This window comes from Muscardinus avellanarius (genome assembly GCF_963383645.1).
Source record: "Muscardinus avellanarius genome assembly, chromosome: X".
Taxonomy (NCBI): Eukaryota; Metazoa; Chordata; class Mammalia; order Rodentia; family Gliridae; genus Muscardinus; species Muscardinus avellanarius.
Genome location: NC_137792.1, coordinates 130884812 through 130956900, shown reverse-complemented (window position 1 = coordinate 130956900; position 72089 = coordinate 130884812). Strand labels below are relative to the sequence as shown.

The window sequence follows — 72089 nt, the reverse complement described above, 5'->3', positions numbered from 1 at the left end:
CAACCTCTCTTCTACCAAGGCCAATGCCTGCAACATTTCTGGAATTAATTTCCTTTTTGATTTAGGATTTGGGTCTCCATTAAGAGCTTTATATAAAACATGCAAATAACCTGTGGTAATTTTCAAGTAAGGTCTAACCCAATTTATATTACCTAACAATTTCTGTAAATCATTTAATATTTTTATTTTATCCAATCTAATATGCATTTTTGAGACATTATATATTCATCATATATTACTTTTCCTAAGTAATTTATAGGCCTATTTTGTTGTACTTTATCAGGTGCTATCTGTAGGCCATATTTAGTCAATTGTTGAAGCAAATGTTTAAGAATTTCTTCTACTATTTCTTTTTTAGAATGAGACAACAAAATATCATCCATATAATGAATTATATAAGCATTTGAAAATTTTGTTCTAATTTCTACAATTGCCTTATCTACAAATTTTTTGACACAAGGCCGGAGAATTTTTCATTCCTTGTGGCAGAACTTTTCACTGAAATTATTTTATAGGCTAAACATTATTCAAGAGAGGGAAGAATAAAAACAAATCTTTGACCAACTTTGAAGAGGTACAATTTTTAAATTAATTATAGTAATTTTCTAATCTTGGAGTATAATGCCTCCATGAGTCTAAGAGTCTTATTAACATTTTTTAGATCAATTAACATTTTCTATTATTTATTAATTATTATTTATTTATTTATTTACTGTTTAAGTAATTTTTATTAAAGCAAGAATTTTATAATCCAAATTATGTTATTAATTTTATTACTTAGAACAAAACTTATATTTTGGGCTATTTCACAGTAAAGAATTACAAAATTAAAGAAAGAAATGCTTTAAATTTCTGTACCTTGCTTTAAATTCTTTTCTCCAGGGTCTATAAGACATTCATTTGTTTTTATATTTGACTATTTTTGTGGGTTTTTGTTATTTTTAGTATTAGGTCAGATATGGGGAAGAATTAGCAATTAAGTGATATTTTTATCTCTATATTATTGGAAGCATATATCATGACAGAAATTACTTTTGTATAATCTTCAATTACACCATTATGCACAGGCCTTTTTTTTAAAAGGAGGCCTTTTTTAAAATATTGCTGCTACTGCCAGAATTTAACCCTACAGTATTCTTTGGAATTAGGCCCACATTTTCAAGCTTTATTTTATGAAGATTATTAATAACTAATAATTGTTGAGAATGAGGAGCTGGTAAATCTATAGCAGCACTCCCTTGCCTGGACACAGTAAGTGTCAGTATTTCTGACAAAGTTGCAGGAGTGGTCTTGTTTTTGATGGCTATATTTCTTTAAAAGATTTTTAATTTTAAACTACTATTCAGAAAAATGTCTCTCATTTGTTTGGGGCTGAAAGAACACCACCTATTAATTTTTCTGATTTTTTTTTGTAATTTGCTTTTGTCCTTACAAAATTTAGATCACATTTATTTTTATTCATTAATTTACTCAAATATTTCCCCTCTTTATAACTTGGGCTTATTCTAGGGAGTGGCTGTTTTCTTCCATTCTGTCCATCTTCTTCTACTTGCACTTCTTTTATTTTACTTTATTTTATATATCTTAGTGTCCCATAATTAAAACACTTTTGTTTATTCATGTGAATAGTTTTGCATTCTTTTTTTATTTTAGTTGCATCTATCTGGGCATTATGTCTTACTGTTTCTATGTTCTTACATGCTTTTATTTAAATTTCTGCTTTTCTTAATGAGTCGAATAGCCGCTTGACAATTTTTATTAATGTTATTGAAAACTAGTTGTCTAATTAACATTTTTGACAATTTTGCATTCTTTTTAGTTTTTTATTTTGTTTTGCTCTTTTTATTTTTTTAAATAAAATCCTGCAGTTTCTAATTAAAAGAACTATATTCTTCGGTGGGTCCCTGTACAATTTTTGTAGATGGCTTTCCTGTTTGTATTTCAGTTCTTTTGCCATTTTATAACAGCAGCTTCTTGAATCCAATACAGCTGCCGCGGTTGTACATTTTTGACCTGAGTCTTTACATCTAATTAAGCTCCAATTCCAATAAAATAATTTATTTTGCCTTCTCACTGAGTCACATCTGCCATGGAAAATATTGTTGTCCTGTAAGTGATTTCCTGTATAGAAATCACAAAGGATCCAGTTCTCTGCTCAAGAGTGTAAGAATTCAGTGCAGTAATTAGAAATAAGCCCATAAAGCATGCATGTCTTTTGAAAGAAGAGATAGTATCAAAGTTAGACCCTCTCCAATTAGTTTGCTGTAGCAGATCAGGATTAAAAGCGACAGGAAAGGTGAAAGCTAGTCCGAAGATTTAAAAGACCTAAGTTTTGGCAGAACTGGATCCACTCTTTGTTCAAAAGGTTGTATGGTAAATTATATATATATATATATATATATATATATATATATATATATATATATTTTTTTTTTTTTTTTTTTTTTTTTTTTTTTTCCTGCCACAGGGGCCAAAATGGAAGTGAGCACAGGCACCACGGCACTCATTCCAATTTCTTTTCCTGGGCTTTCTGATTTGTTAGCATGATCTAGATTTTTCTCTGACAATTTATATACATGAAACAATTTTTCAGTTTCACTTTCCTATATCAAAAACCATGCCGTCAATTTGTTGAATGATAATTGTAATTAAAGACGAAATGACCCACCACTAGGGGGAGGTGTTTCTCCTCTTGCCAACAGGCTTTCATAATATATATGTATATTTTTTCGAATTTTGTTCCATATCTCTATTGCTAATTTATAGCAATTTTGCAATTCTTCTGGTGATGTCTTTATCTTATATTGCTTTAAAAGATGATGTACTGATTTTGTAAAAGGATTCTTACTCACTTGATTTCCCATACAACTTCCTGGTGCTTTCTTAGCACTACTATTATTAGTTTTTATATATGAATTAAATGTTTGCCCTTTCATGACTATAGCATATGTCATTTCCTGAATGACCGCTTGTGAAGCATTTAATGAATGCCCCATGGTTTTCTAATTTCCTATTTTCTTCTTGCCTTCTTATCCTGATGATTTTATCAGGGAGCCTGCAGTGCTCTGACAAGGACCTATCCTTTGCCTAAAAATTAAAGAAATAAAGAAAAGAGATAGCTTACCTTTCAGGATTCGGTCTGAAAAATCCACGCTAGGGCACCACCTGCGGCAGACTGGCTCAACCGGGCACTGAATATGGGCATTGAGTCCCCTCGAGACCGAGTTTCTCAGAAAGATGGGCAAAGGCTTCGGTTGCAGTTCTGCAGCCACTTATCTGCAGCGATTTTTTCCCTTTTTATGAAATAAACTCCTTTAAGTTCCTGTTCACGGCGCAAAAAGTGGAGATTCCTCTCCAGGAAAAGATCTGACATGAACAAATGCTTCTTGTGCAATTGATACTTTATTACAAGAACCCAGGAAAATTTATATCCTTCACCAGTGAGATTAATAGTTAAAAAAAAGAAGTGTAATCACCACAAAACAATAGTGAAGGAAATGTAAACAAAGTAAAAAAAAAAAAAACTAGTCCGGGCATTCAAGATTAGCTCCGATTAGCTCTGGATCCTGTGACCAAATCCAGCCCCCTGCCCTTGCAGACAGGCGCTCCAAAGGGCAAATTCCAGAAGACACAGGCATGCCCAGGGCTTGGAGAAGACAGCCTCTCATGGAATCTCCTTTAACTCTTTTTGGAACTTTCCGTTCCTAGGGCTTAGTCCATATGGCAGGCATGGGGAGATATGACAATCCAAGGGGATGCGATGGAGGTCTCCCGGGTTTTGTCTGCATTGCCATCTAAAGTCTGAAAGCTTAAACAAGCTCACAACACAGTTTAGCAGATAAACACCAAAAAGTAACATGAAGTTTTTAGATTTAGTTGTCAGATGTACTTTTCTAGCTGCTGAGCACTTTTCCTCAAATGACAGGATTATTAGAAGCCCATTCCTCTTGTAATAATCCGTTTTCCTATCACAAACCCTCTTCAACTTCCTTTTCTTTTCTGATTACCCTGATTCTCTCTTTCCCATTTGGGACAATCTTAGGATAAATTCTTCTTCATACAAAAATGCTTTCTTATTCTCACCATATTTCCTTTATTTCACACTTACACATTTATTATATCTGTCCTTTGTTCTGACATATTCATTTCTTAACCACGTGGCACCTCCCTGTCTTGGGCAGCGCACATACTGGGTGTAAAGGTCAAGAATCTTCCTGGCCTTCGGCTCTATTGTATTGGGCAGTATTGGCTGTTCATCAACTAGGCTGCTTTGATGTCACACACAAAGTTTATCTTCTCTGTATCTAGGCCGGATCACAAGGAGAGGGGGGGTAAACAGAGGCACCGGTTGCCTCCCTTGCAAGTTTTTAGGGCTAATGACTTCAGCTGACTCTTAAGGCTTTTACTATAGGTTAATGATTAGAATGAAGGTCAGAGATAGAGAGGAATTCTGCGTTTGTGATTGCTGTAGCTGGAATGCTTCCACAGCATCTGAATTCTGACTAGATTTACATCTTTGAGCAAAACTGAGGGCGTTTAGAGGCTTAGACAAATTACTAGAAAATTTATTTCCACGGACTCAGTTTCTCTCACAGATCTGATCTTACATCACCGGAGCAATTCGTGTGGAAAGTTAAAAGAATCATTACCAAAAGAATAGTAGTTATGAAAGAATATCTAAGAGTGGGGGAGTACTTTGGCCAGAGACAACATTTCCACTCGGGGCTCTGCTTCCTTTAAGCTTAGACAATTTCTTGTGTGGAAATATCTTCACGCAGATGCCGAGGAAAAGGAAGTAATGGCAGCACCCCAGAGGTACAAGGTCCTCATCCTTCCATAAAACTCAGTATTACCTTTGGTCTGAGTTTGGAGGCAAAGGTAGAGACTTCAATTAAATATTTAGATATCATTTTTGATCTTATAGCTGTGAATGCTATAAAATTTGGAAAAAAAACTAAAAGAAATAAAAAATTACCTATAAATTTCCCATAAAGAACTATAACTGCTTAGTTGTTCTTATTTATTTTTGAGGTACTAAGAATTGAACGTGGGAACATTCTCTTACCTACATCCCTAGTCCTATTTTATTTTTATATTGAAAAAGAGTCTCACTAAGTTACTAAAGAACTTAAGTTACTGCAGTTGGCCTCAAATCTGAGTTTCAGCCTTCCAAGTACTGAGATTATAGGTGCATGCCACCACACAGGACCTGAGCTATCACTATCAATATTTCAAAGCATTTCTGTCAAACATTCACTCAACTGTGAATACAAACACTCAGTTATGTTTGTGTGCAAATACATGTGTGCACATGGCCATACACTCAAACACATCAAGCTCTTATGCACAACCTCACACACATTTTTCTTTTATTTATCTATTTATTTTAATTTTTTATTGGTGCATTATATTCATACATCATATTGGGGTAAAACACTTGTGTGGACATACATGTACACATCACCAATTTAATTCCTACCCAATTCTCACCCCATTCCCTCCCCATCCCTCCTTCCCTTGCTTGCTTAATGGTTGACTTCGATATGTTTAAGTACATTGTGTGTTTTAGAGAATTTCCTTCTTCCCCCCTACCATCCCCTCATTTAGGTTGTCTTGTTTGCTCCTCTATAGGATTTCCTTTTTCATCTAGAGTTCCTCTTATGACCCATTTCTCCTTAGCTTTCATATATTAGGGAAAGCATCTGATTTCTTATTTTTTGTGACTGACTAATCTCACTTGGCATAATGTCCTCCAGTTCCATTCATTTCCCTGAAAATGATGTAATTGAGTTTTTTTTTTAATGACTGAGTAAAATTCCATTGTGTACATATCCCACAGATTTGTAATCCATTCATCTGTTGATGGTCATCTTGGTTGGTTCCATAGTTTGGCTATGGTGAATTGTGCAGCTATGAACATAGATACACATCCATTAGTTTGGTAGTTTGGTTTCCTTCCTTTTGGGTTGATACCCAGAAGTGGTATTGCTGGATCAAATGGGAGATTTATTCCCATTCTTCTGAGGATTCTCCATACTGTTTCCCAAAGTGGTTGCACTAATTTGCAATCCCACCAACAATGTCTTAGAGTTCCCACTTCTCTTCATCCTTGCCAGCATCTGTTGTTGTTTGTGTTTTGAATGATTGCCATTCTAGTTGGAGTTAGGTGAAATCTCAGGGTATTTTTGATTTGTATCTCTCTGATTGCCAGTAATGTTGAGCATTTTTTTCATGCACTTATTGGCCATTTGAATTTCTTCTTTCGTGAAGTGTCTATTTAGTTCGTTTGCCCATTTTGTTATTGGATGCTTTGTTTTCTTAGTGTTGAGTTTCTTGAGTTCTCTGTATGTTCTATATATTAATCTTCTATCGGAGGGGTAGGTGGCAAAAATCTTCTCCCATTCTGTTGGCTCTCGGTTGAGGTTCTTGACAGTTTCCTTTGCTGAACAGAAGCTCTTCAGTTTCATGCAATCCCACGTATTGATTCTCCTTTTAATTTCTTGTGCCTTTGGGGTCTTGTTGAGGAAGTGTTTATCTGTGCCTATGTGTTGCAGTGTTGGACCTATGTCTTCTTCAAGGAGCTTCAAGGTCTCTGGTTTGATTTCCAAGTCTTTGATCCATATTGAATTGACTTTTGTACAGGGTGAGAAAGTGAGATTGATTTCCAATTTTCTGCATATGGTTAACCAGTCCTGCCAACACCATTTGTTGAAGAGGCTATCTTTTCTCCAGTGCATGTTTTTGGCCCCTTTGTCAAAAATCAACTGCCTGAAAGTGTGTGAACCTGTTTCTGGGTCTTCTATTCTGTTCCATTGGTCTATGTATCTGTTTTGTTTTTTTTTTTTTTTTTGCCAGTACCATGCTGTTTTTATTACCATGGCTTTGTAGTATAGTTTAAAGTCAGTTATTGTGATTCCTCCTGCATGGTTTTTGTTGCTGAGAACTACCTTGGCTATTCTGGGCTTTTTGTTATCCAGATAAATTTAAGGACTGATTTTTCTATGTCTGTGAGGAATGATTTTGGTAGTTTAATGGGCACTGCATTAAATCTGTAGATCACTTTTGGAAGGATGGCCATTTTAATGATATTTATTCTGCAAATCCATGCACATGGAAGATCCTTCCATCTTCTAAGGTCTTCTTTGATTTCTTTTTTCAATGTTTTATAATTTTCTTTGTAGAGATCTTTTACCTCCGTGGTCAAGTTTATTCCTAAGTATTTTTTGTGGAAGATTCTGAGTGGAAGTGTTTTCTGAATTTCTTTTTCAGTGGATTTATGGTTGGTGTACAGGAAAGCTTCTGATTTTTTTAAGATTGATTTTGTATCCAGATACTTTGCTGAATTTTTTGACAGTTCTATAAGCCTTTTGGTTGAGTTTGTTGGGTTTTCTAAATATAGTATCATGTCATCTGCAAATAGTGAAAGCTTGAGTTCTTCTTTTCCTATTTGTACTCCTTTGATTTCCTTTTCTTGCCTTATTGCTCTGGCTAGAGTCTCTAGTTCTATATTGAAAATAAGTGGTGATAATGGACATCCTTGTCTCATTCCTGTTTTTAGGGGGAATTCTTGAAGTGTTTCCCCATTTAATATGATGTTGGCGGTGGGCTTATTGTAGATTGCCTTAATGATATTGAGATATGTTCCTTCTATTCCAATTCTCTGCAGTGTTTTTTTTTTATCATAAATGGATGTTGAATTTTGTCAAATGCTTTTTTGGTGTCTCTTGAAATGATCGTGTGATTTTTGTCCTTGGTTCTGTTTATATGGTGAATAACATGGATTGATTTTTTTTTTTTTTGGTGGTACTGGGGTTCCTGGAAGCCCTTCTACCTCCGGGCTACACTCCCAGACCTATTTTTTACATTTTTTTATTTGGAAACAGGGTCTCCTAAGCCAGCGCGGGCAGCTGGATTCAAACCTGTGCGATCCTCCTGTCTCTGCCTCCCAAGCGCAGGGATTACAAGCATGCGCCACCACGCCCGGCCAACATGGATTGATTTTTGTATGTTGAACCAGCCTTGCATCCCTGGGATGAACCCTACCTCATGGTGTATGATGTTCTTGATGTGGTTTTGAATGCGTGGTGCTTGTATTTTGTTTAATAGTGTAGCATCCAAGTTAATCAGAAATATAGGCCTGTAGTTTTCCTTCCTTGAACTGCCTTTTTTCGGTTGCAGTATTAGTGTGATTTTGGCTTCATAGAATGTATTTGGGAGAGTACCGGTTTTTTCTATTTCATGAAAGAGTTTGAGGAGTATTTGGGTTAGATTTCTATAAAGGTTTTATAGCATTCACTTGGGAAACCATCTGGTCCTGTGCTTTTCTTTGATGGTAAGCTCTTTATTGTTGTTTCAATCTCTTTGATTGTTATTGGTTGGTTTAAGTGTTCTATATCTTCTTGACTCAGTTTAAGAAGGTTGTATTTATATAGGAAGTTGTTGATTTCCTCCAGATTTTCCATTTTGTTGGAGTATAGTTTTTCAAAGTACTTTCTGATAATCCTCTGGATTTCTACACTGTCAGTAATAATGTCTCCTTTTTCATCCCTTATCTTCATAATTTGGGTTGATTCTCTATTTTTTTAGTTAGGTTGGCTAGTGGTTTATCTATCGTGTTAATTTTTTCAAAAAGCCAGATTTTGGTTTTGTTGATTTTCTGTATAGTTTTTAATTCTCTATTTCGTTAATTTCTGCTCTAATTTTAATAATTTCCTGTCTTCTACTGGCTTTGGGGTTAGAGTGTTCCTGCTTTTCAAGGGCTTTGAGGTGTGTCGTTAGGTTATTTATTTGAAGATTTTCTGTTTTTCTTACGTGAGCACTCAGTATTCCTCTTAATACTGCCTTCAATGTGTCCCAGAGGCTTTGATATGTTGTATCTTTATTTCATTTGTATCTAGAAATTTCTTGATTTCACCTCTTACATCTTCTATGACCCATTCTTCATTCAGAAGTGTGGTATTCAGTCTCCACATGTTTATGTTGTTTCTCTGGGTCTTATAGTTGATTTCTAGTTTCATTCCATTATGGTCTGAAATGACACAGGGAAGTATGTAACGTTTTTTAAATTTGCTAGTGCTCATTTTGTGTCCCAGGATGTGATCTATTTTGGAGAAAGTTCCGTGAACAGCTGAGAAAAATGTAAACTCCGCTATAGTTGGGTGAAATATTCTCTATGTGTCCAGCAGGTCCATTTGTTTAATGGTGTTCTTTAGTTCTGAGGCATCTTTACTGACCTTTTGTCTGGAAGAGTGGTCTAGTATTGTGAGAGGTGTGTTGAAGTCTCCCAGTACTATTGTGTTGGGATTTATGTGTGACTTCATGTCACAAAGAGTTTGATTTATGAAAGTAGCTGCACCTATGTTTGGGGCATAGATGTTGTTTATTGTTATTTCCTCTTGCTGGATTATTTCTTTTACCAGTAAAATATGACCTTCTTTGTCTCTTCTAATAAGTTTGGGTTCAAAGTCTAACTTGTCTGATATCATAGTTGTTACTCCTGCTTGCCTTTGAGTTCCATTGGCATAGATTACCTTGCTCTTGCCCTTTACCTTAAGTTTGTTCCTATCTTTACTTGTAAGGTGTGTTTCTTGTAAGCAGCAGATGGATGGATTCTGGTTTTTAATCCATGTTGCCACTTTATGTCTTTTTATTGGGGAGTTGAGGCCATTTACATTCAGTGTGATTATAGAGAGATAATTTTTAATTCCTAACATATAAGATTTTATTTCTGTTTGAGATACTGTTTATTCTTCTTTGCTTAGTTGTCTGCTAGAGGGAAAATCTTGCCGAAACCCAACTCAGTCCAATCGGGGCGCAAGTCCACTCGCGGTCGAGAATATCAGCAAAGATGGGGAAGGATAGAGTGAAATACTGCAGCCTCTTACCTGCAGCGATTCTTTCCCTTCTAGGAACTAAATTTCTTAAAGTTCCTAGTGACGGCGCTTTTGGAAAGAACCTGATATGGACAAGAGCCTTTTGAGCTAATGACACTTTATTACAAGAACCCCGAAAAATTTATACCCTTCACCAGTAAAGTTAATAATAAGAGAAAAGGAAGTGAATGCAATCACTGTGAAACAATAGTGAATGACATGTAAACAAAGGTAAAAAAACTAGTCTGGCTTTCAGCTGGCTTTTGGCTTTCAAGAGATTAACTCCGGATCTTCTCCCCGATCTTGCAGTCAAGCAGTTCCAAAGGGCGATGTTCCAGAAGAAATGGGCACGCCCAAGGCTTGGAGGTTTCTCGGGGAATGTTCTTTAACTTTCGTGGAACTTTCCATCTTTTGGGCTCAGTCCGTATGGCAAGTGTGGGGAGATGTGGTGATTCAGGTGGATGTGATAGAGTTTCTTCAGGTGTTGCCATCTTACCTTCTAAATCTGAAAGCTTAAGCAAACTCACAACACAGTTTGGCAGACAAACACCAAAAATACCATGTAGTTTTTGGATTTAGTTGTCAGATATACTTCCTTAGCTGTGAAACACTTTTCCCCAAATGATAGGCTTATTAGAAACCTATTCATCTTATAAATAATCCATATTCCTGTCCCAGACCCTTTGCAATATCCTTTCCTGGGCCACGTGGCACCCCTCCCATCTCGAGCAGGGCTCATACTGGGTGTAAAGGTCAAGAATCTTCCTAGCCTTCAGCTCCATTGTATTGGGCAGTATTAGTTGCTCATAAACTGGGTTGCTTTGATGTTACACCCAACGTTTGTCTTCCCATATCTGGGCAGGATCACAAATTGAAGTAAATGGAGGCATCGGGTCGCCTCCCCCTCTAGGTTAGTTAGTAATTAGGTTGAAGGTCAGAGATTGAGAGGAAATCTGCGTTTGTAATTACTGGCTGGAATTCTACCACTGCATCTAATCTCTAAGTTCTTTTACCATCTGAACAAAACCAAGGACATTTAGAGGTTTGGACAAATTACCAGAAATTTTATTTTCCACGGACTCAGTTTCTCTCACAGTCCTGATCTTATACCACCGGAGCAATTCATGTGGAGAGTTAAAAGAATACTAAAAGAATAATATTTATGAAAGGATATCTAAAAGTGGAGAGTACTTTCAGCCAGTGATCATACCTTCTCTCGGGGCTATTTCTCACTTTGAGATTCTGCCTATGGACTGCATGAATAATAATAATGCAGATGCCGAGAGGGCGTGGCTGTTGCTGGTATCTGCAAAATCTTGTTTCTTTGGTTCTGGTGTGTATTACCTATTTCTTCTTTGCAGTTAATCTCTTTGAGTATTTTCTCTAGTGCTGGTTTTGAAGACATAAATTCCTTCAGTTTCTGTTTGTCATGGAAGCTTCTTATTTCCCCATCTAATTTGATAGAAAGTTTTGCTGGTTAGGAAATTTTTGGCTAGAAGTTGTTTTCTTTCAGAGTTTGGAATATGTTACTCCACACCCTTCTGGCTCTCATGACTTGGTTTGGGAAGTCTGGAGTGATTCTAATTGGTTTGCCTCTGAATGTCACTTGGCCTTTTGTTTTTGTTGCCTTTAAGATTCTCTCCTTGGCTTCCACATTAGTCATTTTGATAATTATGTGGCGTGGGGATCCTCTTCTCTGATCCTGTCTAAAGGGAGTTCTATAAGTTTCCTGGACCTGTGTATCGACCTCTTGCTCTATGTTTGGAAACTTTTCTGATATCACTTCCTTGAAGAGATTGTTGATCCCTTTGGTTTCACCTTCTTTTCCCTCCTCTATTCCAATTATTCTTAGGCTAGCTCTGCTAAAATGGGCCCATATTTCTTCAATGTCAAATTCCTGCTGCTGGATTTTTTTTTCTAAATTAGAGACTATGTGTTCGTTTTTGGAGTGATTATCTTCTAGGAGCAAGATTCTATTCTCCATGTGGTCTAATCGGTTATTTATACTTTGAATTGAGGACTTTATTTCAATGATTGTATCCTTTATCTTTTTTTGGCTCTATCTGAATTCTTTTAGAAAGTCCTCTATTAATTCTACAGTTATTTTCCTGATTTGATCTTCTAGAAATCTCTGGATTTCAGTTTTATTAGGTTCTGATGTTGTGGGGTTGTGGGCATTCATTGCTCCATTGTTATTCCTCTTTCCCATGATTTCGGAAGTTTGTGTCTTCTCTGGGTTCTTTTCTGGGTCACTACAACTTTACTTAAGGTGCTATGGATCTCGAGTCAATGGTATCTCAGTCACCACTACTCCTTTACTGGGTTGTATCACAAAATCTCAGACCCACGGAGTCAATCGAGGCTGCTTTAGACCATGGGGGGGGTGGGGGTTTGCCAGGTTGGGCGTTCTCCCACAGGGAGTTGTGACTATGGTGTGATATCTCTGCCACCGCCACTCCCCCACTGGGTTGGACTGCAAAAATCTCAGACCCAGGGAGACTATCTGTGCAAGTCCCTGGGAGTGCAGTACTGGGATTTCTCCTTTAGGGGCCGCAATTTTACTTGTGGTTGTGAGTGCGCTGATGGAGCTGTAGTGGACTCGGTGAATTCGCTGTTGCCACCGCTGGCAATATGACAATGCTGCCACGCCCTTGGCCTTGAGGCTGGCGTATTTCTTCTCTGGTTTTGAGCTCTGCTCTGAGTCCCTGCATGGTGTGCTGAGCCTGGCCCTTGGGAGCTTTAGATGCTCCTTGCATTGAAAAAACTGCTGACTACCACCCGGCTGTTCAGCAGCTGCTCAACCCGGCTCGCTGTCCACCCCTCCTCTCTGGAGCCTGGTGGCTGGTTGAGTGTGTAAGGCTGGAGCTGTCCGCTGAACTCGCCACTGCCTCCAGCAGTAAGTCGCTGCTTCTGCATTCTCAGCCGTGAGGCCAGTGTATCTCCTCTCTGGATTTGAGCTCTGTTCTGAGTCTCCCTCCTCTCTGGAGCCAGGTGCTGTGAGGGAAGATGGAGCCCGCGCTGCTCCGTGCCACAGCTCCGGCCATGGCACTGAGGACTGGTTTCTTTCTGGTGTCTCGTTTTTTCAGTGCTCTTTGTCCCTTGTATTTACAGTTTTTATTTCTTTGCTGATGGTGATTTCTGGCTCTGAAAGGCGCTGGTTTTGTGTTAATAGAGATCGATTGTTAGCAGGACTCATAAGCGCTGCTTTTCTCCGTCGCCATCTTCCCGGAAGTTAGGACTGCTGATATAATGCTAATCTCAGCTGGCTGTGGTAGCACATGCACACTTGCAATCCCAGTACTTGGGAAGCAGAGACAGGAGCGTCCCAGGTTTGCAGCCAGCCTCAGCAACTTCGTGAGGGTCCCAGCAACTTAGTGAGACCCTGTTTACAAATTAAACATAGAATAAGTCTGGGGCTGTAGTCTGGAGTAGAAGGTCCTTGGGTTCCACCCCTAGTATAACAAAAATAAAAAATAAATATAATAAATGCTAATCTCATCTAAAATACCTTCACAGAAGCATTGAGTGTCTTAGAACACATATCTGAGTACTGCAGTTTACCCAAGATGACAAAATTAACCATCACCCGTGGATTCTGTGACACATTTAGATTTTAAGGTCCCATACCAGACATCTTTCCCAACCCACAGAAAGTGTGCCTTCCTACCATTACATCACTACCTTTCTTTGATGCAGGTTAGGGTATGAAGAACACCCAGACACATTCTCCCATGACCTTTTATTCCAGCTGGGGTGAGGAACAGAGTCTACCATCACCTACTCTGGCTGCAGGTGAGGAGTTCACAATCAGCTCTGGGGTTTCTGCAGCCTGTACAGGGCTCATAGGAGTCTGGGGCCACAAAGGGCAGCATGGAGGCAAATTCCGTGGTCACTGGGGAATAATGCTACCAAAGTCTTCGGAGCATCCAAATGGGCTGAATGAAGCTCAAATGGACAAAGAAAAGGAGCAGTTAGGAAGGTGGTGGGTGGGGTGGGGGGAAGCTACATGCAGGGACCCAGGGAAAAGAGTGGTGGGTCAGAAACAAGCCCTGGGACCAAAGCACTGGGTGGAGTTGGGCACACAGGAGCCAGAGTGCTCTGAGGAAAGGCTTGCCGGTTAGTGGGCAATGAGGGTTGAAGAGAGCCTCCCTTGCAAGGCCAGGCCTCCAGAGTGCCAGCACCATTTTTGGGGTCCTTCCCCACAGAGACTCCTGGGCTCTGATGGGTCATGAGGAACGAACCACCACCTACCCTCCTCTGTAAAGCCTGTAAGATGTGGCCTTGCAGGAGCTGTCCACAACCTGAACCTGGGTAAGTGACGAATGGCCGAGAAGTGACAGGTGGGAAATAACACGCTTAGACTTAGCCTCCTGTGAGTGCCTGGCTGAGCCTCCGTTTCACCTGGTTCCCAAGCACAGGGTGCCAGGGCGCAGGAAAACAAGCAGAGCCACTCGGGGTGAACCTTCCTGGTGGTGGCAGCCATCCGCTGGCTTCTGTCCCAAGCAGCCCTCCCACCCCACACGACACAAGATCAACACAGAAATTAGCAATGGCAAAATGGAAGAAAAGTCTCACTGTAGGTCCTGCAAAAACCTATTGCCTAAGGATGATTAGAAATGTTCTCAGGTCAGTATCTCTAAAGAAAATATAACAGATATGAAAAAGTATTCACATTACGATTTTACCCACATAAAATGTGCACGCATACATATACATGTGTGATGCAGAATGAACTTGTTGGGTAAAGTACTGAGAAGTATGTTCAAATACAAACTCAGAAATGTGGAAGCATACCCGGTGCCCACCATTCAACCTCAGAAATCCTGAAAAAAATACACCCTACCTTATCAGCTATACTTCCAAGAACTATCCCAAAGGAACATTTTCAAACATTTGTTTTTCTGGGATCATGGGCCTGAAGGGAACTGTGGTAACTGACAGGCAAGCAGATGAAGGAAGAGCCAGGATTCTGAGCTGGCTAGCAGAGGAGGGCGAGGATGCGAAGCCTGAGGCTGGAGAGAGAGAGGTAGCTATGCAGGAAGCCTGATGAACACCGCGCTTGCTCCACGTGCTGGAGGACAACCAGGGATGAACGGGGTGGGAGCGGCGTGTGCAGGGCCTCTCAGTCCTGGCCCTGGTGGCTCATGGCAGGGACAGGGGAAGAACAATCCAGACACATGTAACGTGTAAGGCCACTCTTTATTATAGAAACAAACAGCCATCTTGACCCGGGCGGGAAATAACACAGAAGGACGGCCTTTGGGTGGCTTATCATCTGACCTACAAGAGTGCAATGTGCAACGCCACTCTTTATCATGAAAACAAACAGCCATCTTGAGTGGGGGGAAATACACAGAACAACGGGCCTTGAGGGTGGTTCGTTGTGTGGCCTCCAAGGTAGCTTTGGCTTCGTGGTCTGCCAGGCCGCCAACCAGAGTCATGGGCACGACCCTGGCCCATGAACGAAGAGGAGCATGACATCCAGGGCTCCTCCCAGGGCGCAGGCTCCTTTCAGGGCATGGGTTTGAAGGCCTCCCTCGGGATCTTGCCCTCGGTCTGGAGATAAAGAAGCGGGGTGTCCAAAATGGCAGGTGCTCCCAGTTCCATCCCGGGGCCGCCCCGTCTCCACCTCCCCGCAGGCTCAGAGACACCCACCATCTACCTACTTGATTCCCAGGCCTCACCTGGAACCTAGTGAAGACCTGGCCGGCTTTGTTGTAGTCCCACTGGTTGTCCTCCAGACACCTGGGGTGGGGGAAGCACAGGTAAGTTGAGGCCGTACCACAGGACGCACACACTGACCACAAAATGCCACCTCTCCACCTGGGCTACTCTTTGGCTGGGACACATGCACCAGGATGGGCAGCACTGTAAAGACGAATAAAGACCTTGTGGAAGACAAAGCATCTGTGCCACCCGCATGCATGCTCACCAAAATTCAGAGCAGAGAAACGGGAGTGTGCCAAAGATTTAAGGAGCTCAGTGCAATAAAAGGCAGCTGGGGATGTAGCACAAAGGTAGAACGTACCTGGTGTCATCTTGTCATCCTAATGATACTTAGACTTCCAAACTATGTACATAGGATGCCCTTCCACTTTTTGAGTCTTCTTTCATTTTTTTCAGCCACGTTACGCATCTCTAATGGACTGGATTTAGAATGTTCCCCTAGACCTTACAGAAATAAGGCAGCCATCTTGGAGGCAGGGCTTGGTTGCTGAAGAAGCATCCCTGGGGTGTGGCCTTGGGGATTATGTAAGATTCCCCCCCCCCCTCAGGCTTCCAGCCTCCACGATGAGACAGCAGACCCTAGCTCTCTTCCTCTCAGAGATAACCTGCTTCCTATTATTTTCAATAATTTCAATTTCGGACCATCCACTGCAAGCACACAGAAATACAAATGAGGTTTTTGTTTTTTTCCATAATACTGGCACCTTATTCAACTTGTATATTCATTTTAGTGGCTTGCTGGGATGAACTCTTTTGGATTTTTCCATATGGAAGGTAGAGTGGCATTTGAGTATCCTACTATTTTCAAGAAAAGCAACACACATCAGTATAAAAGTATGATACCTTCTTCAAGGGTCCACTTTTTTAGTTTGTGTAAACAAAATATCCACATATTATTTTCCCCCAAAAACCTCCTGTGGGTTTCCATTATTCACTCCCCCACCCCACTCACAAATCTTCCCAGCACTTACTTCTGAGACCACTCGAGTTTCATCCCAGACTGTGTGGAGAAAGCCTGCACCATCTTCCACTGCTCTTGGGAGAGGGTGGGCCCAGAGCTGGAACACAGCATGGGCGTGGCAGTGGAGAAGGTGCTCTGGATCTCAGCAGGGACGTTGTGCCTCAGGAGCAGCTGGTCATTCACGATGCATAGACTGGAAGAAAAACAGTCCCTGAAACAAATGGACAGGTACAGAACCCTGTACTGCCAACAACGGGGTCCTCCTTAACCACAGTCAATCAGCACCCAGATTCCTCCCATATCACTACTATACCTGCCTCCTGGATTTCTAGATGGTACTTATAGAGCCCACTTTTGGAGAACTTTCCTACCACCTCCACTAGATTTATAGTTTTCATCCCAATGCACTGAACCTATACAACAGCGCCAAGAACTGCATGCATTTACCCCCACATGCAGAGGGAGACACTGAGACACAGAGAGGTCAAAGTAATTGAACCAAGGACAGTTAAGTCAGTGTTGGGCTCAGGAAGGGAACTGGTATTCCAACTCTCTTGCTTTTTTCCTCCAGGCTAGACTGCTCCTTGGATCGACCCATTGCTCTTCCACCATACTGAAAACACCCCCAGGTCTGCACCACCACATTCCCACACCGCTGGCCCTGGACTGGGAAGATCACTCACACTTACCACACAACACGCACCTGGAACCGCTGCCGGGGGTAGCGATGAAGGTCCGCGTGAAGGTACGAACACATCCCTGACACTTTCCTTCCACTTCAATGACGAGAAGCAACAACAGCCCCTTAGAGCTGCACATGCTTTACACACTCACACAGCATTTCCCAGTGAGGGCCTTACAACTGAAAGGAGCCACACCCAAACAACTGCTCTCTTGGAGTCAGGAGGGGTTGGCTGAAACAGGGAGGGCAACCATGGGAATGATCCACTCCCGGTGATGGGTCACACATCACAAGTTGGTCCTGTGAAAGTCACCTGAAAAGCTGACATGATTCCTGTCCCACACAGGCCCAAGAGGGGAAACAGAGAGGTAAAAAACCTGGCCCAAGGTCACAGTCTAAGAAATTGAGAGGAAGGCCATCAAAGTCCACACTACTGTGTCCCTAACCCCTGCGCTGCAGGGAAGATAGGCACAGACCTAGTTGAGACCAGGACGGTCTGTGGGCAGAGTGGGGGCAGGAGAACACTGGGGGAAGAACAGGGAGGAAAGGCCCAGATTCGGGGAAGCAGGGAGAGTTCTGGGAGGGTGCCCCCCAGGGGGAGGGAGCAGTAGCAGATCTCGGGGGACTGTACCTATACGTACCTTCCTTGAACACCCCATTGACAGAAAAGCAGAGCATTTTCTCCTGAAAGGGAAGAATGCAGGAGCTCAGGATCCTGGATAACTTCCTACACACCTCCAGCTTTCTGGCCCAGCCCCCGGGAGGAGGCAGGAGCTCACCGACTGGAACCACATGTCCACCACAAAACAGGTGAAGTCATGCTCGGTTTTGGGCAGCCCAACCAGAGAGTCCACAATGTCACGTTTTGTGTGCTTCAGCAGCTGCACGCACAAGTCTGTAGAGGGCAGAAGCGAAGATGGGTGGGCTGCCGCGCCCCGGCCCTTGTCCCCTGTGATTGTCCCGTTCTCACCCCTCCTTGCCCTTCCCAGTCTTCCCCATCACACACTTACAGGGATCCTTGAGCTGCGTCATATTCCTGTTGTATTTCAAGTACTCACACAGGCTGCTCCTAGGAGAAAAAGAGGAACAGGAGGAGGTGGTGGTCCAGCCAGCGCGGGCGTTTCTGGGAGCTGCCCGTGTCTGCTGTGAGCCACGCTACCCCAGATCAGAGTCTGAGCTGGGATACTCACGGGGCTGGGTCCCTGGGGTTGAAGGTAACGGTCAGGGAGAAGCAGGCCTCGTTGTGGTAAGCACTGAGGAGACACCGTCGATCTCCATAGTCGTAGATCAAGAAGTACCTGTGGGGGAACAAAGGGGACAGGCTATCTCTGTGGTTCGGGCCCCAAATGAGACCTGAGAACTCCTCTGAGCAGACCAGTGCCAAGAAAGCCCAGCCAGTCCCAACTCTCCCCTTCCTCAAGGTCCCAGGGGAACTTACTCCTGCAGGAATTGCAGGACCATGCTCTTTGGAGTCTCAGACCCTTTAAATCTTTCCTGGAATAAAAAGACATTTTAGACTATGTGGTTGATAGGACCTCCCCAGAAACACCTCAAAAATCTACCTTGTTCCTTCTTCCTCACCTCGCACGGCTTTCTTACCTCAGGATTAGCCATGTCGATGACAACTGGTGGGGACAATTCCTGGCCATCCTGGGGAAGGGAAAAAGTAGTCAGCAGTGCAGAGCCGAGAGGCGGCACTGGATGACCAAGGCGATGAACAGGCCCAAGGGCGAACGTGGGTCAGAGGTCAGGTGTGAAATGGGCCTGGAAATATCATGGGTGAGGTTAAAGTGGGAATCTGCTTTATGGGCTCCAGGAAATCTCCCCTAATTTAGGCAACCTTTGGATACTCATATGTTCACCCACTTACGGACATCTTTTCCTGTGAGAACACAAATGCACATTTCAGAAGTCCATGTCCTCTAAAACGGATGAGGGTCTCATGCAAACATGTACTCTGGCAAGACCCAAAAGGTCTAGGTGTGGGTGGGGAGTCCGGGTGTGTGACCAAGAGGAGGCAACGGTGAGGCAGGTACTTACCAAACGTAACAACTGGGGGAAATAATCATGGATGGCACTGTCGAAAACCAAAAATCAAATGCACTGATTTTATTATTTTATTGTGGTACTGGGGATTAAACTCAGGGGGCGGAGGCAGTCTACCTCTGAGCTATGACCACAGCCCTATTTTATTTTGAAAGAGGATCTCATTACGTTGTGCGGGGCCTGGCAAAGTTGCTGAGGCTGTCCTCCAAACTGCAATCCTTCTGTCTCAGTCTCCCAAGTACTGAGCATCACGCCTCGCTCAAATGCAGTGACTTTAGAGTTCCGGGATGCTCAGCCTCTTCCTATTCTCCTACCCTATGAGTACCTCCCACCCACATTGCTCTGACCCCTCTTCTCCGGGGCTACGACAAGCCACGTTGGGGGTCCAGGCTCCGGGGCTTTCCCCTGAGACCCCATGGAAGGCTCTGCAAAGAGCAGGGAACGGAGTGGGAGCCCAGGGAGGGCTCCGCTGCCTGGACGGCTGTCTAGCATTCTGCGGAAAGGGGGGACGGGAGGTGACTGACTATGTGGCTTGGCCAGGACAAGGCCAGGTCATCCGCTTGTCCCACCCTCAGGAAGCTGGGCCAGGGAGGTGAGCCAGGATGCCTGGCTCAGAAAGCCGGGAGGGAGGGGCGGGCAGGGGAGGCCATAGAGAGAGTGGGTGGGTAGGTAGGAAAGGAAGAAATATAGAAGACACAGGAGAGGAGAGACAAAGGAGAAACAAGATGAAGGCCAAAGGAAGGGAAGTCACTCAGCGGGGTGGTAGAGTCGGGGTAAGAGAGAAGAAAGCAGCTCCTCCAGGTCCCCCCCGCAAGCCCACAGGCTGCCGCCCATTCGTCTTCCTGTCCCTGGCTGGCCCTGCAGCCCCAGGCAGGCAGGAAAACAGGGAACCCACTGGCCCAGCTCACTGACTGAAGTGGGTCCTTTGCTACATGTGTGAGCCCAGTGTCTGCCCCCCAGGGCCGGGTCCTGCCCCAACCCCACAAGGGATGGAGTCTGGGCGGGCCCCACCTCATGCTCACCAGTTTCTGCCCAGAGGCTCTGTGCACCTGTGCTTGCACGGGAAATCCTACTTTGTCTTGGGCCACCCATGGCTCCTCTGAGCGACTAGGTAGGATGAGGAGGGGTGTGTGTGTGTGTGTGTGTGTGTGTGTGTGTGTGTGTGTAGGGGATTGGAAGTGTCCCCCAAGAAGCCTGTCCTCTTCTGCTTCCTCGACCTCCTCTGCCCTCTGCCTTCCCCTCCTGCCTGGGGGAGGGGGGCAGCCCCTCTGCTCAGTGATCTCAGCCTTTGACCCAGGGAAGCCGGGCCATTCCTCCAAAGGGTATACAGCTCTCATCCATAGTCCAGAGCAAGGGATGTCCTGGTAGCAGTCATACCCGGCCCCTCAGCACTGGGAGGGTGGCCTCCAAATCAGCCTTGGACAAGCGGGGAAGGGGGGCTCTGGAACAAGGGAAGAAGTGCTCCTCTCAAGACAGGGGAGGGAAGCCAGCCCCATCTTGGGGAAGGCATGGGAGGGTGTGCCGCTGGAGGAGGCCAGGCACAGAGAGGTGGAAAACACAGGCAAGACCTGGTGAAAAAGAAGGGAGGAGGAGGAGGAGGAGGAGGAGGAGGAGGAGGAGGAGGAATAGGAAAAGAGCCCTGAGAGCTAGGGAGTGAGCTGAGGGACACAGATGGAGGAGAAGGCGGGGCTTGTGGGCCTCCCTGAGGACCAGGAGTGCTTGCTGCTGCTGCTGCTGCTGCTGCTGCTGCTGCTGCTGCTGCTGCTCAGGTGGCCAGGAGCCAAGGTCCTCTGCGAGGCAGCCGGGCATTCCCGGACGCCCCTACCTGATGTATGCAGACTTGTCCGGGAAGGTGTCACACAAGGGGTTCCCTTCCAGCCACAGCTCTTCCAGCTTCAGCTCTCTCACCTTGTCCAACTCCCTCGCTGACCTCAGCTGGGAAAGATGGGGACAGGACTAAGAAAAGGGCTCCAGGGAAAGAGAGACCCCAAGACCCTGCGCCCCAGCCCCACCCTCACTCACCCACAGGCACCACTGCCCAACTCTCGCCACTACCCCGGTGAGCACTACCACCCACCCTCTCCCCAGATTTCCTGTGGCTACCTTTACACACCTCATTTTTGGCGAGATTCAGGATCTTGACTTGGGGGGCCTTCTCTATAATGTCAGACAGGCCGTCCAGCTGGTAGAGTCTGTTGCTTCCCAAGTTCAAGGACAACAGCTTTTGCAGAGAAGAAATAGGGCAAAGGTTACTATCTAGGGTCTGGGGGACCAGTGTGCCCTGCAGGCCATCCCTGCCAGGCCCCAGCCTTAACACCCAGTACCCAGTCCTAGACATAAGACCTCACCTCAGGGAAATCCCTTTCAATGACCTGCAGGGTGGCAACCATGCAGTTTCTTCGATTCAGGATCATGTCAATATCATGGCCCACCAAGTCTTCAGAAAGGCAAGAGAAGGGAATCAGAAGGCTGAGAGGCGTCCGGCTGGACCAGCACCTGCACCGCGCTCTCCCCAGACTGACATCCCTACATTTCCCTCCCACGGGGACCCCATCTACGCCCTCACCTGGCCTGGCCTAGAATTGCCCAGGGCAGCCATACCTGGGTCAAAGCGCAGCTTCTGGAGGTCAAGCGATTTCTGGGAGGCATCGTAACGTTTGCTTATGACCAGCTGCAGAGACAGAGAAGGAGAGAGCGGCTCTGAGGCTTTGCCGGTGGTGATGACAGGTGGGGGTTGGGGAGACATGGGCACACAGTGTCCCTTGGTTCTGCATTACCTTTAGTTGCTCTATTTGTTGTGCTGTGAACTTATTTTGCACAGAGTAAGGTACAACAGAAGGACTGACCAATACAGATATCTGTGGGAAGGAGAGGCAAGATAAGGACCAAGACCTGCATGTGTGCATGCGTGTGTGCCCCTGAGTGTGAACGTCGTACTAGGGACTGACCCGGGGGCATTCTAACTCTGAGCTACACCCCTAGCCCTTTTTACTTTTCATTTTAAAAAAGGGTCTTGCTGAATTGCTGAGGTTGGCCTCAAAGCCGCGATCCCTCCATATCAGCCTGCCAAGTACCGCGAGGCCTGGCAAGCACCAGGACCTCTTACCCCAAATACAATAGCCAGCCACTGGCCCATCCTCCCCCCGACCCAGGACTACGTGCCCAGAATGCTCCCCCCCCCCCCCCCGCCAGCATGCACCTTTCGGTTCCCCTCATCACAAATCTTGTGGTTGACATCCTTCAATGCGAAGGCAGCGCTGGCATCCTGGACAAAGAACCGGGCCTGGTTTTTGACATAGTGGAACTAGAGGCAGCGAAGGCAGAAGGAGCGGTGTCAGATGCCAATGGCCTCTGCTGAGCCAGGCCTCCCCCCTGCCCTGGGCCCACTCAGCTGCCTTCGCCATCCTCGCTTACATCGACCGGGGTGAAGGGGACACTGCAGAGGTCCTGAATCGAGTTCATCAGCCACGTCTTCTCATACCTTCTCCCGTATGGAATCTAAGGGCAAAAAAGAAAGAATAGGACAAAAGAGAGGCAACACGGAATTAGGATGGAGGACAGACTCAGGCACATCACCTTTCCTGATCTTCTACCGAGCTTTAAAGGACTTCTCAAGGGACCACTGACACGATTTCTTTTGCTTGTCCAAATAGAGATTTCTACCCCCCCCCACCTTTCAATCCATTCAGAAACCTCACACCACATAGCCAACTCATGGGGTTTAGGTCATCTTCCGTTTGTTATAGTCCAGATTATTGTATGTGATGCAGACCCTGCCAAGACACTCACTGTGACCTTGAACCAGTTCCCGAAGGTTCCGTTTTGTGCATCCTCCCCCATTTCTCTCTCTTGAGGATTCGTCTCTCTGCAGACAGTAATGTGGATTTGGCGTACATTATGCCACTTCCCTCTCTTCTTGTGTCGGCTGGAATAAGGAGTGCTGGTGAAGGGACAGAAGGATGGTGTCCGTTAAGTGCCAAGAAAGTCTTCTATATGCCCTCCCTCCCTGACGCCCCGATGCCAGGGGCACACCGAGGACTGCTCAACCAGTATTCCACATCTTCCGTTCTTCAGTTTTCCAGTGAGAGAAGGAAAGGAAAGCCACAGAGAGCTTCCGGGCTCTGCTACCCGCCATCTAGGCAGCCCGGTCACTTACTATCTCACTTGCGGATCCTCATGGACATCCCTCATCTCCACATTTTCATCCTCCTCCTGGGGGTGTGAAGGCAAAGGCCCATACCCCGTAGGCTCACAATGAAGGTTCTTCCTGCCAAAATTACCCCGGGAAAAACTCCCCCCTCTCGGTCTTCCTCGAAAACCTCTGCAGACAGGACTGCATTCTGAAATTGGGGACAAAAACACAGGTTTAAAGACACATCGATGGTCCACTTACCACGGACCGTGGTCAAGGGCTGACAGGGCCCGCAAAGGCCCGCTTGTCCCAAGGGACCATTTGCACAAACCAATCTCAGGCAGCAAACTCCTCTGCGAGCCGGGCGTGGTGGTGCACGCTTATACCCCCAGCACTTTCAAGAGGCTGAGACAGGAGGATCGCAGGTTGGCGGCCAGCCTCGGCTACTTAGTGAGGCCCTCCACCACTTAGTGAGACCCGGTTTCAAAATAAGGAATAAAAAATAGGGCTGGGGGTGGAGCTCGGAGGTAGAGGCCCCTGGATTCCATCCCCAGAACTGCAATAAACGAATACATTTTAAAAATAAATAAAACCCCACAAACTTCTCTGCCTGTCCAGGCAAGGGAGCCTTATCTCGCAGGTGGCCCAACTCCGGGAGACAGCTGGGAAGAGGGAGCAACAGGATTGAACCTTTGAAAAAGTGCATCTGGATTGAAAAAGGACACGGGTGTGTCTGCCCAGGGCTAGACACCAGCCACACTTGCCTTCTCTCGGGCTTCTCTGATCTACCCTAATGCCAGTTGGGACCAACATCACGGCCTCCTGAACTGCCGCTCTACTTCCACACTTGCTCTCGGCAATGCTCGGCTTCAACTAACCAGACTGAGCTTTCTATTTGCCCAGCCCATTGCAGTACTTCCAGCCCAGGACACGATTCTTCCTAAACTCAGCCCTGCTGCAACAAGGGTCTGAAGGATCATCTAGGGTGACGAGCCTCAAGCACAATTTCCAGACGTTTGGAGATTCTCCTGTTACCTCTTTGCCATTCGTTTCTAGTTCAACTCCATATGGGCAGCGAATGAGCTCTGCGTGGTGTGAGGTGGTGCCGCCGCCGCCACCACCTCCTCCCCCTCCTCCTTCATTTGTGGAGGCTTACTGGATGGCATAGAAGATGCGCCATCTTTGTGAATGATACAAGGCATTTGAAGAAGATGTGCCTGTGCCCTACATACAAAGCATGGCAAGAGTCCAAGTCATCTTGGAGAGCTGCCATGCCCTGAGAAAGAACATCACTGGGGACAGGTGTCAAAGTGAGCCCGCTGACAGGTGCAGCCACAGTATCAGCAAGGCCCTGCGTTGGGAAGCACAGGGGAAAGAGAGCCTGTGATAAAAGGCCACAGAGGGTCCCGACGGACAGAGAGGCAGACAACGCAGGCGAACGTCCGTCCACGTACTAAACGGCATCTCGGCCCAGTCCCTGGCTCGCGGCCGTGCTGCCGGAATCAAAGGCACTGTTAACAGGAGCCTCTGCCGCAGCTACTCACTGCCCCTCACCAGCCAGTCGGGGGCCCCCTCAGGCTCCACACAGAACCGCCAGTGAGCATCCCTAGGCCCTTGCGCGTGTGCCCACGGAACTTCCTGTGTCCTTCTGGAATTCTGCCTTTGTGGTCGCCATGCTGCCGAGTGCCCAGCAACAGCGCCCCTGCTGTGGGGAGGGGAAGCAGAAGGTGGGAGGAAACTCCCGCTTGCCCGGTGGCAACCAGCACTCCACCAGTGATGAGAAGACTGACCAGGTCTCTCTTGACCCCCTCGTGGAAATCCCACGGGGACCGTGCATCGGCACTCCCTTTTCAGATCCCGAGTTCTAAGCTCACAGGCCCTGGGAACAGTTCCCAGGTTTCCTCAGCCCAGCCAGCGGCGGGACGGGGACTGTCCTCACCTATTGGCCTTCCTCCTTCCTCCACATCGAGTGAATGCTCTCCCAGCGACTGAACGCACCCTTTCTACCTTAATGGTGAACTCCTGGGTCTCAAGGACAGATTTCTAGGTCAGGACACAGGTGAGATTTTGTGCTAGTCACCGCTGCGGGGGTGGGGACCAGGTGTCCTGGACCAGGTGGCGATAACTTTAGCTTTTGTGGGGCTGGGGATTAAGCCCAGGGGCATTCTAACTTCAAGCTACAGCCACCCCCAACTCTGATTTATGTTTTTATTTGAAAACAAGGTCTTGCTGAGAGCCTGCTAAATGGCCGAGTCTGGCCTGGAACCTACGATCCAAATCCTCCGGTCTCAGCCTCCCAAGTACTGCGATTATAAGCAGGCACCACCACTCTCGGCCTGGAACTAGCTTTCTTGGAAGAGACAGGGGAAATCTGTTTGGGGCACAGGATTTGCAGTTTAGAAATGACTTTGGGCTGGCTTTGTCTGACACACAGTTGGAGCCTAATTAATAGCTGTTAAATGAATGCACGTTATGTGGATTTGGGCTCACCTATGAAACCACATCTGAGAATACGTCCGTTTCAACCATTCCTACTTACATTGATTTTTTTTTTAATCCCAGACAAATCTGGGAGGCAAAACCATTTCACAACCTGCTTACAAATCTAGCACATGCATTGAGTATTTATTATGCAAAATTAGCATTTGCATCAGTGTATCCTTAGAAACAGAACTATTTACCTCCCTGCAGACTAAATTATAACACTGCAGGTTCAATGATGTCTGGGTAGGAGGCTTGACAAACAGTGGTGGCGCAACCTAGGAGAGGCTTTCCCTGAATCTAGCTGACATGGCTTTTTGGACACACACTGTGTGTAGGAAGAATGTTTGGGACCCACGGTTATGTCTCTGGCCATTCAGTCTTGGGGAAGACCTGAAGAACCACCCTTGTCTCAAGAGATGTTATAGCGTTGAGAGTGGGTGAGATTATGCATGTGGGCACACAAGCATGGATTAAAGTTTTGTATAATATACTTTTATAGATATAGTACAGATGTATTCCAAATTACATTGGTAACGACACTGCAACACAGCACGGTGCTTCACTGCATATTGTCTTTCCATTTGTTATGTATCGTATATGTCAAAATGTGTTCCTTGTTCCGAGTGTGCTTTTTTTCCCTTTAATATTGGCGGGGTGTTTGTTTTTGTTTTTGTGGTACTGAGAATCGAACCCAGGGGCATTCTATCTCTGAGCTACACCCTCAGCCCTATTTTTTTTTTATTCTTTATTTTGAAACAGGGCCACACTAAGTTGCGGGTGGGGGGGCTCACTAAGAAGCTGAGAGCCTCACTCAGTAGCTGAGGCTGGCTTTGAACTTGTGTGATCCTCCTGTCTCAGCCTCTCAAGCGTGGGCATTACAAGCGTGAGCCGCCACACCCGGCGAGCACAAAGGCTAAGGCTTTAAAGCAGCAGAAGTTTTAGTCAGAACAGGGTTTCTCACACATATTCTCAATGCCCATAACTCAAAGGCTCTGTGGACTAACACCCTGTTCCCATAGAAGTTACAGAAACTACCTTTCCCCCTGAGATTCATGGCACATATCAGCATATTGTCTTAAAAGTATATTGTGCAGTATAGAAGCTTATTTACCTTCATTTTTGTAAGTTCCACAGTTCTTTAAGGTAGAGAACATTGTTGTTTTCGCTGTCTCGTAGCCTTAGTATTTTTCAGAACAAACTTGAAAATGCAGAAATGAGAAACATAAAGGAGACTATTGAAAAATATAAGTGATAATATTCTTTAACCATCTGCCAAGCGATATTTAAAACCCCACAGAGGGACGCACAATCCCTCTATCGGCTCAACTTTCCTCAGCCCATACCACTGCCTTGTGTAGAAATATATCTATCATTTTTCCTGGGTATTTTCCTTAAATTTTACTGAGTATTTTCCTTAAATCCTTTCACTATAATTTTCCACATGAAGGAAAGGAGGGCAGTTTCAAGAAGGAGTCTGAGAAGCAATGCTTAGAAAACTGGGGAAGCGGGTTACGCGCCGGGTGTGGTGGCTCGCGCTTGTAATCCCAGCGCTTGGGAGGCTGAGACAAGAGGATCGCACAGGTTTGAAGCCAGCCTCAGCTAGTTAGTGAGGCTCTCAGCAACTTAGTGAGACCCTGTTTCCAAATAAAATATTTTTAAAAATGAAAAAAAAAATAAAAAAATGTCGCTATACTGCTTTAAGACCTTTTGGGATCTAAGAACAAAAATGCATCACTTTACTTTAAAACATACTGTGTGAAAGGAATGGACTTCAAATCAAGTGTTTTAAGTAAATTCTGGATCTATACACCATGACTACTTTGGCATGATAAAACTGGAGTGTCAACCTCTCGTGGAGGGGGGCGCAGGGTCTTTCCCTCAGAGAACTACTGGGAAATGTTGTCCCCATCCTGTCTGTCTGCCTCCGTCCCTCCTAAAGTTACTTATTCCTTAAGCACATGTTCACAATATCTCAGGGACAACATCCTACGTAACAATGAGAATCCTGAAGTAATTAAAGAGCAGACACAAATTAAGGCTGAATCTGGAAATGTCCGTAAAAACTGAACTCTAGGGCACCTCTGGCGTCCCTTTCTGTAAACAGCATGGTCAGAGGGCGCTGCCCTGCACAGCCAGAGAACCAAGCAGTGGGACTCACACGGTAGAGTTCTAGCCAAGGCAAAGGGGTGGTGGTCGTATCAGCTTCCAGTCACCTGAACTGGAGACGTGACCGACCGACGAGCCCCAAAAACCCGCCACCTCCCACTCCACGCCTCCGGCCCCAGAGCTTCCCTTGTTCGCTTCAGTCTCTACAACCAACAGCTCCCGTTATGTCCAGGATCCGCCCAAGATATGCTCACTTTCTCTCTCACACTCCCTCTCTCTCACACAAGTGCCCACACGTGCCGCGAACTGGCTTTCTCTGCTCAGCAGAGCGAAGTTTGGCAAGGGTCAGAGAGCTCCTTCCGGACCTGCTCCTCCGCGCCTCGCGCCTCGCGCCTCGCGCCTCGCGCCTCGCGCCTCGCGCCTCGCGCCTCGCGCCTCGCGCCTCGCGCCTCGCGCCTCGCGCCTCGCGCCTCGCGCCTCGCGCCTCGCGCCTCGCGCCTCGCGCCTCGCGCCTCGCGCCTCGCGCCTCGCGCCTCGCGCCTCGCGCCCTCTGCTGGTTCGGGCTACCACCTGGCTATCCTAGGAAGCCCGACTTTCTGAATAAACTACTACTACCACTACGCGCTGCCCAGCTCCTACCAGAAAACCGTCCACCGCAACAGGGTACAAATGGCTGGGATCTGAGGAAAAGCCTTTCGCGTTCTAGCCGCCTGAGGCGGCCACCGGCACTTCCGGGTGGCTCCTCAGAAGGGCAGGGGCAGGAACCGCCCACACATTTAAAGAGCAGATCCTGGTACTTGACCTTAGGGAGGAGTCACGTAGCTGCGGACTACGTGACCCGCGGGATTCACGTGACTGAGTGGGCGGGACAACCACCACCCTCCAGTAGAAAGAGACTTGTAGGGTAGCTCCTGCGTTGCCGTGGCTACGGGGTCATCACCTGCCTCCTGCTGGAAGGAGCCGCTAGGCTGCCTACCTGTGGGTCTGCAGCGCTTAGTAGGCCGTCATCTTCACGTGACAGAGAGGGCTGAGCTGGATAGTGTGCGGGGCGGCGGCGACGGCGGGGGTGGGGTGGGGTGGGAGGACTGCCGTAGGATGTAGCTAAGTGACCGTAGCGTCCATATGACCCTAAACACTTAAGTAGGGCACCTACCTGACATCAAGGGCTGAGGTTTCCGCATGCTACATCCGTAGCCAGCAATTGCCATAGGAAGGAAGACAGATGTAGCTTCAGGAGCCCGCTATGCTCCAGGGAGCGGAACAGCTGGGCTTACCGTAGGACCACACAGACACAAGAGACATCACAGAACCTCAGTCATTAAGAACAGATGGCCAGCTGGACGTGGCGGCACTTGCTTGTAATTCCAGTACTTGGAAGTTTGAGACAGGAGGATCTCAAGTTTGAGGACAGCCTCAGCAATATAGTGAGACTCTTCAAAACCTAAGGAGATCCTTTTTCAAAAACAATAAAGACTTCGGGTGCGGCTCAGTGGTATAATAACCCTGGGTTCAATTCCCAGTACTACAAAACAAACAAACAAACAAAAAGTGATAGCAAAATTGTGGTGGTGCATGCCTCTAACCCCAGTAATTGGGATCAAGGCCATATTCAGCAACTTTGCAAGACCATCAACAAACAACTCAGTTAAAACCCGTTTCGAGCTGAGCTTGGTGTTGTACACTTGTAATCCCCACGCTTGGGAGGCTGAGACAGGAGGATCACACAGGTTCGAAGCCAACCTAAGCTACTTAGGCTCTCAGCAACTTAGTGAGACCCTGTTTCCAAATAAAATATAAAATAGGTCCGAGAGTATAGCCCAGAGGTAGAAAGCCCCCGGGTTCCATCCCCAGTACCACCAAAAAAAAAAAAAAAAAAAAAAAGAAAGAAAAAAAGAAAAATTCAAAAACTAAATAAAATAAAATAAAATGGGCTCAGAATGTAGCTCAGAGATTGAATGCCCCTAGATCCAATCCACAGTAACACATACATACAACCTAAACCAAATATAAATTTCTACATACATTTATACAAATATATATTTCATATATCATGGTGGGAACAGTACCAGCAGGTCTGGGCATAACTCCTTAATATAGTGTCTACATTATGAGAGGATCCAGATAATCTCTATGAGATCATCTTCATGACATTAGGGTTCTTAGGATCTGCATGTTTCTAGAGAGTTCTGAAAAAGAGGCCTAAAGATCTGAGATTGCTCAAATCATTGGGCTGGTCTGTGATAGTGGTGCCCTCAGGTGACCATCCCTAGCACACCAATTGCCGTTTCAGTTCACCTAACCCTCTTTAATATATTTTTATGTTTTCTAATAAACCATGTTGCTCAATACATAACAGATTAATATATAGGGATAAAGTGGTTCTGACCTAAACCAGGATCTTAGAAAACTATTTTAAATGTCTAAGCAGTGAGAATCAGGATCATTGACTTAATTGCCTATGAGTCTAAAGAATAAAAAGCAAACCTCATAAATTTTAGATTTAAAGTTGATACAGAAAATTGTACTGATCACTATGTTATATGTACTTCAAAAGATTAATGCAGCCAGGCGTGGTGGTACACACGTTGAATCCCAGCATTCAGGAGGCTGAGACTGGAAGATCACAGTTCGTGGACAGCCTCAGCTACTTAATGAGGCCCTCTGCAACTTAGTGCGACCCTGTCTCAAAATAAAGTATAAAAAAAAATATGGCAGGGGGTGTAGCTCCGAGGTTGAATGCCCTTGGGTTCCAGCCCCAGACCCAAAATTAAAAAAAAAGATTAATGCATTTTATTTATTTACTATTTATTTATTTATTTATTTATTTATTTATTTATTTATGCAACTTGGGTTGGAGCCCAGGGGCATTCTACCTCTGAACTACATCCCCAGCCTTAATTTTGTATTCTTTATTTTGAAACAGGGTTTCCCTGTGTTGCAAAGGGCTTAAGTAGCTGAGGCTGCCCTTAAACCAATATCCTCCTATCTCAGCCTCCAAATGCTGGGATTACAAGAGTGCACCACACCCGATTTAGATTAATGCACTTAAAGAGGTAACTTTAGCTGGGCATGGTGGTGCATGTTTATAATCCCAGGATTTGGGAGGCTGAGACAGGAGGATCATGGTTCGCAGCCAGCCTCAGCTACTTAGTGAGGCCCTCCACAACTTAGTGAGACCCTGTTTCAAAATAAAAAATAAAAATAGGGCTGGGGGTGTAACTCAGAGGTAGAATGCCCCTGGGTTCCGTCCTCAGTACTGCAAAAGAGAGAGAGAGAGAGAGAGAGAGAGAGAGAGAGAGAGAGAGAGAGAGAGCAATTTATGGAGTAGTATGACAGACTCTTACAGATAAGGAAACTAAAGAGAAGAGGTATTATATTAAATGCCTATGAGGTCACAGACATTGCAGGCAATATGCCAACCACCTAAGGCAGTGTACTTCAGACTATATTGCCATCACCCACCAAGTTCATAAAGGAAATTAATGTTTTACTAATTAAAGAACTGGAATCCTACCCTAACACTGGAAAATTGAGATTGTTGAAGTTCTCTTTGAAATTCCAAATAAAAATTTCAAATACTATCAAGAATTAGCAAGTCAGTGTTGAATTTAATTAAATACCTCAGGGGATTCTTTTAATGTTTACATATAAACCTAACATAATGTGTATAATATGCTTATAAAATAGAGTACATAATGTGTATAACATGTTTATAGTATATAATGCCAGGTATTTGTTGAAAACATTTCCTTCTTTGAAGAAATAAACACTGTAAAGTGAAGTATTAGAAACCTATTTATACTTTATACCTGGCTCTGACCTCATTTACAACACTTAGAAAAATGTGTGGAATCATGGCAGTCATAAAGAAGTCAAATAACAATAAGTGTTGGTGAGGATGTGGGAAAATAGAAACTCTTCCGTAATGTTGGTGGGGTTGCAAACTAGTTCAGCTGCTATGAGGATCAGTGTGGAGAATCCTTAGAAGACTGGGAATAGATCCACCATTTGCTTTGGCTAGACCACTCCTGTGTATCTTTCCAAAGAGGTTGAAACCAGAGAACTACAGTAGTATATGCATACCCATAATCATAGCAGCACATTTCACAATAACCAAATTATGGAACCAGCACAGTTGTCCATCAACAGACTAATGGATTACAAAATTAGGGGAAATACACGCAATGGAATCATACTCAGCAATAAAGGACAAAATTATGTCATTGCAAGACAATGAAAGGACTTGGAGAACATCATGTGAAGGGTCATATGTTTTATCTAATATGTGCAAGCTAGGGAATAGTTGGGACACAAAAGTGACTCCAGATCATGGAGAAAAAACCTCAGTGGAGCCAAGGAGAAGGTCTAAAGGAAGGGGAGGAGGAAGATTGAAGTTCATTAATGGAAATACTACCATTGGCTACGTGTATATGCGTGAATATACTAACATCAGTCTCAGTATTCTCTATTGGGATTGGGGGATGTGGGGAGTTGGGGGGGCACCAAGTGCTCTGTGCATGAATGTCATTGTCAACATGCTTTACATTATGATGTGAGACTATAATGCATCAATAAAAGCATATTAAATCAAAAAGAAATGTGGGAGATCTAAATTAATTAGTTGTGAATGTATTTGCATTATTTCTATGTCTCCCCAGAAATGATAAAGGAGAATGCAAATAGCTATTACAGGGTTTTATTCTTTGCCATTTCACAAATATATCTATTAATCATGTGTGTGATGTATTGCATTTGGTTTGTATGTCTAAAATAATTGAGTATGGTCCTTTTGGTTTTCTGGCTCAAGTAAGCAATGCTATAAAAGCATTGGGATTGGTTTGCTAGTGGTCTGCACTGTGCCACGGTTACATAAGCAAACCTCAGAAAACTCAACAGACCACAATTTTCAACCCAGTTATAATTGAATGTGTTAATGAGTACAACAAACTGTGATTCTAAGGCTATCAAAGACAACCATGATTTTGGAATGAAAATTAGGAAGATAGAACTCTGCAAATCAGTGGGTCTGAGATCACACTGAAACTTATTTCTGGGAAACATGTATATACAGGACAAGGAGATGATGCTATGTACTGATAAAAGTGCCTAGTATGAAATTTCAAGTTGGATTTGGAGAGCATCTATATACAGTCACATGTGAAGTCCTACTTCATGGACTAGTATCTGTTCAAAATCTAGTTCCTACAATTCCTTGCAGGTAAACAAATCACCAAGAAAGGACAAAGAATGATTTCTAGCCCACCTATGTTCAACTGATAGTTGCATGGTACTTGTGGTGATTGAGGTCAACTTTCACCAAAAGACAAAACCTAGAGTTATAACTTCTTCAAGTCTGATTTTGCTCCCATCAGACCTGGTACTCATATCATTTATTGTTTCTCTGAGATGAAGTTTGGGAGCTTCTTAGGTTTTTATTTTTTAAGTCTCATTAATAGAAGTCTGTAATCACATTCTACTATACAGAGGGGACACAAGAGGATACTATTAACCAATTACACACTTCTTCTGAACCCTTAATATTTACATGCTTACCATTAGCAAAATACATTCACTACATCCCATGACCCTTCCTGGAAAGTCTTTAAAGTATCCCACATTAACCCCATGTTCCAAATCTCACCTAAATAGAACCAAACCAAAGAAGTTACCCATCTCATCCTCTAAATGATCCAAGTCAATAAGGGTTAGACTCTGGGTAAGGTCCAGTCTGCAGTATTGTTCCTCTCTGTGTAGACATCAAATTTTTGGGGGGAGGGAAGTGAAGTCTCCTACTTCTAGAATACAATGGTGGATGAGACTTAGGAAAAACATTTCCTTTACAAAAGGAAGGAAATGGAAGGTTTAAGTGGGTTGCCTAGGGCAACTGCACAACCCAGCAGGAGAAAACTACTCAGGCCCACTGTTGTTTTCTGTAACCTTCAGGGAGACAGCCCCACACTTTGGGACCCACTGGGGAGGCTGGCCCACCTGACTGGCATTCTGAGACAGAGACTCAGACCAGCAGCCCTCCATGGTGGTGACAACGTTCTTTATGTATGTGTCCTCTGTGGCTCTGCCTTCACTGCCATTTGTCCTTCATTCTGTCCCATTGGTTATCTTATTTTAGTCCAGGTTGTGAGAACTTCTCCTAGAGTAAAATTCTCAAAAACTTTGTCATCTTTTTTTGTCTCTCATATTTTATTGCAAATAGCAAGGGAAGACCAGGTTAAATCTTCCACAATTTTCCTGAAAATTTCCTTAGCTAATATCTTGTCTGTTGCTTTCAAGTTCTACTTACCACACAGTAGTAGAAAACTGCATGTCAGATTACTTTGTGTATGGGTGAGTCCTGGGGATTGGATCCAGAGGCATTCTACCTCTGAGCTATACCCCCAGCCCTTTATAATGTTTGGCTTTGAAACAGGGTCTCATTAGTTGAGAGTCTTGGTAAGTTGTTGAGGCTTATCTTGAACCTGTGATCCCCCTGTCTCAGCCATCCAAGTACTAGGATCACAGGCATGAGTCACCACACCAGCATGCATCCAAGATTTCTGTTACAGAATCTCATCTCATCCAGCACACAATAATATTGAGGTATCATCATAAGCATATTTATTATCCACATTCCTAGCCAAATTTTATAATCATTTATGTATTATCTGAGATAATATAAACTTTTTCTACAGGTCTCCGTGCTGAGCCTTCACAAGAATCACCTTTATCATAACTCTATTTTTAACAATGGCCATAAGTGAAATCCTGCTTTCCTCTGTTCATTCTAAGTAAACTCAAATCCAAGTCTATTTTTCCTGATTTCCTATGCTATTGTTCTACTTCACTTTTCATGAGGATACAATGAATCTCTACAAATGCAGAAAATTTTCTTTTCCTTTTTTTTTGTACTGGGGATTGAACCCAGGGGCACATTCTACCTCAGAGCTACATCCACAGCCCTTTCTTTTTAAATTTTGAAAGAGTCTTGCTAAGTTGCTGAGAGTCTTACCCAGTTGCTGAGGTTGGCTGCAAACCTGCGATCCTCCTGTCTCAGTCTCTCAAACACCAGGATTATAGTCCTGTGCCACCATGCCTGGACCCAGGTTCTTTTGAACATAGTACATTTGTCCTTTGTGATGATAACTGAACTGATGATGATAATCTGGCAGTTGGAATCCCAAACTAAGAGTTGGGAAAAGCATGGTGGCTACCTCAGGCTTGAACACTCATATCATTTGTCAAAAGTGGAGTGTTCTAAGCCTAGAGATGTGGAAACAAAAAACTCATTCCTTTACAGAAGAGGATCAGGAATTAACTTGATACAAGTCGTTCACTGACATAACTGCTTGGGTTTGGTATAATTATCAGAGACTCTAGCCAGAACCATACTCTCGCTTGAGTGAAGTTTCATGGAGGCTCAGATCTGTCTTCATCTGAATGCATGTTAGTAGACAATGGTGATTTGCATCCACTCCTCATTCTTTTTTTTTTCTTTTGCAGGTCTGGGGATGGAACCCAGGGGCATTTGACCTCTGAGCTACACCCTCTGCCCTATTTTTTAATTTTTTATTTTGAAACCAGGTCTCACTGAGCTGCAGAGGGACTCACTAAGTAGCTGAGGCTGTCTGCGAACTGCGATCCTCCAGTCTCGGCCTCCCGAAGGCTGGGATTACAAGCATGTGCCACCAGGCCCAGCTTTCCCCAGTTCAAACCATATGCCAGAAGAGGAGATGGGAGTTTTACTTCTCTTTTTATTTTAAAGGGAAATTTGGTAACGGAAATGTGATTCTACATCATCTCGTAATCTGTTAATCTCTGACTTCCCGAAGCCCTATGCTCTCTCTGGATAAACCCACACAGAGTTCTCATAGCCCTCAGGGAAATGATTGTCCACTGAAAATATGCTAGCACCTGATTCCCTTGATGCCTGCGCAAGCCAACATACTGAAGAATGATTTGCCAGTAGAGGGAAAACTAAGGGACCACTGGTTTCTTAGCTAGTTCGGGAATGAAAACATGACATCGAGCTATAGCTACAACACAGAAAGAACTGAGGTTTTCTTGCAGCTCAGAATTTATTAATGAATGGGGTTGGGTCAAATGGTGCTTATGTGCTTGACTCCTACAGCTGTGTCCTGGCTATAGTGAAGAAAAGGGCTGCCTCATTTACTGGCCACAGGTGATGTCATCTCGGGAACATGCTGAACCCTCTCTTCAGGTTTCCTGTTGCCATGATTGGTGTCCAGAATGATTAGATAGGCTCTACTTCTGATTTTTGGGCTTGGGCTGGAAAGATGACATTGTTCAGGATATCAGCATAGAATGGGCTAAATACCTGCTGGTTGTGATGCATGAGAGAGACAAACTTCCAGCCCAATTCTGCTAACTCCTCCTCAATGAAAAGAAGGCCTCCAGGGAAGTCGAGCAGCGCTGCCTGCATGCCACGAATCAAGCAGCACTTAAGAAATAAGTGGATCCGCTGACCTATGAGCAGAGAAAAACAATGAAAAGGGGAATGGAGAGGCTTTAGAGGAAATCCACAGGAGTCCGCTATGTTCCAGTGAGTGGAAGAGCTGGGCTTACCATGGGACCACAGAGGTAAGAGATCATAGGACCTCAGTGATTCTTAACTGAGTTATAAACTGACCTACCCAGTCATTTGAATAGACCATATAAAGGAGATTTTTGTAAGCTCTGTTCTGGAGGAAGGAATGCCACCAGGCTTTGAAAAATACTGCATGATCAAAATATGTTGAGTTAGGGCTGAAGAGTATAGCCCAGTGATAGATCAATTGCCTAGGCTTTGATCCCCAGCACCAAAAGAAGGTAATGAGCTATTCATTACCAAAATAAGGTAATTTTGGGCTATTCATAAGATTACTTTATGCATCTATAAGTGAGATCCTAGTGTGCATCTGATCTAACAAAAGGATTATAGACATTATACCTTAAATTCTAGGGATACATGTTAAAGCCGATTTACAAACCCACATACCCAAAGTAGACTATGGTAAAGTGCTGAAGTTAAAAGCAAGCTAGAGCTGGGCCTGGTGGTGCACGCTTGTAATCCCCGCACTTGGGAGGCTGAGACAGGAGGATCACACAGGTTTGAAGCCAGCCTCAGCTACTGAGTGAGGCTCTGAGCAACTTAGTGAGACCCTGTTTTCAAATAGAGTATAAAATAGGTCTGGGAGTGTAGTCGGGAGTTAGAAAGCCTCTGGGTTCCACCCCCAGGACCACACACACTCAAAAAAAAAAAGCAAGCTGGATAAGTTAACTGCTTCCATTCCATTATGTAACACATTATGTAGCCTGACTCAGTATCAAGCCCATGGAGGGCAGTAGGGGCCCACAGGGTAGATTAAAGCATAGAATAGAGGCAGGTTTTCCAACATAGATCTTGGACTATATTTAGAGAACATTCGGGATAATGTCATAGAGTTGGTAAGACAGTATCCTATGCCTTTGAGCTATATATCATGAGTACAGATCCACCTAAAAACCATATATACATTCTTCAAACTGAAAGAGGTTTATTTCCACCCTGCACATTATAGGTAAGGGGGCTAAAGCTAAAATACCTCCCAAATAATCGTGATGTTTCATCAGAACTGGTTCAGTAACTCACTTCCAGAGCAGTCTACCTGCCATCCCCACATAGTATTGCCATTCTTCCCCACCACTACCACACAGGCTCTTACCAATGATGCTACGAATACAGTTCCCTTTCTTGGCAATCTTCCGAAGTTGGCCAGTGAGAGATGCTTTGCTTTCACTGCTCAAAGTGGCGAGTCCCAGGTTTGTAAGGCCTTGATGAATTTCCTGAGACACCTGCTCACTCACTCTCTCCATTGCTTCTTCAGGCCTAGAGGATGAAAATAGAGTGTCCCTGTCACTGGGGCAAAATCCAGAAATCCCTGTCTTAGAACCTAGATCCACTTAAGGAAGAATTCTAATTCCCCATCCCAATAGATAGCACAAGCCAGTCGGCAGATGAAATAATATGTTACCATCAATGTACCAACTAATTCATGCATGCAGTACCTCATGCCAATTCCAAAGGAAACAAGATATATGGGACAAGGATTTGGTTTCATTCTCAGAAGCAGTCAATATTCTGTAGTGCTGTAACCCTTACTTAAATTTGTGTGTTTGGGGAAGTACCTGGGATTGAACCCAGGGACATACTACCTCCAAGCTAAACCCTCATATATATTTTTATTATTTTAAAACAGGATCTTCCACTCTCTAATCCCAATACTTGAGAGGATGAGACAAAAGGATTGTAGGTTCGAAGTCAGTCTCAGCAACTTATTGAGCTGCTTAGCAAATTAGTGAGACCCCATTTCAAAAATAAAAAAAATTAAATAGAGCTGAGGGTGTATCTCAGAAATAGAACACTCCTGGGTTCAACACCCAGTACCCCCCCAAAAAAAAGAAGAAAGATCTATGAAATGTACCTGGAGGAAAATTCCTCCGTCTGGGCTTTAGTTATGCATTTAAGTTTATCCACAAATTCAGACGAGCCGAATAAAACACTACCAGAGAAACTTCTCGCCACTAGCAAGACTGAAGCTAGAATATTTAAGTGGTGCAATTTGGATTCCATCTCCCGGAGCCGGATTCTGTCCATCAGCAGTGTCTGGTGAGGCAAAAAAGAACAGGCTATCAGAAAAGGAAGGTTCTAACAGAAGCAGGTGAATACAGAATAATGAGATAAAGACCCAACACTTATTCCTACCTCAGGGAAGTCTTCATTCCCACTATCCCAGAGAAGGAGATTCAGGTAGCCCTGGTATAGCACCATTGTGAGACTGGGAAGCTCTAAGTTATTTGATTCTTGATCAGTAGAGAAACATATCATGCTGGAGGAGGAGCTAGGAGAGTCAGGAGAACTTGGAAATGGTGTAGTGAGGTCTGTGGCTGCTTTGGTTAGCCATTTTGTGGTGTAATCAAGGAGATCTGACAAAGAAAGGAATAACCATTTTCAAACTTCAAGATGTGAAGACTAAGGCTTTGAGATATAATCTTATTGATTAAAGAAGTGATTTTATAGATCTTCCTGTCTTAAAGAATTATTCCCCCTACCCCTTACCTAAGGAGGAAATTTTCTACTTTAAAAATAGAAAATCACCACAAGAAAGCAGACCCCAAGATCAAATTTCCCCCTCTCTTTATCTTAAATTTTAAACATACTGGGCTGCTTGTCAAGAAGTTCCTGGAATTTAGCTCGTTCATATTGGACAGAATGCTCCTGCAGATAGGGACGAAGGCTCTGGATAGTATAGTTTACCATGTCCATTTTCATCAGACTCAGAACATGAAAGATGCTCCTGTCATAAGAAGAAACGTAACATTTATATTATGAAAGGAAATTTAGTTTTGATGGTAGAATTCAAGCAAGGAATTATAAAATCACAGTATTTATAGTTAAATGGATCCTTTAAAACAACAAGCCAACTGAAATTCATAATTTTCTAAAAAGTATCTGTCAGCAACTCAATCCCCAATGCAGCAGTGCATTGAGGTAGGGCTTGATTGAAGTGTTTAGGTCATGATGTCTTTACTCTCATGAATAGATTAATGCAATTATAAAAGAACTTGAGGCTGTGCATTTACTCTTGCTCTCTTTGGCTATGTGATTGAAGCCTTCCATCATGTTATAATGCAGCAAGAAGGCCTTTACTATGTGTAGTACCATCACTTATATTTCTCAGCCTCCAGAACTTTAAGGAACAAGTATCTGTTCTTTACAATTACCCAGTTTCAGTTATTTTGTTATAGCAAAACAAAATAAACTGAGACAGAAAATTGGTACTGAGGGTTAGGGCTCATGCTGTAACAAAGAGCTGAAAAAAAAGTGGAGGTAGCTTTGGAACTAAGTAATAGGAAGGGACTGAAAGTTTGAAGGAACCGGCCAGCAAAAGCCTGTATTGCTAGTATGAATCACTATGGGTGATTCTGGTGAGGGCTCAGAAGAACTACAGTGAAAATCTGAACTTCTTAGACATTACCTAAGTGGTTGTTATCAGGATTAGAATATTGGTAGAAATATGGATAATAGGCCGGCATCAGAGCCTTCGGTGAGGCAAGGCCGCTACTGAGGCCTCCGAGTACAGGATCGGAGCCTGCCGAGGTGTTAGACCAGTGCTGGGGCCAGCAAGGCCATCATCGGAGCCTGCCGTGAGGCAAAGCGGGTGCTGGGTCCTCCGAGGCCGGGATCGGAGCCTGCCGAGGGGTTAGGCCGGTGCCAGGGCCAGCGTGGCCGGGATCGGAGCCTGCTGTGAGGCAAGGCCGATGTTAGGGCCTCCAAGGATAGGATCGGAGCCTGCAGAGGGGTTAGGCCGGTGCCGGGGCCAGCGGCCGGTATCAGAGCCTTCCGTGAGGCAAGGCCGCTACTGAGGCCTCCGAGGCCAGGATCGGAGCCTGCCAAGGGGTTAGGCTGGTGCTGGGGCCAGCGAGGCAGGCATTGGAACCTGCCGTGAGGCAAGGCCGGTGCTGGGGCCTCCGAGGCCAGGATAAGAGCCTGCTGAGGGGTTAGGCCGGTGCCAGGACCAGCGGCCTGCATTGGAGCCTTCCGTGAGGCAAGGCCGCTATTGAGGCCTCCGAGGCCGGGATTGGAGCCTGCCAAGGGGTTAGGCCAGTGCCAGGGCCAGCGTGGCCGGGATCGGAGCTCACCGTGAGGCAAGGCCAGTGCTGGGGCCTCCGAGACCAGGATCGGAGCCTGACGAGGGGTTAGGCCAGTGCCAGGGCCAGTAGCCGGCATCGGAGCCTCCTGTGAGGCAAGGCTGGTGCTGGGGTCTCCGAGGCCAGGATAAGAGCCTGCCGAGGGGTTAGGCCAGTGCCGGGGTCAATGGCCGGCATCAGAGCCTGCCATGAGGCAAGGCCGCTACTGGGGCCTCCGAAGCTGGGATTGGAGCCTGCCAAGGGGTCAGGCTGGTGCCAGGACCAGCGGCCTGCATTGGAGCCTTCCGTGAGGCAAGGCCGGTTCTGGGGCCTCCGAGGCCGAGATAAGAGCCTGCCGAGGGGTTAGGCCGGTGCTGGGGCCAATGGCAGGCATAGGAGCCTTCCCTGAGGCAAGGCCACTACTTGAGGCCTCCGAGGCCAGTTCGGAGCCTGCTGAGGGGTTAGGCCAGTGCTGGGGCCAGCGAAGCCGTCATCGGAGCCTGCCATGAGGCAAGGCCGGTGCTGGGGCCTCTGAGGCCGGGATCGGAGCCTGCCGAGGGGTTAGGCAGGTGCTGGGGCCAATGGCCGGCATCGAGCCTGCCGTGAGGCAAGGCCGCTGCTGGGGCCTCTGAGGCCGGGATCGGAGCCAGCTGAGGTGTTAGGCCGGTGTGGAGGCCAGCGAGACCAGAATCGGGGCCTCCCATGAGGCAAGGCCACTGCTTGAGCCAGCAAGGTCTAGATCAGTCCACCGGGTAGCCAGGCCACTACTGGGGCCGTCAAGAGTGGGATCGGTACTTGCAACGCGGCATGCACAGAGAAATATCACAGAAAATAAAAACCAGATGCTTCCCCTAATCATCAAAAACTAGGAGGAAAGGGGCAACAGGAAGAGGTCTAGCTATAGAAAGGACCCTATAGTGAAGCAACTAAGGTGACCAATCAGAGGGTATGGAATAGGGGGGGATGGAGCCTCTTTAAAACGCAGGAGGTACATAAACAAATGTATCAAAGTTAATCACCAAACAAGCATAGGATCGAGGGAGGGGGAGGGAATGGGATGGGGGCTGGATGAGGGCTAATTGGATGATGTGTGCTTGTATATCCTCTCAAGTCTTGTATTCCAATGTGATATATGATTACAATGTACCAATAAAAAATAAAAAAGTAAAAAAATAAATAAATATAATAAACCATAAAAAAGAAATATGGATAATAAAGGACATTCCAATGAAGTCTCAGATGGAAACTTGGGATGCGTTATTGAAAACAAGCATAATGGTGATCCTTGTTATAAATTGGCAAAGAATTGGGATGAATTGTGTTCATGCCCGAGGGTTTTATGTATAACAGATTCTAAGAGCAATAAACTGTTATATCTGGCAAAAGAAGTTTCTAAGCAAAATATTGAAGGAGTTGAGGGGCTACTTCAAACCACACATAGTAAAAAGTGAAAGAAGACAAATAATTTAAAGATGAAATTCAGCCATCCCTACTAATCTTAGCCGGGCATGGCGGCACACTCCTGTAACCCCAGAACTGGGGAAGCTTAGACAAGAGATTCCAGGTTCAGAGCCAGGGCCAGCCTCAGCAACTTATTTTATTTTGAAATAGTGAAATCCTCAGAAGAATACCTCTGAGTTTAATCAATCCTTAGTACAAGAGAGGAGGGGAGAGAGGGGAGAGAAGAGAGATACTCAATGTAAACCAAGGCCTTGAGTGTAAAGTTTATAAAGATGATCCCATAGCATCACAGCATTTGCTGCCCAGAGCTGCCCTGTGACTCTTCTCCCTGAATTTCAGTGTGGCACCCCTTGGCCACCATAGCTGTGGGCTCAAATAGGCCCATATATGACTCAGGCTGGTCCAGATGCAACTCAGGCTGCCAGATTGAAGGGCAGAAGTGAAAAGTCTGGCAGCATCCATGTGGTATTGTCAGGAATACAGAAAGTGTGGGCTGTGAGGCCATGACAGCCTCTGCCTAGATTTCAAAAGATGGCTCACACCTGTACTCCCAGTACTTGGGAGGCTGAGGCTGAGAAAGGAGGATCACAGATTCAAGGCTAGGCTCAGCAAGTAGTGGGTCTCTTAGCAACCTTAATGAGACACTGTTTCAAAATAAAAGTAATATGGCTAGGGGTGTCATTCAGAGGTAGAATGCTCCTGAGTTCAATCCCCAGTAAGTACCATTCGAAAAAAGATGTCCTGGAGCCCAGACAGAAACTCATACAGGGGTGGAGTCCTCATTACAGCAATGCCTAGGGGTGCTGCAAGAGTGTGTGGCTTCCAAGCCCCCCAAACTGTAGGGCTACCAGTGCATACTGTTAGCCTGGGAGAGCTGTAAGCATAAGATGCAAACTCATGAGCTGCTGAGACCAATCAAGTTGTGGGAGGTGGGACTGCCCTATGCCTTGGGAGCTCAACCCCTGCCCTAGTGTACCCAGATGTGAGACGTGGAGTCAAAGGATATTATTCTTAACATATAATAGTGTTCTCCTTCTTGGCTTTGGAACTTTCTTGGGACTGGTCGCTCCCTCTTTCTTGCCGATTTCTCCATTTTGGAATAGGAATGTGTATCCTGTACCTGCCACTGCATTTTGGAAGTAGATAACCTGCTTAATTTCAGAGTCTCACAACTGTAAATGTATTGGCCTCAGAAAGAATTGTGCAGTGAGTCTCATCCATATAGGATTTAGATGAAACTCTAGACATAGGACTTTTGCATCGGTACTGAAACAAATGCAGACTATGAGGCTATCAGGAGGGAATGAATGTATTTTGCAAGTGAAGACATGAATTTTAAAAGCCAGGGTTGGAATGTTATATTTTGAATCTGTGACTCAAAAAACATGTGTTTGACTAAGCCAAACATGAGGAGGCAGGGGGAGGGAATGGAGTGGGAATTTGGGAAGGGCTAAATGAGTCATGTGTGCATGTATGCCTCTACCATCTTGTACCCCTTTAAGATGCATGACTACAATGCACCAATTTAAAAAAAAAAACATGTGTTTGAAACAACTCCCAATGGAACAGTGTTTGAAGGTGGTGCCTAATGGAAGGTGAATAGGTCATGAGTGCTTCACCCTCATGAATGGATAAATACTGATTATAAAAGGGCTTGAGCCTGTGAATTTGATTTCTTGCTCTTCTGGCCACAAGACACAGAAAGAATTCCCTCAGCAGATGTGGCCCCTCAATCTTAGACTTCCTAGTTTCTAGCACTGTAAAAAATAAATCTCTTTAAAAATTACCCAATCTCAGATATTCTGTTATAGCAGCATAAAATGAATTCAAGCACAAATGAAGGCACTGGCTAGGGACCCAAAAGCACAGAGTGAATTGGTGGCAGGGCTTAGAACTGATACATATCCTAACCTTTTAACTATCAGATTAGAGTTCTTTGCACTGAAGTCATTCTGTCATCTTAGAAAAAGTGTAGCCAATGGAAGGGAAAATCACCCAACATGCTAATAACTCTCTGTAGGTAGATGAAATGTGAGTGATTGAATTTCTAATTCACTGGAAAAACAATTATACTTTTCTGAATCTTTGTTCTTCTAGCTGTAAAACAAGGACGATCTTCATTTCTATTCCCTCATAGAATTTGGGTTGGACAAATAGGGGAATATCTAGGAAAGTAAATCTATAAATGAATTATTATACTTTAGCTTTAACAGTATAATTTTAGGTTGTCATGTCATAAATAGGGCCTAATCATCTAAAGATCATCAAAGAAGCCATGAAAGGCTGTCTTTGGACAATAACTCAACAGTCCAGGACAAAAGAGGAGTTATCCAGGTCTTCAATACAGAGAGCGGAATAGACAGGAGCCATATCGTGGTGTGTGAGGAAGATTTCAGGGACGGCGCATACTATGGTTTGATTGTGACTTCCCCTTAGAAACTCGTGTCGAACTTTAATCCACGCTGTGAGAGACTGAGGGTAAAAACTTGGTGCTTATTGTAAGGTCTTTGGGAAATAATTAAAATTATATAACGTCATCGTAGAGGAGCCCCCAGGATTGAATAATAGTGTGTCTATAAGAAGAGAGTAACACACACGTGTATTCTGTCACTCACCATGTGGTAACCTGCAGCACTTTGAGCCTCTGCAAGCAAGATGGCCATCACCTGGACCTCCAGAATATGAGCCAAAATAAGTTGTTTCCCCCTAAAAGTTACCCAGTCTGTGGTACTATGTGACTAGCAACAGAAACTAGACTAAGATAGAATATCTATATTCTCACCTTAGTAATTGCACTGGATCTGTTATGCTCTCTAATTTTTTCACTGCCTCATCTCGAACAGGTGCACATAGCAAGGCCATCAAATTGATAATATAGTTAGAGAGATGAGGAACATTCAGGGCCCCATGCTCTGTCTCTTGCTTAAGGAGATCCATGTCCAAAGCTTCTTCGATCTCATTTCTTAGACGGTCCTGGCGTGGTAACAGTAGTGACAGCAAGATCTTCCCATAAAAGGAAATCAAAGAAGCCAAATTTTGTTTAGAATACTTCTCTCTTTTCAAAGCACACACACAAAAATCTTAGGCCAAAGCACTCAAGACCATGTTTCTTGGGGGTCAGGGAAGTAAATCTCTAAATTTCTTATGACTATTATTTCTCTGTTTAGGGAGCAATTACAATTCAAGGCTTCACTGGCATCATTTATAGTAGTAATTATGTTTAGGGAAAGATGAAAATGAGATGAATAAAAACAAGAATACCACCACAAGTGACAAGGTATTTTAATGAAGTATAAGGACATTTATAGGTTATTTGACTCCAAAGGGCAAGGATGGAATAAACAAATGATACTTTAAGGTCACATGGGAAAGCCTTTTGACAACAGTACAAGTTCCTTACAAGCAAAGGCTTTTGTATTCATCTCTGTACTTCTGAAACACATAAAATTTAGTAAGGGTTCAGTAAAAATTTATTTAGTTGAATGGTATATGGTATTGTTATAGCAATATCCTGTCAAGCTTCTTTTCATGAAAATTAAATAGAAGCCACTGCATACTCTTTATTCAAAAGTTATGCTACTTAAGATATTAGCAGCCATTCGCATACTGAAAGTCTACTATGCCCAGGAACTTCACATCAACTAATGTAAGGATAATTACTCACCTCCTTCACTTTTTTTAGAAGTTCAAGAGCACACGTAAAATCAGGAGGTGTACTTGATAGCTGCTCTCTCAGATGGTCCCAAAAAGCATTGTACATTGTCTCCACAAACTTGCTTTCCAGACTATTAAGAACATTAAATGAGCAAATTTCTCTTTGCCTAGAGAACTAATATAGTATTATAATCTTCCAAACAGCACTTAAAATCATAAGACCCCATTAAACTAACAGGCCAAGGGAGCTGTGTTTAGGCTTGAGAAGGACTGAATAAACTCCAGTTAGCCTCAGATTCAAAAGCACTGGTCGCCGGGTGTGGTGGCGCAAGCCTGTAATCCCCGCGCTTGGGAGGCAAAGATAGGAGGATCACGCAGGTTCGAAGCCAGGCACGCTGGCTTAAGAGACCCTGTTTCCAAATTTTAAAAAAATATATAAAATAGGTCTGGGAGTGTATCCCGGGGGTAGAAGCGTTTCCAGGAACCCCGGTACCACCAAAAAACAAACAAACAAAAAGCACTGGTCAAATCCTCTCAGAAAGGCACCTCAAGTTTCCAGAGAGGCCCTCTCCCTGCAATAGGAAGAACCACGAACTAGGGCTGGAACCCCAAGTTCTGGTCCTGCATATAGCTTAGGTGTATGACTTATTTTCTCTTTCCCCATACGTATCCCTTTGAACTAGATGATCTTTTTCTTTTAGGCTTGAAACATAGGGAAGAGTATGTTTTACCGGTAACACTGAAGGTCTTTCAGACACTTCAAGCTCAGCAAGCCCAACATGGAGCTCATTATCTTCCCCCTTCAAATCTGTTCCTCATTTGTATTCACTCCAGCATATCAGAAAGCTGAGCATTTTTTCTCTAAAAACATACTTTGGAAGCAAAAGAGCATTTTTTGTTTGTTTGTTTGTTTGTTTTAAAAAATACAAATGAAAGCCGGGCGTGGTGGCACATGCTTGTAATCCCTGCACTTGGGAGGTGGAGACAGGAGGATTGTGCAGGTTTGAAGCCAGCCATGCTGGCTTATTAGAGGCCCTGTTTCTAAAAAATAAAAAAGTATAAAATAGGTTTGGGAGTGTAGCCCGGAGATAGAAGGGCTTCCAGGAACCCCAGTACCACACACACACAAAAAAAAATATTACAAATGAGCTGGTCATGGTGACTCACACCTATATTCACAGTACTTGGGAGGCTGAGATGGGAGGTTTGCAGGTTTGAGGCCAGCCTCAGCAACTTAGTGAGACCTGGTTTCAAACCCCCAAAAAATAAAATGAGCCTGGAGATCTAACTCAGAGGTTCAAGACCCCAGGTTCAGTCCCCATTACAAAAATATTATAAATGATACAAAAATACATGAAACAAAGTCAGAATTTTTCCTTAACATATCCACTTAATTTGCAACTCTTATCTGGTATGAATTAGAGTTCTTTTTAATTTGCTTCCCCTCATCTTTTTTACTTACGTGGTCCCCAAATTCCAGAGATTGTGCTTCCTATGTATCTCTAGAATTCAACCCCACCTGACATCATCTCCTGTCTGAACTACTGCAATAGTCTACTAAATGGCCACCCTGCCCCCACAAGCGTTACCCCCATGATGCCTTAGAGCCTTGCTAAAATCAATGACTTCTCCAAATATAAACGTGGCCATGATGCATGCTCGTTGAAAGTCTTGCAGGAGCTCCCTATCACCCACAAGATAGATGCTCTCTAAGATCTTTCTTGACCCTATTTTGCCACCTCTCCTACGACCTGTGCTCTAACATTAACAATCTACTTAGACTGAAAACATAATTGCTTCCTACTATTGCATGTCTCTAAAAGGACATTTCCAAAAGAGTCCTCTGCCTCCTAGACCACCTAAAAACCACCAATTTATACTCTAAGACTCAACTCTAATGTTATCAGGAAAATATTCTCTGATCTATCCCAGGCAGCTAGATTCTTAAAATAAAATTATCCATTTAACCCTTTTTTGTGTGTGGTACTAGGGATTTAACTCAGGGAAATTCTATCTCTGGGCTACACCCTCAGTCCCATTTTATTTTTGATTTTGAAATGAGTCTCATTAGGTTGCTGAGAGTCTCACTAAATTGTTGAGGCTGGCCTTGAAGCTATAATCCTGTCTCAATCTCTACTTGGATTATAGGCATGTACCACCACACCCGGCTTCACTTAGCTATTAATAATAGTCTAGTGATATTTAATTACTCCTTTCTGAGTGACTCTTGTTTATGTATTGAAATATCAATAAAGTTAAAAGGAACCAAACTGAAACCTAATTTTAGAGGTATCTATCAGTGGGTTCTGATTCTGATTCATTGACTCTTTAGTAAACCAATTATAAAGTAGAAATGTTCCCTGAAATCTCCTATTCCATGATGAGTGGGCAATACAGTTAGAAAATAATCTGCTCATTCACACTTGTTTAATCTCTAAACAATTAAAGGAGTAACTTCTGGGAGCTCCACGATCTGAAATTTTCTCTGTATTTTATTAAGTGGAAGCCTAAAGTAAACATTTTGACAATAATTGTATCGGTTCATCACATACTTAAATTTGCTACTTTGACCCTTTTAAAAGCCAATACACTGATGATTTGGCTGTTTTAGTTGACATACTCAAACATTAAATTAATAAAATTCTTTTAATGTGATATAAAGTCATTTGTGTTGTGTATATATGCCAGGAAGAGTAAAACAGGAAAAATAGTCCATACCTCTCTGGAGATAAAACCTTCTCTTCCATGTAGAAATCTTGGTTTACCACAATTTCATGAGCAATGCTCAGGTTGGAAACTCCATTAACTGATTCAATTAGATTAGTTTCAAGTAATTCAGGTTGGTTCTCTAGGAAAAATAACAAGTCATTAAAAGGTAATACACACAAATTAGAATTTTTATTTTGCTCAGAGATTCATTCAGACAAGTAAGGAAGGCCTTCAAATCTAGATTCATTGATCAAAGTTAACAGAGATTCACTTGATCACTCCAGTATTTGAGATTTTTCTGAACTTTTTGCCTTTCAAGAGCACTAGAAACGCTCAGAGAAATTAGGTATGAGAAGTTAGCTTATAAAAAGCAGCAAGTGATATGATTTCAAAATATTCCACTTCCAATGTCAAAACAATAAAAAAGACATAGCAAAAAACAATGACTACATACTATTTTATAAAATAAAAAAGTTATTTGGTCCCTACTATTTTTTCTACCCCTGAGGCTACCCACATGATGACAGCTAAAGTCTCCTTAGAGATAATCCTGGTCCTAGTTCCTCAGATGTCTAGGGGCTCAATAAAAACAAGGACAAACTAATTCCCAAACTGGTAAGGACAGGAAATGATTAAAAACAGAGCCAAAACTAATAAAATAGAGACTTAAAATTGAAAAAGGATTAATATATCAGAGTGGGTCCTTTGAAAACATAGACAGGATAGATAAAGCCTTAGCCAAACTAACCAAAGAAGGAGAGAGAAAACCCAAATTAAAAATTACAGATGAAAAAGTAGATATCACCAAAGACAGTTCAGAAACTTAGAAAATCACTAGTGACAATTTTTAAAACATATATTCTAATAAATAGGAATATCAAGAAGAATCTGACATATTTCTAGATAGATATGACCTACTGAAATTGAACCAAGAAGATATAAAACACCTAGGCCGGGCATGGAGGCACACGCTTGAAATCCTCGCGTTTGGGAGGCGGAGACAGGAGGATTGCGCAGGTTCGAAGCCAGCCTCGCTGGATTAAGAGACCCTGTTTCCAAATAAAATATAAAATAGGTCTGGGAGTGTAGCCTGGAGAAGGGTTTCCAGGAACCCCAGTACCACCAGAAAACAAAAAAAAACAAAAAACAAAAAAACATAAACATATCAAGAACAAGCAATGAGCTTGAAGCAGTAAGCCTTCCAACAAAAAAAAAAAATCTCAACACCAGATGGATTCTTAGCTAAATGCAACAGGACATTTAAAGAACTAATGTCAATGCTTCTCAAATTATTCCATGAAATAGGAGGAGGGAACTCTCCTACATTCATTCAATAAAACCAGTATCACCCTGATACTAAAGCCAGAATAGGACATAGCAAGGAATGAAAGCTATAGACCAATATCCCTGATGAACATAGATGTAAAAACCCTTAATAAGAATATTAGCAATTCATATTCAAAAGCGCTGTAAGAAGATTAAATGCCATGACCATGTTGGTTTCATTATAGGAATGCAATATTGGTTCAACATACACACAGGTCAAAAATGTAGTTTACCACATAAATGAAATTAAGGACAAAATCACATGATCATCTCAAGAGATGCAGAAAAAGCCTTTGAGAAAATTCAGTAACCATTCATGATAAGAACACTAAGTAAAATAGATGTAAAAGAGACTTACCTCAATATCAGAAAAGTTATTTACAGCAAACCCAAAGCCAATGTTATACTTAATGGGGAAAAATTGAAAGTATTTCCTCTAAAATCAGGTACAAAACAAAGATGTCCACTTTCATCACTCCTATTCAATGTATTACTGAAAATTTTAGCCAGAACAACTAAAGAAGAGGACATAAAAAGGATACAAACAAGAGAGGCAGGATGATACAATCCTATACTTAGACATCCAAGAAAAAACTCTGTAAGATTTCTAGAGCTGATAAGCAAATTCAGCAAAGTAGCAGAATACATCTACAAAGATCAGTAGATTTTCTGTATCAATAATAAATGCACTGACAAAGTAATCTGGAAAAAATCCAGTCACAATGGATTGCAAAATTTACCTAGGAATAACTTGAAACAGAAAGGTAAGGCCACTACAATGAAAGTTATAGAATACTGAAGAAGAAAGAAATTGAACAATAGATGGAAAAGCCTTTTACGTTTTCAAAAAGGCAGCATTAATATAGTTAAAATTGGCATACTACCAAAAGTGATTTACAGATTCAATGGAATCCCTATCAAAATGCCAGTGGCATTGCTTCACAGAACTGAAAAGAACAGTCTGAAAATTCATTCAGAGCCAGGTGTGCTGGGGCAAACTTGTAATCCCCACTTGGGAGGCGGAGACAGGAGGATCGTGTAGGTTCAAAACCCAGCCTTAGCTGGCTTAAGAGACCCTGTTTCCAAATAAAAAGATAAAATAGGCCTTGGAGTGTAGCCTGGAGATAGAAGGGTTTCCAGGAACCCCAGTACCACCAAAAAAAAAAAAAATTCATACAGAAGTACAAAAGGCCATAAAAGGCAAAGTAGTTCTGAGAAATAAGAGAAATCCTGGAAGTATCACAATATCCAATCTCAAAGTATACTACAGAGCTATAGTAACAATAACAACATGGAAGCCAGGCGTGGTGACACACGCTTGTAATCCCAGCATTTGGGAGGCTGAGACAGGAGGATCCGGGTTTGTGTCCAGCCTCAGCTACTTAGCAAGGCCCTCTGCAACTCAGTGAGACACAGTTTCAAAATAAAGAATTAAAAAATAGGGCTGGCAGTGTAGCTCATCGGTAGAATGCCCCTGGGCTCAATCACTGGTGCCACACAAAAGAACAACATGGTATTGATGTAAAAATAGTAATGTGGACCAACGGAATAAAGTAGAATAGCAGAAATAAAACCACACAGATAGTCATCTGATCCTCAATAAAGATTCCAAAAACATACACTGTAAAAATGATAGCATTTTTAAGAAATGGTACTGGGAAAGTCAGATATTCTTATGTAGAAAAATGAAACTAGAGACCAGGCACGGTGGCACTCTTGTAACCTTTGCGCTTGGGAGGCGGAGATGGGAGGATCGCGCAGGTTCGAAGCCAGCCGCACTGGCTTAAGAGACCCTTTTTCCAAATTTAAAAATGTATAAAAAATAGGTCTGGGAGTGTAGCCTGGCAGTAGAAGGGTTTCCAGGAACCCCAGTACTACCAAAAAAAAAAAAAAATGAAACTAGGTCCTTTTCTCTCACCCTGCAAGAAAGTCAACTTGAGATAAGCCAAAGACCTAGGAATCCGAGCATAGACTTTGTAACTACTAAAAGAAAACTTAGGAACAGCACTCCATCATAATAGGAGTAGGCAGTAACTTCCGTAATAAGACTCTACAGCTCAGTAAATAAAAGAATCTATAAATGGGATGGCATTGAATTAAAAGGCTTGGGCACATCAAAGAAAACAAGAGCATGAAGAGAGCCTACAGATGGGAGAGAATATTTGCTAGCTACTCTTCCAACAGAAGATTATTATCCAGAATATATAAAGAGCTCAAAAAACTCAACACTAAAATAACAAATAACCCATTTAATAAATGGGAAATGAACTGAACAGGCACCTCTAAAAGTACAAATGGCCAACAATTATATGAAAAAGTGTTCATCCTCTTTAGCTATCAAGGAATGCAACTCAAAATGACATTGAGATTTCATCTCACACTAGTTACAATGGTAATCATCAAGAACCCAAATGACAGATGGAATCTGGTGTGGAGTTGCAAGTTTGTAATCCCGGTACTTGAGAGACTGAAACAGGAGGATTGTAGGTTCAAAGCCAATCTCTTCAACTTAGTGAGGCCTTCCACAATTTAGTGAAGCCCTCTTTCAAACTAAAAAATAAAAAGAAGGCTAGAGGTGTGGCTTGGAGGTAAAATGCCTCTGGGCTCAATCCCCAGTACCACAAAAAATGGACAAATGACAGCCAGTTATGGTGGAGCACCCCTGTAATCCCAAAAATTGGGAGGTCCAAGAAAGGAGGATTACAGGTTAGAGGACAGCCTCATTAATGTAGCAAGACTCTTGACAACCTTAAAAGAGCCTGTTTCAAAACAAAAATTAAAACGGATGTAGCTCAGAGATAGAATTCCCCAGTACCCCCCCACACACACACAAAAAGAATACAAATGACAATAAAATGAGACGTGGGGGAAAGAAATATACATTGTTGGTAGGAATGTAAATTAGTACAGCTATTATGGAAATCAGTTGGAAGGTATGGTAAAAGAATTACCATATGACCCATATATACCACTCTTTGGTATTTATCCAAAAGAAAAGTCAGCATCCTTTAGAGACACATATATACCCATGTTGGTCCAACAGAATTCACAAGTCAAATTATGGAACCAGCCCTGGTGTCTATCAACACATGAATAATAAAGAAAATGTATTATTTGGACATAAAGAATGAAATTATGCCATTTGCTGGTAAAGTGATGGAAATGAGGATCATGATGTTAAGCAAAATAAAACAGACTCAGAAAGAAAAATATTCTATGTTATCTCTAATATGTGGGAGGCAGAGGAAGAAAAAAATGGATGTCATGAATATAGAAAGAAAACCATTAGTGTAGCAAAGAGAATCAGAGGGAGTAGGAAGGGAAGGGCAAGAAGTATATTGGGGGATAAACTTATCAAATTATGCATGTGTGAATATGCCACAATGAAACCCACTATTCTATATAATATGCACCACTAATTTTTAAAATTAAATAAAAAACCCACCCTACCATCATAAAAACAATGACTTCATGTTAAAATATTATAAAAATTAAGTCAACCTAAAAAGTAGTCTTTTAAATTGAGTTAATAAATGAATAAACTGAGTTGGGAAGAGCCTCACTAAGTAGCTGAAGCTGTCCACGAACTTGGATCTTCCTGTCTCAGCCTCCCAAGTACTGGGATTACAAGGGTATGCCACCAGGCCTGGCTGAGATCAATGTTTTAAGTTTAGTATACAAACTGCTTGTTGCAGTATTACACAGTAAGCACACATAATAGTTACATTTATTACTTGGTATATTTGGTATATAAAATAAAACATGCAAATTAATGTTTGGCTAAATCCATTGAGGGTATGAACGAATTACAATTTGAATTCTTTTGAGGTTACACTAGTCAAACCAAACCATCAAATGCCTAACAAGGTGTGAAATGACCTCATGTCCTAATGTTGACGTAAAAGACCGTTATTATACAACTAAAAAGAGATTTACCCCAGCTGTGTTCTTGTGTCAACAAAATACTCCTCTAAAAATTCAGGACACAATTCCAGCATCAGATAATTTGGATTATCTTTGATCTGTTGTAGATCTACCCTTACACTCTACAAAATCAAAATACAAGAATGCTGTCTATTTCCCATGTTTTAAGCTGACTAAACAACTCTTAAGTCATGTCAAATACAGGTAATTAGGCTTTGTTGGATTCCTTCTCTGGAATCAAAGCCTTTTAATTTTACTTGCTAATTAAGGGCCTTAATATTGTACATATAAAGCTGGTGGGCAAAAAGGAAAGAATAATCCAAAGGAGGACCAGAAGAAAAATGAGGAAGGAAAAAAAATGCCAGGTTGAAAAACAAAAACTCTGTTCCCTAAAGTGCATCTAAGGCCATGGGCTGCCAATTCCTTTGCCCTAACTGCTATTAAGCAGTGCTTACTGAGGTGGTAGCATTATTCTAGACCTACCTGGAGAGTGGTTATCTAAAGAGGTCTTGTCTTCCGGGCTCTGCTCTGGTGTTTTAGGCTGAGAGGCCTCACTCTCTGCTTCACTGGGGTCATTCTGGGGCACAGTTTCTTCAATTTTCGGCATCTTGATGTTATCTGGAATCGTGGAAGAGAAAAGAAGAGGAAGCTGCATAAGATCTGCCTGTGACCCGGGGACAAGGGGGAAAGTGTTCTTCACAAAGGTTACTGTGTGCCCTGATAACAGAGCCTGCAACTCCCATTTGAGGGGACAAAGTGCTTTAAAGCCTCTCATCCCTACCGGCCCTGGCCCTTCACCTCTTCCTGGCCCTTGACCTGGTGTCCCTTGGCTGCTGACTGTCAGTGAGACCACTTGGTTTTCCCAGCCAGGTCCTGGGATATACCATGGTGGCCAGACTAAGGGGGGGGGAGATCGTCACAGAGGTCAGATGGAACCATGGAGATGAAGAAGTCCACCTGGAGTACACCCCTGCCCGTGATGCTCATTAAGACCGTCCAAAACACGGAATAAAGGGTGGTTTGTTTCCAGGGTACAGGGCGGGTTCAAGAGCCAGAAAGCCAAGGTGGGTTGCAGTCGTAGGTGGTATAAATGCCCGAGAAGAGGCTTCAGACTCCTACCCTGCCTTGCATACTTGAAGCCCTTTGGGGGCTGGGAGTTACTTTTCTCAAGTCTGTTCTTCCCCCACGGGAAAGGAACTGTTCAGAGCTTTTATCTTTACTCCCGTCCCTCAAAAATACCAAAGAACATTTTTTTTTTTTTTTTTTTTTGCGGGTCTGTGGATGGAACCCAGAGGCATTTGACTTCTGAGCTACACCCCCTGACCAACTTTTTATTCTTTATTTTGAAACAGGGTCTCATTGAGTTGCAGAGGACCTCACTAAGTAGCTGAGTTTGCCCGCGAACCGCGATCCCCCTGTCTCAGCCTCCCAAGTACTGGGATTACAAGCGTGCGCCACCACGCCCAGCTTTAAAGAACTATTTAGGAAGGGAAAGCGATCCGGAAATGGGTAATTTTATACCATGTCCTGTGTCAAAGCAGAGCAGGCATTTAAAGGGTTAAAATAGACAGGCAGCAGCTTGCTTCAAACCCTGTCTGCTTCACAGCCTGCCCTACTTCAGGGCAGAAAGAAGTTGCATGTTAGCATTGCAACAAGTTAAGTCCTAGACCAAAAGTTACAGACCCCACAAAGAAGCTAAAGAATTAGAAACACCAAGCATCCCTCTCACTTAGTAAGAGTGATGGCAGAACAAAGAACACACTGAAGAATACGACTGGTCTATTAATGAATTTGATAACAAAGATAGGACGCTGAAGGCCTCAGGCGTCAGGACAAGACTTGATCCTTTCACATAGATGCAGACAAAGCAGGCCAAGGGCACCTATATTTTATGCTGTATAAGCAAATGTAGCAACCCACCTGAAAAAGCGATAGGGGCAGGTAACCCCAAACTGACTCCGTATTTTTCCAAAAGAGGAGAATCTCTCAGTTCGAGGTCTCCATCACATTTCTCCCTTTCTGTTACTTTCGCTTTGCAATAAGTCTTTTTGCCTTGTACCAAATTCCAGCGGAATCTCCCAGTTATTATTTTATAATGGCTAAGAAGAACTCACAACTGGGTTGGCAATGTGACCACCCAAAACCATAACCCCCACCTCAAAAATACCATTTAAATAACTATTTAGGAAGGAAAAGGGACATTATCTTTTTTGTTTCTTCTACTTCATGCGGCCCATGAACTCCCTCTCTCCCCAGCCACCATTGGTAGTAATAATGAAGAGCCAATAAGGTTATAAAGTTCTAGAATTATTTTTCCTTATGAATAGTGAATCCACAAGATGAAAGAAACAGATGAACTCTAACTCTCGTCTTACAAATATGAGAACCAAGAATAGTTTTAAAGGTCTGGCTGTAGAAGTTATATAAAGGGTCAAGACCATAAGCCATGTGCCTGGGTTCAATCCCCAGTAACACACACACAACATACATACACACACACATACACACACACACACACACACACACACACACACACACACACACACACACACACACCTTGTACAGCATGTGGATTTTGAAGAAAGAAGTTATGGGAAAGAAGTTTAAGAATTTTCTATCCTTAAAAAGCTCCCCCCTGCCCTCCAAGCACAAGAGTACATTAGGGAATCTGGTTAGTAAAGTTACTGGCTTATTGGAGTGTTATTATATAAATACTAAATACTAAATTTGAATCCCATCTTCGCCCTCTCCTGGTATTTGCTCCAGTCATGTCAAACATTATACAAATTGCTCTCACAGCAAACATGGGAAAAGGTTTAGATAGTTTTTCTTAAAGCAGGTTGTGGTGTTACACACCTATAATTCCAGTACTTGGGAGGTTGGGACAGGAAAATTGCAGGTCTCAGCCAGACTCAGCAATTTTTAGTGAGATCCTGTTTCAAAATAATAAAAAAAAGGTCTGGGTTTGTAGCTCAGAGGTAAAATTCCCTGGGTTCAGTCCCCATTACCATAATTTTTTATTTGAACATCAATTTTTTTACTTTTATTTATAAGTGGAACATATTGAAAATTCTACATTTAGAATGTGCTTGGTGCCCTATTTCCCCGCTCCTCTTCCCCCTCCCAACAATGAGTGTCCAGGTTAACCACGCTATATTCACACTTATGCACATATTCAAATGTAGCTCCTCCATTAATCAAATTCAGCCTTCTTCCTCTCCAATCCTTCCATTCTAGCTTTGCTGAGATTTCCCCTCCATTATCTGGAGCCTCTCTGGTATCCCCAATGCTCCCTAGTTTGGGCATATTAGAGAAAACATATGTCCCTTCTCTTTCTGTGCTTGGCTGATCTCACTTAACATAATGCTCTCCAGGACTTTCCATCTTCTTGAGAATGACATGATTTTGTTCTTCTTTATAGCTGAATAGAATTCCACTGTGTATATTTCCCATAATTTTGCAATCCATTCATTTGTAGATGGAGACCTAGGTTGGTTCCATATTTTGGCTATTACGAATTGTGCTGCTATGAACATGAGTATGCATATGTTACTGTAGTTCTCTTATTTTAACCTCTTTGGAAAAATACCCAGGAGTGGTATAGCCGGATTATATGGTGCATCTATTCCCAGTTTTCTAAGGAATCTCCACACTGATCTCCATAGCAGCTGCACTACTTTGCACTCCCGCCAACAGTGTAAACGACTTCCTCCTTCTCCACGTCCTCACCAGCATTTGTTGTTATTTGACTTCTTTATGCTTGCCACTCTGATTGGGGTTAGATGGAATCTCAGTGCAGTTTTGATTTGCATCTCCCGGATGGCTAATGATGTAGAACATCTTTTCATGTACCTGTTGGCCATTTGTATCTCTTCATTGTGAAGTGTCTACTCCGTTCAGTTGCCCATTTCTTGACTTGGTTATTTGTTTCACTAGTGTAGAGTCTTTTGAGTTCTTTGTATATTCTGGATATTAGCCCCCAATCAGAGTGGTGGCTGGTAAATATCTTCTCCCATTCTGTAGGCTTTCTCTTATGTTCTTGATAGTTTCCTTTGATGAGAAGAAACCTTTTAGTTTGATGCCATCCCACTTGTTAATTCTTGTTTTAATTTCCTGCACTTTGGAGGTCTTGTTGAGAAAGTTACTGTTGGAGTGTTAAGCCTATGCCATACTCTAATAACTTCACAGTCTCTGGTCTAATTTCTAAGTCTTTGATCCATCTCGAGTTGATTCCTAAACATCAAATTTTATATATTTTTTGCAGTAATGGGGATAGAACCCAGGGGCATTCTACCTCTGAGCTATACCCCCAGCCCTATTTTTTATTCTTTATTTTGAAACGGTTTCACTGATTTGCAAAAGGCCTCACTAAGTAGTAGCTGAGGCTGTTTATGAATCACAATCCTCCTGTCCCAGCCTCCCAAATGCTGGGATTACAAGTGTGCGCCACCACGCCTGGCCAAAGAGGACTTTCTCAGTTGGTCTTGCCACCTCCATTAATCAGCTCTGTATTTGGCTGGGGAGGAGGGAGGAGGTGCGCCACCACGCCCTACTCAAATTTTATTTTCTTAAAATGCATGTCTCACTACACCATAAGTTGGATTCTCATTTTTTGTGTGTGTTTGGTACTGGGGTTCCTGGAAGCCCTTCTACCTCTAGGCTACACTCCCAGAGTTATTTTATGCTTTTTTATTTTTGGAAACAGGGTCTCTTAAACCAGCGTGGCTGGCTTCGAACCTGCACCATCCTCCTGTCTCCGCCTCCCAAGCGCGTGGATTATAAGCATGCACCACCATGCCCGGCTGGATTCTCATTTTAAAAATAAGAATTCCTGCCGGGCGTGGTGGCGCACGCTTGTAATCCCCGCGCTTGGGAGGCAGAGACAGGAGGATCGCGCAGGTTCGAAGCCAGCCGCGTGCGCTGGCTTAGGAGACCCTGTTTCCAAATAAAAATGTAAAAAATAGGTCTGGGAGTGTAGCCCGGAGGTACAAGGGCTTCCAGGAACCCCAGTACCACCAAAATAATAATAATAATAATAAGAAGAATTCCATTGCCGGGTGTGGTGGCACACACTTGTAATCCCCAAGCTTGGGAGGCGGAAACAGGAGGATCGCACAGGTTCGAAGCCAGCCTCGCTGGTGTAAGAGACCCTGTTTCAAAAATATAAAATAGGTCTGGGAGTGTAGCCCGGAGGTAGAAGGGCTTCCAGGAACCCCAGTACCACCACCACAAAAAAAAAAAAAGAATTCCATTTGCTTTCTAAGAAAATGTTTCCAGAATGGCACCAATTTCCTTACTCACAAAATAACATTGTTTAAAATAATTGCCCCAATGGTTCCTCAAATTTTATTAGTGTTTAATTCAAAGAAGTTAAGCAATCTCTTTAAGTGTTTTTTTTTATATCCAATTCCCCTGGAGAGGTAATGGAGAAAAACAAAGTGGGAGCAAAAATAGAGGGAAGGTAGAGCATAATGGCAAATTACATTAATTAATTACATTTATTTAATTGTAGCATCAGCAGTTATCAAGAACCAACTAGACAAAAATTCCAAATTGAAAGAAATAGAAAAATAAAGTGAATAATATGCCCTCTTCCCCTCCAAGTTTCAGTTAATAATTGATTTTATGTAACTATATAAAAAACTCACTTACATTCCTAATCGATATGCTTTGCACAGAATACCATCTGCACAAAAGGTAAGACAGACGTTATTTTGTACTTATTTAATAAGCAAACAAATCAGGGCTATGAGAAATTAGGTAAATTGATGAATATCACAAAGAAAGTAAGGAAGTTAAATCTTGAATAGTGGTCTTCAGACTCTTACATATATATTCCTTTTTTATTATACCACCATACCTCTGTGTTATGGTATCAGAAGTTGGGGATGTACAAGAAGAATGATAGGTGTCCAGGAAGAGGACAAGATTTTTATATGTGTGTTAAATCAAATATTAAGACAACCTAAAGCCCTAAGCAAGATCATATAAGATTAACTGGACTTTCAAGGTTTTGGAATCACTGTCCCAAATTGGTTCTCCATTCGATCTTAAGACCCCCTCTAAACCTTAAAAATGGATGATGTAGTGTTTATCAGATATGGCCCTTCATTTATCAGGATTTCCTCTCTTGGTAATATAATACTTATTAAAATATATATTACCCCAAAATGCAAATATTTTTCAAATATTTTTCAATTTATCCCAAGAGTAGATGAGATATCCTTCACCTCTAAGGTAAAAAGTCTCTAATCTTTATATTACATATGGCCCAAGACCACAACAGTGTAGTGTAGTGGAATATAAATAGCTAACTATAGTGGTGGGAGCATGTAATACAGGGCAATACCTTTAAATAAAAGCAAGTCTTAAAATAAAAGAAATTTATTGCAAAGCTTTCTTTTCTACATTTTATAAAATATATGAATTTTTTAAACTATTAATAATATACTTGTTTTTTACTATAAAGCCAACACCAAATCATTAAGTAAAAGTTTTGCTCCAAGAGACAGAAGAATATATATTTATTGTTTTTTTCCTCCTTGGCACATTCTGGTTCCCTACTCTCAGTACACATACCACAGTTTGAAAAGGTATTTAAGATAATTTTAGTCTTTCAGCAGGAAACTTTTACCCTTCTGATGTGCTTTAATTCAGTCTCAATACTGAGATATGTTGTGATTTCCTCAAAGAAAAAAATATCTAGAGAATCAATCCTATCCTCATGGGACACAAAAAGGACTAATTAAAAGAGAAATAAGTCAGGCATGGTGGCATACACCTGTAATCTCAGTACTTGAGAGGCTGAGACAAGAAGATTGCAGGTTCAAGGACAGCCTCAGCAAGTAATGAGACTCATCAACCTGGTGACACCCTGTTTCAAAATAAGAATAAATCTGGATGCGGGTATAGCTTGGAGGGTAGAATGCCCCAGGGTTCAATACACAGGAGAGAGACAGAGAAAGACAGAGAGACAGAGTCAGAGACAAAGAGAGGAATCACAGATGTCTGAAAGGGCTACAGAATCTAGGAAGTATACTGGATAATCTAGTTAACATATAAAAATTAAATGTTTCATTTTACAAATAAACACTTGAAGCTCAACGATCTTAAGGGACTTTTCTAGGGCCACAAGCAATTTACAGAAAAATCAGGGCTAGAGCTAGAACTTAAATGCCAGGTTCTGAGTTTGATCCTTAGAACAGCAAAAAAGGGGGATGGAGCAGCTAAAATTCTAATCTTATTAGCTGTCAAAGGTCACTCACTGGAGGCACCAGCAGCACTGGGGAGCCCAACACTGGGCAATGTTGGCAATCTCAAATTTCATAAACAGGATAGACACCTAAACCATACAGATTACTAAGACTTTCTTGTCAATGGACACGTTTGTCATAAGGCAGAAACACTCCTTCCAAGCAAATCAATGTTGTAGCCTCCTAATGCTGTGGGTCATGTGGATACTGCAGCCTTTGTGTAACCCCTACCCTTCATGTGGCAGGTGAAGCCCTCAGAGTCATTTGAGCACTATAGGTACTCTACTGCTATCAGTAATGTAGATACTATATAATTCTGGAGGCCAGAATTTTAAGAGGGTGGGGGGGATACCTCATAATCCCCAAGGCTATTCCCCCAAGGGCCCCTATTTTAGCAACCAAACCTGGATTCCAACATTGCTACCTTGTATCTTTGAGGGCTAGGAGAACTTCTAAATCCAATCAGCACACCAGGTCTTGACACAGCTCCTCAATGTCTGACCCATTAGGTACATGATAGAGTAGCCTATGTGCCTGTGTAGGACCTGAAAACCAGAGGGGTATGGATACAATTATATATGCATTTTTGGGCCCAACCAAAGGCTATCACAAAAGATTTACTTGACAGGCCTCACAGAGGAAAGCTACCTTCCGTACTTGAGGCCTGATACACAGCTAATGCACTGTCTGAAGAGAGTTATGGTTAAGGACTCAGGTCCCCCTTGCAAACCATACTTTCACTTCACATCCATGTTCAAAACCCAGGAACCTCCTCTGAGCATTCTATCTCCAAGCATATCCCTCAGCCCCTTTTATTTATTTATTTATTTTTGGTGGTACTGGGGGTGGAACTCAGGGGCTTTCTACCTCCGGACTACACTCCCAGACCTATTTTATATTTTATTTGGAAACAGGGTCTCACTAAGTTGCTGAGAGCCTCACTAAGTAGCTGAGGCTGGCTTTGAACCTGCGCGATCCTCCTGTCTCAGCCTCCCAATCACAGGGATTACAAGCATGTGCCACCACGCCCGGCCCTTTTATTTATTTATTTATTTATTTATTTATTTATTTATTTATTTATTTATTTTTCAGTACTGGGGATAGAACCCAGGGGCATTCTACCTCCGAGCTACACCCCCAGCCCTATTTTTTATTCTTTATTTTTTTGAGACAGGGTCTCACTGAGTTGCAGAGGGCCTCACTAAGTAGTAGTTGAGGCTGTCCACGAACCGCAATCGTCCTGTCTCAGCCTCCCAAATGCTGGGATTACAAGCATGCACCACCATGCCTGGCTTGTCCCAGTCTGTTTTATTTTGAAACAAGGTCTCACTAAGTTGCTGAATCTGGCCTCAAACCTGCAACCCTCCTGTCTCAGTCTCCCAAAGTACTGGGATTACAAATGTGTGCCACCATGCCCAGCTACCTTTTATAAATTTAAAGTGAGAACAGTATGTTCAAGTGCAGGGATTAGGACATGTCAATTTATATTTATCCCTTACTATAGTAGTCAATGTGGGATGCCATGACAAAATACCGTAGACTGGGTTGCTAAAAATAAAGAAATTTATTATCTCACAGTTTTGGATGCTGGAAGTTCCAGATGAAGTTGAAACAGTGTAGGGTTCTGGTGGGGGACTGTGAAAAGAAGGGTGTATCTCCAACACGAAGAGTTTACTAAATAGTTTTACTTTGTCCATTTTGTTTGACTGAAATGGGTACTTTTGTGTACATTTGATTCCTTAGAAAACCACCAAGAATGCATCATATAAATTTCAAGATGACTATATTTATTATATTTCTGTTACCTGAGAAGTGAGACCAGACTGTGAGAGGTTGCAAAAGCAGGCAACTTCATGAAGATTCATACACCCTTTGCAGAAGGTTGAAATTGGCTGGCCCTATAGAAGGTGCAAGGGATACTGCAGACATAGTAGACACCAATGGTGAAATTACAAACATCATCTGCCATCTGGACTTTGCACACCAATGGGAAATTTAAAAATAAACTTAAGGGAACACTATTACTTACTTAAAGTAATATTGGCTACCACTAACTTAGCTACCATTGTATTCCTCTTAGCCAGTGTACAGGTGAGAAGCTATCAGAAAGTACCTCAAACCTTTACAAGCACAATAAAGAATCGTAAAACTAAGACTGAGACAGGGCTGAAGTTTGTTCTTGGGAGATCTCTATTTTAGGATGTTTGAACACAATCTTCTGCTGGATAGTTAGGGAGAAAACCACACACAAGAAGAGAAAAAATTAGGAGAGTATTTTCCTAAGATTAAGTTCATTTTCTTCCAAAGAGCTGAACTATTTGATATTTTAACCATTTTTCTGAGTCACTGAAAGCTGCCATAAATGTTTAAAAATTTTTTGGTGGTACTGGGGTTCCTGGAAGCCCTTGTACCTCCGGGCTACACTCCCAGACCTATTTTTACATTTTTATTTGGAAACAGGGTCTCCTAAGCCAGCGCGCGCGGCTGGTTTCAAACCTGTGCGATCCTCCTGTCTCTGCCTCCCAAGTGTGAGGATTACAAGCGTGCACCACCATGCCTGGCTAAATATTTTAAATTTAAACTACCTAGTCATTAAGCACATATTCTCATAGTGGAGTGTTCCCTGTGTGTATGTGCAAATGCATGTTAACCACTTGAACATTAATTAGAATTCGTATTAACTGTGCTTTTTTTTTCTGAGAGGTAGATTTATAATATTACTATTTTCCCATAGATTATCCTAGGACCGAGAAGCAAGTAAAACATTTTCTTCAGAATTATCTCTTCCTAGAGCTGGGAGTAGCAGTGCACACTTGTAGTCCCAGTACTTGCTGGGACTGGTGGTGCACACATGTAATTCCAGCACTTGGGAGGCTGAGACAGGAGGATCACGTAGTTTCGAAGCCAGCCTCAGCTACTCAGTGAGGCTCTCAGCAATTTAGTGAGACCCTGTTTTCAAATAAAATAGAAAATAGGTCAGGAGTGTAGTCCAGAGGTAGAAGGCCCCTGGATTTCATCCCCAGCACCACACACAAAAAAGAATTATCTCTCCTTATACAACTAGGAAGTTGTATCTTCTCATAATTTTGTCTAACATTGGAATTCTTTTTCTTTTCTTTTTTTTTTTTTTTTTTGCGGCACTGGGGATGGAACCCAGAGGCATTCTACCTCTGAACCACACCCCTAGTCCTATTTTTTAGTCTTTAAAATTTTTTTTAAACAGGGTCTCACTGAGTTGTGAAGTAGCTGAGGCTGTCCCCAAACCTCGATCCTCGGGTCTCCGCCTCCCAAATGCTGGGATTACAAGCATGTGCCACCATGCCCGGCTAGAATTCTTAACTAAAGCCGACTTGAGCAAAAAGTGCTCCTCAGCTTTTGAAAATATACTTGAAGTTTCTCCAGTAATTCTGGAGAGCAAACTGATCCCTTGAGTCTGGAAGCCCTGAAATCACTTGTTCTCCCACCATATTTTTCTATAATGTAGAGAAGGCCAAAACTATAGTTTGCATAGTTCTTTGAGAATAAAATGATTAACTCAAACTGTTGAACACACAGAAACATATCTTATGAGCATAAAGTGAATAAAAGTAAAATTGACTAATGTAAAGTCTAATATTCCAAGATTGTTCTTAATGTGGCTTTAGTAATTTTCCAACAAGAAATCAGTTTATTCTCCCATTATTCCTAGGACCTACCATGTGAGAACCACTTATATATTGTGAGAGGACTATTTTATATTTTAACCGTTGCATTAAATATGATTCTCTAAAGATGCTTACATTATGGAAAAATTTACTAGAAGACAGGCTTATTTTCTGAACCCATCAACTTTCACTATCATTTGTCTCCACTAGAAATCCCCTATCGTTTACTTTCCTTAAAGGGAAGAGTATTTTTTTCTTCAGTATTAGTTTTCTTCAGTTTCAATCTGTCACACTTCTCCACTTCTGACAAGTCTGGCTTATCACTTATCTTGAATAAAGACAATAAAAAAAATAACTTGCAGAACTATCACCATACTAAGAGGTCACAGCCAAAATTTCTCATTTTTAACTTTAATATTAACTTTAAATGCTGATTTTCAACAGGAAAATAGCAACAGATCTTAAGAAGGTCATGTTTTGCTATGCCTGTTGACGGGTCCAGCCCGTCAGCTATGGGGCTCAGAAAGAAGGTTGAGTGCCGATGGCCCTGAAAAAAACCACAGGGAGCCGGGAGACGTGTCAAGCAGGAGGTCATTTATTTCTCTCAGGCAACCCAATTTAAAGCAAAAAACCTCAAGGGGGATTTCCAACAGGAAACTATTCTAACCTATCAAGCTAAAGGTCACCCTTGCATGTGCAAAGCACATAACTTGCAGCCAATCATTATCCAATGCACGAGGGGTTCACGAGCACGGAAGCATTATTTGAGCCAAAAAGGCTCAACATTACCAAATGGGGCTAGCGGGGCAAGGAGAGTAGTTATGCCCTCCATATCCGCTCGGCGCTACATGTTGCCGATTCATCGGAAGTTCAGGCGGTTGTGCAGACCTGCGCTGGACACTACATGTAGCTGATTCATCGGAAGTTCTGTCAGGCGGTTGTGCAGACATCAACGCGCTTGGCGCTACATGTAGTTAATTCATCGGAAGTTCTGTCTGACAGTTAAGCAGACCCCAACAGCCTGTAATCCCAATACTTGGGAGGCTAAGATAGGAGGTTTTCAGGTTCAAGGCCAGTCTCAGCAACTTAGAGAGATTCTGTTTGGAGCCAGGAAGTGGTGGTCAGCTACTTAGTGAGGCCCTGTGCAACTTAATGAGATGTTGTTTCAAAATAAAGAATAAAAAATTGGGCTAGGGGTGTAGCTCAAAGATAGAACCACTCTGGGTTCATTCCCCAGCAACACACACACACACACACACACACACACACACACACACACACACAGAGTCTGGGGTGTACCTTGTAGGTAGAATGCCTTATAGTTTAATGCCTAGTACCACAAAAAAGTCACGTTTTTATTAGAATACTTTCAATCCCACTTCATTAGCCCATTTCCAGTAAACAGAAACAAAGGATGTAGAATGCATTCGAAACCAAGATGCTCTAGAAACCCAAGGCAAATATATCTGACTTCTAAATTAAAAGAAAGGTAAAATGGAGGTGAGAGAAATACATGATCAGATAGGGATAGAAGACCAAAAAATAGGTTAGATTTAATGACATTGTAGCAACACAACTTCACTTTCTTAAATTACCTTTTTAGCATTTTTCTTGGGGTATCGATAGAGAGCATCACGTTAAAAAGGTGGTATATGATCATTGTACTCATTTCTTTCCATTTCATATCCAAAGACAGTAGATTAAAGTGCTACAAAAGAGGATCTTTCCTTGGGGGGGTACTGAGGACTAGATCCCGGGGTCTTCTACCTCAGAACCTCAACCTCAAGCTCTTTTCATTTTTTGTTTTGAAACAGAGACATGCTAAGTTGACGCTGACCTCAAACCTGAGAGCCTTCTGTCTCAGCCTCCCAAGTACTGAGATTAGAGGCATGCACCACCATGCCTGGCTAAAGAGGGGGAAGTTAATCTGTTCACAACTAATTCACACCTCTTAATAGCTTTTTGTGGCAGCTGTCTGTAAACACTGTAAAACAGCACAGCTAATTAGGATAGAATCCATCAGGGTGGGGGCGCAGAGGCCAGTCTGTCAGTAGCAATTGCAAACACTTTTATTTTTTTATTTTTCTTTTAATTTTTTATTGGTGCATTATATTCATACAACATATTGGGGTAAAAAACTTGTGTGTACAAACATGTACTTATCTCCGATTTAACCGCTATCCAATTCCCACCCCATTCCCTCCCCGTCCCTCCCTCCCTTGCTTGGCTTAGTGATTGACTTCAATATGTTTAAGTACATTGTGTGTTTTAGAGATTTTCCTCTTCCCCCCGCGAACACTTTTAAATAACTCTTATCCCTGTCGCTCCCCCACCCCGGGCTAATGGCCACGGAGTCGAAGGAACAAGGAGCCAACCTCAAAAGGTCCAGAAGGTCCTTGGTGTGCGGCGGCAAAAGTCTGGGCACTCTCAGGGTATGACCTGCAGCGCCCGACAAGTCGCTCTGGGGGTCCACTCTGGCCTTCCAGGGACTGAACCCCAGGAGGGCTCCTACTGTGCGCACCAGGTGGTGCCGCGGGCTCACCAGGCCGCGGGCCAGCTCCCAACCCCAGCCAGCATCGAAGGTGCGCTACTGGCCCCTCGCCCTCCTGTCCCCTCATCCTCTTGTCCCCTGGCTCCGACAGGGCCATGCATCCTCACCTGCAGGATGGAAGGCTAATGAAAGGACATCTTTGGGCAGTGATCACGCTCACTAGGGACCAAGCTGGTGTTTCCAGGCAGAACCCACTACTTTATAAGTCCTGTAACAGGCCCCGCCCCAGCACTCTCTGATTGGATGAAAGACCCCATACCGCTTCCCACTCCTCTGTCCACTTTAGACTTGCAGACCTGCATTGTCTCCTCTGGACTTAGGACCTTACCCCTGCAACAGGACTTGATGACGTCACCTCAGACCCCGCTTTCTCAGATGATGCTCTGCCCTTTCTGATTGGCATCAGGACTTCTAGGGAGAATTCAGTTTCCCCTCCCTCTTTGACTACTTTGATCCTGAAAGTTCACATCCTTTTCATCCCAAATACACTCACCCTGCCATAACCTTTACAATAAGTTGACATTATGCTCAATTAGCTTTGAATGGCTGTAATTCTGAGATTCAAGCTACTCTCTAGGCATTGTCTAGTCACTGTAGCCAAAATTCCCAGTGATGACCTATCCAGGGTTTGTAAAAGTTGCTCACTGAGGTCTGTTCTAATCCTTAGCCAGGTAGTGGAGTAGGGGTGCTGCTCCTGGTGAGGGTGGGTAATTCAGGGTCATTCACTCTGCAGCTGGACATTTCTGTGACACTAGTGCTCTCCTATGAAATAATCACATTTTTTCTTTCTCTGACACTGAACACTATAGCAGTCAGTTTAGAATAATAACAGGAGAATCAGCTGAAACAGTCAATCTTTATATTGCCAATACCTAGCACTTGGCTAAGCCTACAGGAGATGACAGATTAAAGATGTGTCTGTAGATTTGTTTGTTTGTTTGTTTGGTACTTGGGATTGAACCCATGTGCATCTTACCTCCAAGCTATATCCCCAAACCTTTTTATTTAGAAATGGGGACTCATTAGGCTGCTGAGGGCCTCACTGAATTGCTGAGGCTGGCCTCAAACCTGTGATTCCTCTGTCTCAATCTCCCAAATACTGGGATTACAGGCCTGTGCCATGGCACCCAGTGTGTTTGTAGATTGAAGTATTAAATCCACCACAGGAAACATCCCAAGGGTGTTGTATGCTGTGTGCATGTATGTTTGTATGATATACAATAATTACAATGCACCAATAAACATTTTAAAATTCCAAGATGGAGCCAATTTGGGGATAGCAGCACCACCCTGTGTGTGTTGGGAGAGTGCTACAGCTTCTCATGCAGACCTTGAGAAAGCTTGGTCAGGGGACTCGCAAGGGCGTAAATCCCCCATGAAGTATGTCTAGCATTTCCTTCTTCAAAAAATTATTTTAGGATTATTTGGATCAATATGTATAATTGGAATTTTATGTATAAGCATTATAACTAAAACTGATGGGCAGCAGCTTGTGAGAGACTCAGGCAGCAAACATTTTTTTTCAAGGATAAAGTTTGGGCCAAAGATTAAATTCAAACTGACCTTAGTTTGGGCCAATATATAAGATTAAGTTCAAGCTGGCCTTGTGATGAGACAAAGCATACTTTCTATGATTATTTAAATGTCTGGCACCCTGCCCTGAAGTCTGTTAAAGACTTTTTCTGTCCTTGAAGTTCCTGTTTTCATGACTATAAAGACTGTAACAAATCCTAAAAGGTGGAAGTAAGAGAGAAGCTGGAGAAGCTTGCATCTGGTCTCGTGTGTCAGTGTCTTCTCTCTCACGACCTCGACTTTCCTCTCACCAGCACACGAACCTCGACTCTTGCTAGGGCTGGATACCAGCAGGAGAGAAAAGTGAGAATCTGATGATAGTTAACTTGGAAAGGACTGAAAATTCAAGGCCTTTTTTGGGTACTCACTCAGAACTTTATGTAAAAATGGTGTTAATGTCGTTTCCCTTACATCCCATATTTTCCATATGGTAGCATAGATCTACACAGATCAGCAATCACTATATCCACAAGGATTTCTCAAGCTTTCCCCGTCTCACACCACCCCTTTCTGTGCTCCTTTGGCACTTGGAGTGTTTTTGGAGCAGAGTAACTTGAAATAGAAATTTAAGGGATAGGAGTTCTAAAAAGTGATCATCTGTAGGGCTTTTGCCACATTTTCTTCAAAGATATTAGACTTCAGACTACTTCTTTTCACATATTCCATATTTTACTTTTAAATATTTGTTCCTTGGTTCAACCCCCAGTACCAAAAAATACTGGTTTATTAGTTTATTTTAATAAATTTATAATTGAATAAATAACATACACAAAATATTTCCTCTCATTTAAAATGAATTATAACTGCCCACCCCTAAGTAATATTTATGTGAGTTATATGATAAATGTCTTTTAAACTGGCTTTTCTTTTTATTGTAATTAACACATTAATTATACATATTAATGTGTTTCCTGAGGAAAACTGATATAACGAAGTCCCAAGTGTGTTCAGAGGGAAAAGGATGGGGGAGGCAGACAATTGGCACCAGGAGATTCAAAGAACCCATCGACCTTTCACATAAAGACTGAATTTAAGAATGGAAACTGGGCAAAAGTCATTGGGTCCCCAAAACCCAATTCTTCTCAATCACAGAAGAGCAAATGGAGCAACACAAGAAGTGGTAAAAATCCACCTCCCAAGAACTTCAATGCTTACCGTGTTTTGAGGACCCCTCCCCTCTGTGGGGAGGCTTTTTTGTCTTCTATCTTCCCTTGGCTTAAAATAAATACTCATACCCCTATACCCACACTTCTTTAGGCCATTGACTTTATTTGTAAATGTTATAGACAAGAACTCAGTAAGAGGAGGAACCTGAATCATGTTAGCAGTAAAGAAAGAATTTGGTTACAATCTCTTTTTTGTTTGAGTGTCTACAATGACTTTATCAAATTATTGAAAAAGTTGGCATTTAAGTATTCATGTGTATACATAAAATAGTTACATGGACTCTTCAGGTCACGGAGGTACATATACACATACATGAGCCCCACAGGGAAGCAAATGAAATCAGGCTTGGAGTCACAGGGCTTTAAAACCTGGATGTCCCTCTAAAGGTCTGAGAATGGGGTGACCGAGGAAGGTCCCTATTGGTTGTGGCATAACTCCACTGGTCAGATGCCCAACGGAAAAGCCCCGGAAGCAGGCCTGTTTTCAGACAATATCCTATTTATTTGCTTACTCTCTAAAATCTTGATGGGTGAGCACACCCAAGAAACCATTGGAATATGTCCTTATTAATATATCTATATAAGGGAAAACTAGGGAGATTATTCGGAAGATGGTGACCGAGTAAAGCAGCTTCTATGAGTACTGGTGACACTCGATCTCCATAGCATCAAAAATAACGCCTTACAGAGACAGAAAATACTATCAATAGAGAAATAAAAGCTATAAATACAAGAGACAGAAAAAAAGAAGACTAGAATGACCAGAGAAGCAGAAGAGAAACTGGTCCACCATGGCAGTGGCTGCCACACCGATGCCATCTTGCCTCACAGAACCAGACTCCAGGGAGGAAAAGCAAAGGAGCTGAAGCAAACAGTTACAGTCCAGTCAGATGTAATTCAGCAGTTCTTTCAGCAAGAAGACAAGCTAAAATTTTCAGCGGCCAAGCCCATCACGGTCTCCAGGGATTCAGAGTGGAGCTCAAAACCAGACAGAGATACGCCAGCCTCATGGCCGAGGGTGTGGCAGTGATGCCATATTGCCAGCAGTGGTGGTGAGTTCACCACATCCACGAAAGCTCCATCCCAGTGCTACTACAATCGTAAGTGAAATTGCAGCCCCTACAGGAGAAATCCCAGTGTTACACCCTCAGGGACTCAACCAGCTTTGATAAACTCCCTGGGTCTGAGAAGTAGTGGTTCAATGCAGTGCAGGAGTAGGGGTGGCAGAAATTACTACACCCTAGTTGCAGTTCCCTGAAGGAAAGCCCCCAGCATGGCACCCTCAGACTCTGGCACAGCTGCAACTAACTCCCTGGGTCTGAGACTTTGTGACACAACTCAGGGAAGGAGCGGTGGCAGTGGAGATTACCACACCCCCCAGAGATCCAGAGCACAATAAGTGAAGTCATGGTGAACTGGAGAAGAACCCAGAGAAGGTGGGAGTGGGATCTGCTATTGATCATATCAGAAGCTCAGACAGACTCAGGCTCTGATCCGTGGAAAGTGTTGGGGGAATCTTATGTTTAACTATAAACCCAATGAGTAGGATTGCTGGGAACACCACAGACATTCCAATTGTGGTGAACAGGGAGAAGTCAGACTAGCCTAGCCCTACCTGTGTAGAACTGAGACTCCTACATTGAGTTTGGTCTCAGAGGCATATGCTACCAACAGAGGCAGGGAGAGACATAGAACCAAATCTGTAGAAAGTATGGAGGGTGACCTTCACTCATATTAAATCCAACCCCATTGGTATCGACTATCTACATAGACTGAGAAGACTCAGAGAACCAGATTCACAGAGGGAAAGGTGCCGGTAGCACTCAGTATCTACACAGAGAGAGACTGCTGAATTTACTTGTAGAGTCGCATCAATTCTTTGTTGGAATTGTTTGGGTTTTTTCATTCCTTTTTTTGTGTGTGTATACCTGATTAATTTTGGTTTCTTTTTTCTTTTTTGAAGGGGGTCTGTGGGTGTTTTTGTGGTTTGTTTTGATGATTTTTATTTTGCTTTGTTTATTTTTGTTGCTTTTAACCCTCATACCAAATCCTCTCCCAAGCTTCTTCCATTGTAGAAATCTACTCTCTCCTCTCTATCCTTCTGTCTTTTCTCTTCTTTTTATTGCTCCCTAGTCCTGTATTGAATCCAATTCATATAA

At 43.1% G+C, this 72089-nt stretch overlaps 2 protein-coding genes across 2 annotated transcripts; both read right to left on the bottom strand.

Moving 5' to 3' along the window:
• Positions 1 to 15383: 15383 nt before the first annotated feature.
• Positions 15384 to 25095, bottom strand: LOC308279086 (nuclear RNA export factor 2-like; the record flags this gene model as incomplete). The annotated part of the gene is made up of 23 exons (XM_080719039.1): positions 15384 to 15428; positions 15557 to 15617; positions 16571 to 16753; positions 17264 to 17336; positions 17884 to 17926; positions 18022 to 18137; positions 18253 to 18311; positions 18433 to 18540; positions 18681 to 18736; positions 18824 to 18939; positions 19113 to 19124; positions 19621 to 19781; positions 21114 to 21223; positions 21402 to 21509; positions 21637 to 21725; positions 21890 to 21959; positions 22066 to 22146; positions 22488 to 22592; positions 22703 to 22786; positions 23078 to 23228; positions 23445 to 23628; positions 24714 to 24771; positions 25051 to 25095. 23 exons carry the CDS (start codon positions 25093 to 25095, stop codon positions 15384 to 15386), a joined length of 2118 nt encoding a protein of 705 aa, XP_080575165.1.
• An 11160-nt stretch (positions 25096 to 36255) lies between these two features.
• On the bottom strand, positions 36256 to 54351 carry LOC308279275 (T-complex protein 11-like X-linked protein 1; the record flags this gene model as incomplete). Its single annotated transcript, XM_080719294.1, has 9 exons — positions 36256 to 36488; positions 37706 to 37869; positions 38465 to 38646; positions 38746 to 38966; positions 39201 to 39337; positions 44914 to 45134; positions 45796 to 45916; positions 48504 to 48633; positions 54228 to 54351. 9 exons carry the CDS (start codon positions 54349 to 54351, stop codon positions 36256 to 36258), a joined length of 1533 nt encoding a protein of 510 aa, XP_080575420.1.
• Positions 54352 to 72089: the final 17738 nt, after the last annotated feature.